General features: G+C 50.1%; 2 pseudogenes; both read right to left on the bottom strand.

Moving 5' to 3' along the window:
- Nucleotides 1-35301: 35301 nt before the first annotated feature.
- LOC134761243 (olfactory receptor 7E24-like) lies at nt 35302-41296 on the bottom strand (annotated as a pseudogene).
- Nucleotides 41297-64643: 23347 nt separating this feature from the next.
- LOC134761247 (olfactory receptor 7E24-like) lies at nt 64644-69643 on the bottom strand (annotated as a pseudogene).
- Nucleotides 69644-72089: the final 2446 nt, after the last annotated feature.

The following is a 72089-nucleotide window of genomic DNA, read 5'->3' as shown; positions in this document are numbered from 1 at the left end:
CTGTCTTAGTTGTAAAGATGACAGATTCCACTCATCACTCACTTTTGTTTGCAGATATTGCCTAAGGTCCCTTGTGAATATTTAGGTCAGGGCTGTTTTTTTGAGTTTTCTGTTTGTTTGTTTGTTTCTTGTTTTTTTACAAAGCAATCTTGTGGAAAGAACCCAAAGCAGCTCCCCCATTTAAGACCCTGTAAACAGGGAGACCAGAGTCTGGAGTCCTAGTCTGGTTTCCACATCTTCCTTAGATTTCCCTGTGTGTAAAATCCAACAACATCTTTGATGAATTGCCTCCCTAGAGGACAGATGGAGGAAGTGTTAACTTTGTTTGTTTGTTTTTTTCTTTTTCAGACAGAGCCTTGATCTGTCGCCCAGGCTGGAGTACAGTGGTGCCATCTTGGCTCACTGCAACCTCTGCCTCCTCAGCTCAAATGATTCTGTGCCTCAGCCTCCCGAGTAGCTGGGACTACAGGCAGATGCCACCACACCTAGCTAATTTTTGTATTTTTAGTAGAGATTGGGTTTCATATATTGGCCAGGCTGGTATCGAACACCTGGCCTCAAGTGATCCACCCCCTTCAGCCTCTCAAAGTGCTAGGACTACAGGCATGAGCCACCATGCCCAGCCACTTTGCTATTTTATTTTAATAGACAGCTTCGAGGTCCAGTATGAGTTCACAGATTAGGAAACATCACAGGCAAAGAAGAATACTTTGCAATCAAATAGTAGAATGTTTTCATTTTCAAAGAGCTCTCACCTGCCATCTAATCTTGTTTTCCTAGGAGTCCTGGGGGAAAGCAGATGTGGTTTCCAATCCCACTTTCAGAAGAGGAGACTGAGGCAGAGGTTGCAGATCCACAGAGGACATGTGAGGACAAGTGAAGGTCATGATCATTGTCAGTCCCCTCCCTCAACTTGACATTCCCAGATCTGGTGGACTTCCAGCCAGAGGAGACAGAAGGACTGGATCACTCAACTCTGCCATGGGTGCCGGGACCCAATTTTTCCCTGGCAACTCAGTCACATCCTGTCTGGGATCTCCAACTACTACCCATCCCACAAGTCTCAGCTAAAACAGCAATTCAATGTGGAACTTTTTCTGAGGCTCAGGATTGGGCCAGGCCTCTCCATGGCTCTCTGCACTTCCCCACTGCAGAACTTAGCACCCGTATGTCACTACTTGTTCAAACATGTATCTTTTGTATGCTCTCCACGTTATCTGCAGCATCTGCCAAAAATAATAATGAATGGTAAAACCTAATCTCGATTGAGTGTCGATGATGCACTTTTAATGTGACATCTTATTTAATCCTCACTATATCTGCAAGAGTAGAAGCTATTAATAGCCAATTTTCAGATAAGAAAATCAAAGCACAGTTTCTATAACTTACCCAAGCAGCTAGCTAGAGGCAGCTCAGTTTGAGCCCAGGGAATCAGATTCCAGACACCATGTTCTCAATTACTAAAGCAGATACTCCCCAGAATCTAGTAGGTGGTTAGTGAGTCTTTGTGAATAAATGAACAGAAGGACAAGCAGATGGATGGATACACAGGTGGATGAGTGGATAGATGGGTGGATGGAAAGATGGGTGGGTGGGAAGGTGGATGAATGAATGGATGGTTGAGTAGGTGAAGGGATGGCTGAGTGGGTGGAGAAATGGATGAGTGGGTGAATGGGTGGAGGGATAGATAAATGGATGGACGGGTGGGTGGAAAGATGGGTAAATGAGTGAATGGGTGGATAGATTCATGGGTGAGTGGATGGATAGATGGGTTGGTGGGTGGGTAGGTGGATGATAGCTGGGTGCATAAGAGAGTGGGTTGGATGGATAGATGGGTGGGTGGGTGGATAGATGGGTAGGTGGATGGATGGATGTATGCATGTCTGGATGGATGGATGGATAGATGGATGGATGGATGGACAGAAGGGTGGACGGATGGACAGACAGATGAACAGATGGACTTGAGCATTTATTCGTGGTCCTCCAAAGAATTGAGTGATTTCCTCATGGTGTGTCCTCACCTGAAGGTGGGTGGGCAAGGGGGCTTACCTCTGTAATACTCATGATTATGGATAGTGCTCTGCCTTAGTCGCCACTCTCAGAACACTTTATTGACTAGGAAAGTCAAAACTGGCATTGATAACTAATGCAAGTTACAGCTATAACTAACAGAAGGTGTTGAGTGATGACAGCTGGGCAACCAACAATCAGTAACTTGGCTGTGTTATGTTACTGCCATGCTGGGCAGGCAGAGCCAGGGTTTCCTTAATCCCTCCATCACATTAAGAATGCTTCTCAAGATTTCCCCAACCATGGGGACAGGGATCTTATCAAATACTTGCAGTTCACCCCAAAAGTCTCACCCTCTTCCTTCCACCTGCAGATGACCTTCGGCTCAAAGACATTTCCAGTCCTCCAGGTCAGCCCTTCTTCCAGCCTTTGAATTCACCTGATGACCGCCTGCCCATTGTGTATCTTCACCTTTTATCACACGGCCTTTTCCAAGACTATCCTTCAATCCAGCCCTCACTAAACGCTGGAACTGTTGCTGACAAAATTCAGAACAAGCTGGGTGGGGGATGCAGGTGGGAAGCAGGCTGTAGTAATGGGAAAATTTCTAAGCAATCTCGAACACAGAAAAGAAACTGAACAGGTAAGAGAGAGGCAGTCAAGACAAGAAGTGTTAATTTTACATAACTGAACCTGAAGATCAGGGCGGCATGGCAGACCACAAGATAAATATGATATAGACTCTTTTAAAAAAAGTATAAACATCCACCCTTTCCTACTGACAACTGTGCTTCACATATTGCTAAGGTCTTTACTAAAGGCGAGTCAGAAAAACTGGGTATTTTATGCAATACAGTAAGAAGGCCCATAAGCAAGTCTGTTCCTGACACCACCTTCTAGGATAACCCCTGTGATTCTGGTTACACCTGTCCTAAAGTTGTCTGTCACTCCTGCCATTGGAGGACTACCATGAGAGAAGAACCATAGTGAAGTGGTTAAGAGTGTGCACCCAGGGAGCAGCCAGATGGCTTCAAACCATCACTATCTAATACCGAGCAAGTTACATAATGTTCCTGAGCCTCAACTTTCTCATCTGCAAAGTGGGTATGACGTCATCCATTAATCAAATTCTAGGTGAGCATATACTAAACACCAGAGACACAAATGACAATCAGGAACAGGCATGGCCCTGCCCTCATGGTGACTACCGTCTTGAAGGGGAAGGATGACACGCACAGAAATAGGAAGCCATAGCTGAGCTAGTGTCTACCACAGAGAGGCACCTGGTGTCATGAAAGCAGATAACGGGGTTGCTGTGACTGAATCAGTGTGGCCAGGCGTCCCTGAGGATGTAGTGACTCCACTGTCAGATGAGACCGTGACCAGGTGAAGAGGCAGAGAGAGGGAAAATCTTTCCAGGCAGAAAGAGCAGGATGTGCAAAGGCCCTGTGGCAGGAAAAGAGGAAAAGAAGTGCAAGAGCCTGAAAGAGTCCCGAGAGAGCAAGTGAATATGTGGATAATCACAGCACCCACATCATACAGGACTTGCAAGAAATTGAGACCCTGTCTGTAACAGATTCAGCAATGACTAAATAGAAACTATCTCCTAAAAGCACAGGATGAGGCTCCTTGGTGGTATTTCCATGTGAGGCTGCCATGGACTCAGAGGCCAAGTTCAACCTGCCTGTAGACAACCTCCAAGCCAGCTGACACACATACACCCTCAGGCTCAGAATACCTCTGACAGAGTCCTGGATGCTTGAAGTCATGATAAGTATCCAGAATGACATAGAATTCTAGCCAGGCATGGTGGCTCACACCTGTAATCCCAGCACTTTTGGAGGACGAGGTGGATCATCTGAGGTCAGGAGTTCGAGACCAGCCTGGCCAACATGGTGAAACTCCCTCTCTACTAAGAATATAAAAAAATTAGCCGGGTGTGGTTGTGGGTGCCTGTAGTCCCAGCTACTCAGGAGGCTGAGGCAGGAGAATCGCTTGAACCTGGGAGGCAGAGACTGCAGTGAACCGAGATTGCACCATTGGACTCCAGCCCGGGCAACAGAAGTGAAACTCCGTCTCAAAATGGAAGAAAGAAAAAAAAAAAGAATGACACAGAATTTGCTAAAGAGGGAGAAAGGGCTTTCTTCCAAAGCTGGGCCTGGTTTCTACAGAGAGTCTTTCAGATGAAAATTAAGCAGCTCTTTGCAAGCACCTCAGAGGAGAACCCCCTCACCCTGATGAATCAGGCACAAGGGCAGAACCGAGACAATTGGCTGCGTGCATGTGAACAAGCTTATGGTGGAAATGCAGTGCTTTATTTGTTTGGGGTGGTTTAATCACCAGGAGGGAGAAGCTTCTAAAGCAGCATTCAGAGGTGGCTGTTGCCTGGGTTTTCTGGAAGGCGGAGGCAGTGAGGATGAGGGTTTCCATTTCATCTGCAGGCCCCTTGCAGAAGGAGCTGGGGAAAGCTTTGCAGCCATCTGCACACTGTTTGCCATCTTGTCTGGCTGGGCAGCTGAGCTCCAGATGGGGGCGGATGGAATAGCTCTTGCCACCGTATTTGGAGAGATGGCAGGGAATTCAGCCCCCCGTGGAGAAGACAGGAGCAGGCAGGTGCTGGACAGTGCTGCCCAGGCCCCTGGAGGTGAAGTGTCCAACCCGACAGCCTCTAGGTGCCACTAAAGCAGCCCAAGAGGATCTTCTCTGTCCATCTCCATCCTGCACCTATAGACACTTGGAGAGGTCCTTCACATGGGAACTCACAAATGCACACTGATAACCCCCACACGGAACTCTCATATGTAGCAAGTGAAAAGACAGGATGCCAGTTAAACTTGAATTTCAGATAAACAACAAATCATTTTTTAGGTAAGCAGGTCCCAAATATTGCATGGGATATATTTGCACCAAAAAAAGAAAAAAAAAGGTTAATGAAAAATCAGGTTTAATTGGACCTCCTGTATTTTACCTGGCAAGCCTAACCCTGAGTAAACACAACCTCGAGCTTGAAACTCACAGAGAAGCCATGGCCGTGCTCACACACGTGCACAAACCCATATGCCTTACAGAGGCAAGGGCTGTGATGACGGTCCCCACCCTTGCATACTTCTCTGTCCTCTGTCTGGGCCTCAGAGTAAACAGGGGTCACCTGGCATCCACGTCTAAGCTGGGCTTGGAGGTGTCCTAATCAAGCAGGATGCTGACCTGCACTTTCCCAGCTCAGCCAGGGCTGCAGCCAGGCCTAGCTTCCAGTCTCGGGCCTAGAACACACAGCACAGCCCCAAACCTTGGAAGAAGGCTTCATCTCAAGGGCCACTGGTTCAGGACCTATTAGAAGCCCCACTTTTCCTCTGTTTCTGCTGCCATTGCCCCAGTCTCTGACCCTGCCACTCAATCACTCTATAAACACAGCAGGTACTAGGGGTGGCTCTGGGCTCGGCACTCAAGACAATGCCCCTGGTAAAGCCACAGTCTAGCAATGACAGTCAACCACGTATCAGCAACAGCCCTGCCCCACAGGTGCTGAGTGCGCACAAGGCCGGCGCTGTGAACGTGTTCTCAACAGTGATCTCACTGTACTGTCATGGCAGCTCTAGGACGCAGACAGCAGCATCACATTATCCCCATTTTACTTACGAGAAAACTGAGGCCTGAAGAAGGCAAACACAGGCCTCAGAATTTGCAGTAACATTGCCAGGAATGTTTGAGAAAGCAAATTTCTCCAGAGTGAGGAAGTCTGCCAGAGCTCAGAAGCCAGAGCTCCTGTTAGCAGGGGCTGGGGGGACTGTGGGGTGGGGGCAGACAAGCGGGTAGGGGCTGACTCCCAGGACACCAGGGTGCAGACTGGTTTGAGTAAAAGAAAGAGAGGCGGTCGTGCCATCATCTGCAGAAGATGATGTCTACAGAGGACAGCACCATGTGAGCCCTTGGGGCGTCGGATGACTGGATGGAATTTTGCACAGGATGCCAATTAAGCACAGATCCCTCTCTGACCTAGACAGCCCACCTCCAGGAACATCTCACAGAAATGCAGGCACAGAGCACCAAGTGATGTCTGTGAGGAAATTCATCAGAACACCGTCTGAGACTGGGAAAAGGCAGAAACCATCCAAAGACGAATCGGTGCAGGGCTGGTTAAACGAAGCCTGGTGCATCCACACGTCAGAATAACTGCTGGGAGAAGAAGGTGGCACCCTGGTTCCAACGTGAGACAATGTCAAAGACATGCTGCCTGAAAAGCAGGCTTCTCCAAAGAATATATATAGCATTATTCCATTTTTACTTTTTAAAAAAGATTACAATAAACACTTATGTGCAAATGCATGTGCATGTGTGCACAGAGGAAAAAGGTGCGGACAGGAAAAGAAAACCAAACTCTGCGTGTTCTCACTCATAAGTGGGAGTTGAACAATGAGAACGCATGGACACAGGGAGGGGAACATCACAAACTGGGGCCTGTCGAGGGTGGGGGACAAGGGGAGGCAGAGTGTTAGGACAAATACCTAATGCATGCGGGGCTTAAAACCTAGATGATGGGTGAATAGGTGCAGTAAAGCACCATGGCACATGTACACCTATGTAACAAGCCTGCACACTCAGCACAGGTATCTCAGAACATAGAATAAAAAATAAAAAGAAATCAAAGAAAAAGGTGTGGAGAGGTACACCCCAACCCTTCCCAGTGTTAACTCTGAGAAGCAAGATCAAGAAAAGCAAATCAAAAGGAAGTTTTGTTTTTTGTTTTCTATATAAATTTTTTTTTTTTTTTTTTTGTTTTTGGAGACATAGTCTCACTGTATTGCCCAGGCTGGAGTCCAGGGACACAATCTCGGCTCACTGCAACCTCCTCCAAATTGCAACCTCCTCTCTGCAACCTCCTCCTCAAAGCAACCTCCTCCTCACCACAACCTCCTCCTCACTGCAACCTGCTTCTTCTGGGTTCAAGTGATTCTCTTCCTCAGCCTCACAAATATCTGGGATTACAGGTGCGCACCACCAAGCCCAGCTAACTTTTGTATTTTTTGTAGAGACAGGGTTTCACTACTTTGGCCAAGCTGGTCTCGAACTCCTGGCCCGCCCGACTTGGCCTCCCAAAGTACTGGGATTGCAGGTGTGAGCCACCGAGCCTGGCCTGCATTGCTTGAATTCTTAGACCACATGGACCCTCTCATCTGGCCCAATTGCAAGAGTCCAAGGCAGGAAAGGCAGAAGGCAGGGGCTTACCCTCCATCAGAACAACGTAGAACAGAGTCAAAAAAGAAAAACATGAATGGATCAGTCAAGAGGGCCATGCACGTGCCCTCCCAGGCACCTACACCTTGCAACTTAAGCCGACAGGCTTTCAAGTCACAGAGTCTTCCTCCCCAGAGACTAGCAAGGACACAAGCCCTGGCCAGGTCCCTCCAGGAGAATGGTCTGAGGGACAAGGTGGGGTGCACAGTCAGGGGTGGCAGGAGGAAAGGAGACACAAAGCCAAGGAAACCAGGGCACCCCATGCTTCCTGAAGGCCACCAGAACAGGGCGCCAGACAGAGCCCCTGTGTGCCTGTTTCTACAACAGCCTGAACACAAGGAAAAGGAAAACAAGGAAAATACACAAAGCCCAGCCTCACCTGGAGCAGGTTAAATAAAGGTGTGTGACATTGTCTTCATGTCCTTTGGAATTGGAAATCCAAGCTTCCTCTCTGTGCCTTTAAGGTCCTGGCTGCTGCCCAGCTCCTTTCTCCTCCCTCCTCCTCTTGTCCTGACTCGTTTTTTTTTTTTTTTTTTTTTTTGAGATGGAATCTTGCTCTGTTGCCCAGGCTGGAGTGCAGTGGCACAATCTCAGCTCACTGCAACCTCCACCTTCTGGATTCAAGCAATTCCTGTGGATCAGCTGCCCGAGTAGCTGGGATTATAGGTGTTACCACGTCTGGCTAATTATTGTATTTTTAGTAGAGACAGGTTTTCACCACGTTGGCCAGGCTGGTCTCAAAGTCCTGGCCTCAGGTGATCCGCCCACCTCGGCCTCCCAAAGTGCTGGCATTACAGGTGTGAGCCACCATGACTGGCCCTCTTGTCCTAACTCTGCCATCTCTTTGCAGTCCCCCCGAGCAGCTTTTCCTGGGCCTGCCCTGCCCCCCTCCAGAGCTGCACTCTCAAACCACCCCCGAATGCCCCTGGCCCTGGCTCCTGCCCCGGGGCTCTGATCCTCAGCTGGTGAGGTCTAGAGGGTCACAGGGAGCCAGACTCCTAGAGAAGCTAAGGCAGAAGCCCTGTGCTAGGCTGTGGGTAACCTGCCCCCTTCCAGCTGTGGCCGAATAGAAGGGGAAAGGCTGCTCTCAGAATACAGGGCTCTCAGAGGCCCTGGGGATCTGTGCTGGCAGTCAGGGGGACTGTCACCTCAGTGCAGTTGGCTGCAAGGAAGGCTGTGCAGGAAGCTGCATGTTGCTCAGAAAATAAAAAAAGGAAATTAAATGCACCATCTGGTTAATAGCAAGAGCTTTTTGAGGCAGACACTTAAATATGCATGCCTAGATGTTATACAACTTGGGGGAAATGTTAATTCCAGTAACACCAGTTCTTGTGCTCGCAGAAACCATTCTTTTATCTCTCTTCCTAGGAATTTGGGGGATCCATCCCTCAGAGTGGCAGCACCAAGACAGCTGGCCTCACTGGGTTTTGTAAGCTGTGCAAGGTGAGATCCCAAGCCCTTGCCTGGAGACCCATCTGAGGAAAAATGTTAGAACAGGGAAACAAGATGCCATTTCCTCCTCCTTTCTCTTTCCCCATACAAAAATGAGAAAGCATACTAGCCCAGTGCCCAGCCACAGTTGTGAGGAAACCCTACTCAAAATCCTGGGTTGTGCCCCTGATACCAAAGACCTGCAAAATTGGGAATCACCTGTTGCAACCCTAGCCCAGACTTGTGTACATTTCAAGGGTGCTGGACTCATGGCCCCCTGGGACGTCAGGTGGTACAAAGTCCTCTTAACCTAAGACTGTCAGGGTACAAGGACCAGCATTTTTTTTTCCGTTTTCTTGAGGGCCAGATGGTAAATAGTGCAGCTTTGCAAGCCATAGGTCTTTGTCCCAACTATTCAACTCTCCACAGTGGCAGCAAAGCAGCCACAGACAATATGCACTGAAATGGGTGTGGCTGTGTTCCAATAAAACTTTATTTGTATGAACAGGCAAGGGGCTCGTTCTGGCCTGTGGGCTACAGCTGCCTGCCTCTGCTACAGCGTGATCTCCAAGGGCCCATCCATCTCGTAGACCAGCAGCTGGCACACAGGAGCTGCTCAGATACTTGAAGGAGGAATGGAGAAGGCAAACAGCCCCCAGTGTGCAGACGTGAGGGTCTCCCAGCAGCACCATCCTTTGCCATCTCATGCCGAGGGACAAAGCCAGAGCAGGGCTCTCCACCAAGGCTGGGTTCTCCTCCAAGGAAATGTGGTAACAGGACAGAAAGCATCGTGGAAGGATAGGGGCTTTGGAGTCCCACAAACCACAGTTTGCAAGACCAGGAGCATCCTGCACTTCCTTGTACACATCCTGGGTGGGTGTTGGAGCATCTAGACTTAGAGTGAATCTTTCTCTCCTCCTCCCCCAGCTGGGCTCCATTACACTTCCAGCAACAATGTGGTGTATGTACACAATGGAATACTATTCGGCCTTCAAAAAGAAGGAAATCCTGCCATTTCAGACAACATGGATGAGCCTGGAGGATATTATGTTAAGTGAAATAAGCCAGGCACAGAACGACAAATACCACCTGATCTCACCTATATGTGGAATCTAAAAAAGTTGAACTCGGCCAGGCATGGTGGCTCATGCCTGTAATCCCAGCACTTTGGGAGGCTGAGGCCAGCAGATTGCTTGAGCCCAGGAGTTCGAGACCAGCCTGCATAACACAGCAAGACCCCAGTTCTACAAAAAATACAAAAATTAGTGGAGCGTGGTGGTGCATGCCTGTACTCCCAGATACTCAGGAGGCTGAGGTGGGAGGATTGATTGAGCTTGGGAGGTCAAGGCTGCAGTGAGCCAAGATCACACCCCTGCTCTACAGCCTGGGCAACAGAATGCGATTGTCTCAAAAAAAAGAAAGAAAAAGGAAATAAAAAAGTTGAATTCACAGAAGCAGAGTAGAATGATGGCTGCCAGTGTGGGGAAGTGGGCAGATGCCAAAGGACACAGAATGTCATTTTCAGAGAGGAAGAATAAGTTCAGGAGATCCATGGGACAACATGGCACCTATAGTTAATAACAACATATCATACACTTGGAAATCACTAAGAGAGTAGATTTTTAAGTGTTCTCACCACAAAATATAAGTTTGGGAGGTGATATGTTATTTAGCTTGATTTAGCCATTTCGTAATGTATACATACTTCAATCACATCATGTTGTATACCCTCTTGTACATAATTTTTGTCAATTCAATAAATTCAACAACTCCAAAAAACAAGACATTTTCTTTACAAAAATAATTATTAAAAATAAAATTCAGAATTCTATTTTATTTATTTATTTATTTTTGAAAGAGAGTCTCGCCCTGTCACCCAGGCTGGCTGAAGTGCAGTGGTGCGATCTCGGCTGACTGCAACCTCTGTCTCCCAAGTTCAAATGATTCTCCTGCCTCAGCCTCCCAAGTAGCTGGGATTACAGGTGTGTGCCATCACACCTGGCTAATTTCTGTATTTTTACTAGAGACAGTTTCGCCCTATTGGCCAGACTGGTCTCAAACTCCTGACTTTAGGTGATCCGCCAGCCTCGGCCTCCCAAAGTGCTGGGATTACAGATGTCAGCCACTGCACCTGGACAGAATATAAAAGATTGTTTAATTCAACTAAAACCTTAAAACATAGATTATTTCTATAAGTGGTAATTTTTCTAACATGTTTTGGTCAAAATAGTCTCCTTACCCATCCACAATTAAATGGTTAATTGACATTTGATTGGATTTTGATAAAGTTTTCAAATCATGATTGACTTTTCCACTTATTTAATGCAGTAAAATGTGTTTGAAAATATTTCATAAAAATTAATATTTAAAAATGGTCAGGCATGGTGGCTCATGCCTACAATCCCAGCACTTTGACAGGCCAAGGTGGGCCAATCACTTGAGGTCAGGAGTTTGAGACCAGCCTGGCCAAACCTCATCTCTACTAAAAATACAAAAGTTAGTCAGGCATGGTGGCACACACCTGCATTCCCAGCTACTTGGGAGGCTGAGGCAGGAGAATCCCTTGAACCTGGGAGGTGGGTTCCCCAGGCTTAGAGCAAACCCACATCTTGTCTGTCTCCACTCTCATCCCAGGCAATCGCAGTCATTTCCACAGCCTCAACCACTGTCTACCCGGGATGCCTCCCAAGCCAGAGTCTCCAGCCCAAACCTGCCTTCCCAGCCCCAGACCCATCTGTCCTGGCACACATTGCCCCCTGGCTCCCAAGCAACCTCAGCCAATGAGTCCAACATCAACTTCCTGTACTTGTCTGACACTGTCAGCCCTGAGATCAGACTTGACCATTCACCTCCGGTACCTGATAGGTCCGTCAGTCTTTTGGCACATATCCCACGAACATTCCCCAAACCAGGCACCGGACTCCACACATCAACACCGTCATGTGAGTCACCAGCATCCCTGGCAGGGACCCCTGTCCCAGCCTCCAACTCATCTCCTTCCTGTCCTTTGAGTTCTGTGTCACATACCAGAGGCCACAAGAAGAAAAATGACCACCTTAATGAAATTAAAAGAATTGAGAAGACATTTCCCTATGGTCCAAAGTCTTTCCAACTGAGAAACACATAACAAGATCCAGCCTGCCGGCCCTGCGGTTAAATGTTCCTGAAATAATTAAAGCCCAGGGCAACACAGCCCCCACTCCACAAGTACTCCCAGCACAGCAAGACTTGCTTCTCCACAGGGGTTTGAAATGTCCAGTGTGTACCCTGCCTCTCTCTGTCATAGCTAAAAGGAATGTGCTCTGTGTCTTCTTCCTGCTCAAAGGACCATCCACCAAACTGGGCAGGCAGCACTTTCAGCCGGGGGATGCGAGAACTTCCCATCATTTCCCACTTACGCACTGCATTCTTCAGAGCCTGCCTCACAAATTACAAGAGCGCCATGGCAGACACACCACGTTCCAGTGGGTGGCCAGGTCTTCATGTCAGTTTGAAATATTGTCGCCAGGGAAATATCTATATCTCCGTAGAGAAAGCTTCAGCCTGTGTAGTCCAGCTGTGCTCAAATGGAATCCGGAAACCCAGATGTTGATCCAAACACCCTGTCTCAGACAGCCAGCTCTGCAGGTCCCCAGCGTGGGAATGAACTGGGTGGGCCACCTGACCTGCCTGCCCACATCCCTGCCCCTGGAGTCATGGACCTTGAGAACCAGGGTGATGTTGTGGGGAACAGGCAAGTCTTGTGCAGAAAGCCAAGTTGCCACCCAAATCCACTCTGCAGTCCAGGTGGGTGATATTCTGGTCTGCACTGCACCAGTGCATGAGGGGATGGAGGATGAACTCTAGACAAGTCAAATGTAACAACATATTGCCCAAGTATTTTGTGCTTTGTCTGTGTTACAATGCTATGCCCAGGCCAGCGTGGTGGCTCACACCTGTGATCTCAGCACTTTGGGAGGCCGAGGCAGGCAGATCACCTTAGGTCAGGCATTTGAGACCAGCCTGGCCAACATGGTGGAACCCCATCTCTACTAAAAATACAAAAATTAGCCGGGTGTGGTGGTGGGCACCTGTAATCCCACCTACTCGGGAGGCTGAGGCAGGAGAATCACTTGAGCCCAGGAGGTGGAGGTTGCAGTGAGCGGAGGTCATGCCACTGCACTCCAGCCTGGGCAACAGAGTAAGACTCCATCTTTAAAAAACATAAAAATAAATAAATGCTTTCCCCAGCATTTTCCATGTACTGTCTTATTAGCTCAGTAAATCCCATATAACCTTCCTATGAAAGTGTGTCTCATTTATCTCCATTTTATAGATGAGAAAACTGAGGCCCCTGGAGTAGTATTAATTTCCCAAGACCGCATTGCTCATAAAGGGTACAGCAGGGACCCAAGCTCAACATTCTCACCCTCAAACATTTCCACAAGTGTAGACCAATGGCTCTGAACTGGGGTGGTTTTGCTCACGTACCACTTCCTTGCTCCATGGCATTTGAAACCACCTGGAGACATCTGGGGCAGCCATAGCTGGGAGGGTAGAAGGCACCTAGAGGATGGAGGGCAGAGATGCTGCTAACTCTCCTACAACACCCAGGACGGCCCCGCCACCACCACCACTAATGGTCTCACCCCAAGTGTTGTCACTGTGCCAAAGCTGAGAAATCCAGGTTTCTCCTCAGCAAGAAGGGAAAATACCTGCAACGTGGATGCACCTCTACAGGAGGCCTAGGCTGACAATAACCTTCCTCATCTGGTTTCAACCCCTGGATGCTTTTACCTGGTGCATCCATCAGGGATTTCAGGGACTCCAATGAGTTATTACCCTTGAATGCTCGGTTCCGACTGACAACCCAGAAATCTCTGCTGAGGTTCCTGGTCTTGGGGAAGACTCAGCAAATGGTTGAGGTAGATAACCAGATACCTAGGAGAGACATTTCTCTCCCTCCAGGAGGAGCTGGGGGTCAGACACACCCTGGGATCATTCACAAGCAGTCAATAAAGGCTTGGGGAGGGCCAGGTTTTCTAGGCCTTCTCAATGGGTTGGGTGTTTGTGGATACACAAGAAGCCTGTGAAACTTCTGATATTGGCAGGAAATCAATGCCTCCCACCCCCCACCCTCCACCCCCCCCATCTCTCCACCATAAACACATGCCCTGCAACAGGACTTGGCACTTAGGGGCTCCTGGGGGCCCGATTTATGTGCTAAAACATCCTCCAGCCACCAGCGAATAAAGCAACCCGTTGCCACCCAACCACAAGAGCACAGCCTGGGAGCCACTCCAAGGGACATCCAGTCCCACTAAAACCTCAGCCATCCAGAGCACCAGGCCTGGTGATGAGAAAGAACATTTTATCCTTAAAAGCATCTGAATGCCCATGCTGCTTCTTGCAGAGAAAAGTCCAAAATAATCTGCCATTAAAGAACGAGGATGGTTTTGACATTTTTGCCAAGCTAATGGTCTACACAGACAAAATCTCATAAAAGGGCACTCTGTTCTTCTTGATCCACTCAGACATGGCCTGTGAGTGAAGAAATGGGCTCTCCTCCTCAAAGAAATCACTGCTGATCCTCACACCAGCCTGACACAGCTTCATGGGTTCTTCAAGGAGAGTATTCCCATAGAAACTAAAAAGGAAGAGAAATGTGTCTGGCGGGCATTGTGGCAGCAGTGGGCTTTGGGCCAAATTTTAAGTTTGAAAATCAAGATTCTCTCTTTCGAGGGGCCGCCGGACTGAGCATATACAGGCACCGTGAAAAGAGGGTACCATGTTCAGATGCGGGAAACAAGGATGGTTTGTGTTCAGTTCCTCCATCATCCTTCACATCATGGGATTCCCATTTCCCTCTGTGGACCAGAAAATTCAGTGGGGTTTCTGCCTTTTAAATATTTCTTTATCAATATAACATCCTTCTAGCCTCCAGAAAGCATTTTAACATGGAGATTCTGGCTTAAGATTCTTGTGGGTCTGTCTGTCTCTCTGTCTTTCCTTGAAACAGGGTCTCATTTTGTCACCCAGGCTGGAGTGCAGTGGCATGATCACAGCTCACTGCAGCCCGACCTTCCAGGCTCTAGCAATCCTCCCACATCAGCCTTCCAAGTAGTTAGGACTATAGGCACACATCACCATACATGGCTTTATTTTATTTATTTATTTATTTATTTTTTTGGTAGATATGAGGCTTCACCACGTTGCCCAGGCTGGTCTTAAACTCCTGAGCTCAAGCGATCCTCCCCCTTAGGCCTCTCAAAGTGCTGGGATTATTGGCTTGAGCCACCACGCCTGGCCAAGAACCTTGTCTCTCGTGATGTGCCCCAGAACAAAACATCACTGCAAAAACACACCAAGGCATGAGTTTCAGTCCTAAGTCCCATTTATTCACCATACACTATGTGCCAGCAGCAACGCTAAGTGCTTCTATGGACGAGCTTCCCTTAATCTCAGCAGTAACAGCCCCAGGCAATGGGGCCTGTTGACAGATCCATTTGCCACTGAAGACAGTAAGGCTCAGGGAGGGTAAGTGGCATGTGCCATGTCAGCCATCTAAGGAGTGGCAGAACCAGGATGCAAACCCAGCTGCCTAGCTCCAGATTCACGTTCCCAAGGTCCCACTACACTTGGTCACTCACTGCATTCTGGTATCCTGGTCTTTGGCAGAGTCCACGTAAAAGAGGGAGGTAGAGGGAGTGAGTGGGACTTCACGCAATAAAGTTTCCCGGCGTTACACTGCCACTGTAATTGTGTCCCCAACCAGGACCTCTCCCTTCTCATCCTTTCTGAGATCGGCCCTGGAAAACCTTCCAGAGAACTGTCCTCCTTCTCCCAGGATCTCAGAGAAAATTCACCTGAGTTCAGTGTCCAGGTGACCCAAGCTCTGAATGCGGTAACGTGCACGGGGAAATGAGGATGTCACCATGAGCAAGCCCCCAGACAGCATCCGGGAGCAACCCCAAGACTGGGAAAGTAGGGCTCTGATGCCGGCCACAGCGAGGAGGGGCCTGTGCTGCCTAAATGGGTTCAGAATGAAGGTCGCCCTCTCTCCCATGTGGGGCTCATTAACCACGAATCAAATTATTAAGACAAGCTCAGCTGAGTAAATGGTCAAACATAAAGACATGGAAGGAACAAAGAGGTCAACCCCATTATCCATCAAAAACCATCAAGGTGGCGGCCCTCACTGAGGGGTACAGCGCTCCAGCGGCCCTCATCTGCCCTCCAAACCCATGTGCCTCCCCAGTGGAAGGCCAAGCCACACAGGAAGAGCTGGGGAAAGCAGAAAGTGAACCCCACAAGGCCAGGCTGGCCACGGAGCCCCATCCCACACACACAGGCCCGGTGACTCAGGGGCCCACGTGGGCAGGACACCGGAGCTCACAGGGACAGCGCCCCGGGGGATGCAAGGAACTTTGCTCTCTGTCCCTCTCTGTAGGGGTGGAAAGAGGAGAGCGATTTCTGGATGGAAGCCATCTGCCTCCTCTCAACTGTCGCTGCCCAACCAGAAAGGGAAGAAAAACAGGCAGATGCCGGGCAGGTGAGGAGCTGGGTGAGCGCCCAGCCCGCAGCCCAGCAGAGCAGGGCTTGCCCAATCCTGGCGCCAGGGACTTCCCCCACCCCCACCACAAGCCCCACGCCGGGTGGGACCGACAGAGTCGCAGACAGATGCCCCAGACAGGATGCCCAGCGCAACCCCGCCCCTTCCCCTGCTGGGGGCACCCAGGACGCGGGGCTCCCTCCCCTTGGCCAGCCGCAGAGTCCAGCGGGTCTCCCGCCCAGGGACGTCGTGGGAGAATCAGGAAGTCGAAGCCACACAGCCGAGAAGGGGCAGCTGGCGTCTCGGAGGCCGTCACGAGCTGTCACTCCGCGCCCGCCGAAGTTGCCGCTCAGTTACCAACTTCAACCCGAGGCCGGCCACGGAGCCTCCCGCCGCCCCTACCCCGCCCCCGGCACCCCCGACCCCGCGCCCGCGTCACTTACTCCTCTGCCGTCGCCACCTGTCTGGTGCCGGTCTCTCCCCGCCCGGCCGCGGCGCGTCCTCCCCGTCCTCGCAGTCCTCGGGCTGTGCGCCCCCTCCAGCCCCATGCGCAGCCGCTTCTCCTCGGGAGGGACGTCGTCCTCCTCCCTCCTGGGCCGGCCATCCCCGCCTCGGGGCTTGCCGGTGGCTTCGGAGCTGCCGGAAGGGCTGGCCATGGCTCCGGGGCTCTGCCTGCACTTGGGGAAGAGGAAGGACCCGGCGCGAGCGGCCCTCGGCGGAGCTGGAGCGTCTGAGCGCGGGCTCGGTGGGGTCCGCGCGGCGCGGAGCTGAGCATCGGGGCCGGCGGGCCCTCTGCGGGCCGCTCCCGGCTCTCTGGCGCCCTCTGCTGGCCGCTCGTGCGCACCGCGGACACGGCGGGCCGGCCTGCGCCGCGTTCACCTGCCCCCGTCCAGGCAGTCGCTGTCCCTTGCCCGTGGCCAGGCCCGCTCTGGCCAGGCCCTGCACCTCCCTCCCGCCCCAGCCAGGTTGCACCCCGATGGTCTCCCTGCCCAAGGAGGAGAGGAAGAGAAGGGACGTCCCGAGAGGGTGGACACGGCCACAGCCACCTTGTCTTTGCTCTTATTGCATGATTTGGAGGTGGTGGGGAAACCGACGCTGCCCAAAACTCGTGGAGAATTCCGCCTGCAGGATGGCATGAATGCACCTTCGCATTGCCTACCAACAGATCTTTTTTGAGCATCAGTGTGGACCAAGTGTGGTGATGGGGGAGGGGATATTGCGGTGAACATGACAGGCATTGCCTTCACCCAGTGGGGCTCAGCGCTGGGTGACAAGGCATTGAGAATGGACATTGTCAACTGGGCAAAAGGAGGCCAGGGAGAAGTGCTGGCATGAGAATTGAAAAAGACAGGAGGCTCAGCAGGTCCTGGAGCTGGGAGAGGGACCCCAGCAGCAGCTGTTCCAAAGGAAGCAACAGCTGAGAGAGGTCTCAGAGAGTTGTTCTCAGCCCAGTGGAGCGTGTTCAGGCAGAGGGAACAGCGTGTGCAAAAGCCCAGAGGCTGGGAAAGAAGCAGAAGGAGGACTGTGGGGCTGGAGCGTGGTGGACAAAGGGGAGAGAGGTGTGGTGGGCTGACAGATTGCCTGGGACCCACGTGCAGGGACAGAGGAGATAGGGGATCCTTGCAGGCCCCCAGTCGGGGCTCAGGCACAGAGACAATGCAGATGGGCAAAGGGAGGAGACGTGGAGAAATATTTTGGAGGCATGCCCTGATGAATGAGCCCAGGATGCACCCTTAGTGTCAGTGTGGAGCTCCTTCCTTGGCTGTGTGATGAGCTGAACCCGGGGGTATTTTCTGGATATCGAGGTGCTACACCCAGAGTCCAGGACAGGCCAAGTGAGCACCAGCAGCTCCTGCCTACCTCAAAAGCAGGAGAGACAGGGGAGACTGGGGAGGTCGGGACACAGGGGAAGGCAGGAGAAGCCAGGGAAGCAGAGGAGGCCAGGGAGGCAGTGGAGGCAGGAGAGGCTGCGGAGGCTGTGTCCTTTCCATGATTCTGCCCAGGATCCTAGGCCCCTGTAGTCCCTGAGCTTCCCCACCCCAAGCGCTGGAACCATGTTGCACAATGGTCTCCCCACTAAGCTCCTGATGGCGGCCCCTACCCTGCTGTGCTCCCTATTTCAACCCTAACAGCTCTCACAGTGGGCAGCACATAGTAGGTGCTCAGGAGACACTGGTGGGAGAGCACACAGGTGTGCTCAGCACCTTCCTCTCTTCCAGCTGTCCCCTGTCACGAAATAATTCTGTTAACGACACATGGGATTTCAGACCCTCTTCTATTACTTTCCATATGCTAATCCATCTATACCTCACAGCAGCCCTGAAGGTGGGTGCGATTAGGATGCCCATTTTACAGAGGAGACTGAGGTAAAGAGGATAAGTGACATAGGCACACTACAGGGGCCAGGGCCAAGTGACTGCAGCACTCAATCCCCAAAGGCAAGGTGGACGCAGTTACCACAAAGGACAGCAGAGTTAAAGCTGCAAGCAGAATAGCCTGACCCACAGAGACCTATGGTGCCAGCTGATCGTGGCATTCCTAGAAGTGATAGGAAGCCTGCCACATTTTTACTTGATCTGTGTTTGCAGAAGAGTTCTAGGTCAGGTGAGCGGAAGTCTAATCTGAATCATAAAAGCAGAGTCACAGTCCCCAGTCAATTCCCAGACATAAGCCAGTTCACAGACCCACAGGCCCTTGTCTGAATGGGAAGCCAGGTCCCCTCCAGAAAGGACTCTTCTCCACTGCCAAAAATTTATACTGTCAATCTTTCTCCCAGCCTGCCCCCAAAGGAATACACAGCCTTTTACCAGGATGACTGAACAGCGGAAAGGAACTAATGAGACCTGTGCAGGATCACTGGACACAGGCTCTGAACTGGCACTAGGGCGAGACTAGGGTCTACCCGTCAGAATAGGCATTTTGGAGGTCAGGGGAATGTTGGTGCAAGTTCATGTCATGCTACATCCATTAGGTCCCCAAATCCATCCTCTGCTTATATACAAAGTGGCAATGCTGAGATTCCAATTCAAGGCATCCAACATAGAGGCTGTGCTCTTCCTCATTGAACATTCTGACACTAGTAACCAATTTAAAAATGCAAACACCTCCTGGGGCTAGCAGAGTCCTCCAAACAGTCATGTAAATTGGTTCTGTCAAGGATTCCTCCTACCCCTCCCCGCTGAGAGCCAGTTGTAAGGAGAGACTAGGGAAGGGCATTGGGTAACTTTGTTGCTAAAAGCTCTTCTGGATAAAGACGTTTGGGAAAAGCAGCAAATAGAGTTCAGCAGAAGAGGTAAGAAAGCAAGTTTATGTTTGACCAGGCACGGTGGCTCACGCCTGTAATCCTAGCACTTTGGGAGGCTGAGGCGGGCAGATCACGAGGTCAAGAGATCAGACCATCCTGGCCAACATGGTGAAGCCCCGTCTCTATTAAAAATTAGCAGGTCATGATGGCACACGCCTGTAGTCCCAGCCACTCGGGAGCCTGAGGCAGGAGAATCACTTGAACCCAGGAGGCAGAGGTTGCAGTGGGCGACAGAACAAGACTCCGTCTCATAAAACAAAACAAAACAAACAAAAAAAGTAAGCTTATTTTTAAGTCTGAACAAATGTAGTGGTTTAGGGGTTCTGCAAACACGGCCCCAATCAGGCTACAAGATGTTGTGGCAGCAACTTTTACACCCAGTCACTCCTGGCTGGCTGAGCCACTTTTCAAAATACCCTTGTAAGCTGTACAGAGCAGCTGGCTCCACTGGCAGCTGGCAGGGCCATAACTCACACTGTCACTACTCCTTCAAACCCCTTCAATAAACACTTTTATTTTTTTTCTTTTTGAGACGGAGTCTTGCTCTGTCATCCAGGCTGGAGTGCAGTGGCGCAATTTCGGCTCACTGCAAGCTCCGCCTCCTGGGTTCATGCGTTCCCCTGCCTCAGCCTCCCAAGTAGCTGGGACTACAGGCGCCCTCCACCATACCCGGCTGATTTTTTGTATTTTTAGTAGAGACGGGGTTTCACCGTGTTAGCCAGGATGGTCTCAATCTCCTGACCTTGGGATCTCCCCCCCTCGGCCTCCCAAATTGCTGGGATTACAGGTGTGAGCCACCGCACCCGGCCTGGTAAGCACTCTTAATCAATGCAACAGGAACAAACATTTGCTGCAGAGCGGCAACGTGCAGGGAGGAACATTGTTCCACTCAGGCTCAGAAAGCAAAACCTCTTGGCTCTTTACATCTATGAGAGCTCACAGGAAAAGCCCTCTGTGTGGCTGCCAGCCTCACACACTCCTCCCCAAGGGGTGAGTTTCTCTTTCCATGTTAATCTATGCTCTGATGTGCCATCTGTCAACCACCACACCATTCTCAGTTGACATTTCAAAGCATCTTTGCTCAGTGAATGGTCACCAGCCCTGCCCTGCAAGCCCCCAGGTGACATTGAACTTAGAGAGAAAACAGGTTTCGGGGGTGATTTCAGTTCAGCATCTTGGAGTGTCTGTGTGGACATGAAATCTGTCTCCCCAGCTGTGGGCTGCATCCTTGTTTGTCATCTGGTTTGGCTGATGGGGACTTGGAAACTCGTGGGTCCCTTCACAATTTGTGAAGAAGCTGCATGGCCCTTCCAACAAAAGCAAGCAATAGGAACAGAAGCCCAAGACTTCAGATCAAGGTGCAACTTATAGCAGCCTCAGTGTAAAAGCAAACAGGAGTCAGAGGGATTTCTAAGGCAGAATCTAGTCCCCAGGGCAGCTATAAGGCAAAGAGAAAGAGAGAGAGAGACAGAGACAGAGACAGAAAGACAGAGAGAGATGGGAGGAGACACGAGGCACCCAGGCCTCTGCATCAAAATCCCTACAAGAGGGGATTCCTAAAAATGCAGGAGGCTGAGGTGGGTGCACACAGAAGTTCAAGACTAGCCTGGGCAACATAGCAAGACCCTGTCTTTACAAAAAATACAAAAATCAGCCGGGTGTGGTGGTGTATGCCTGTGGTCCCAGCTACCCAGGAGGCTGAGGTGGGAGGATGGCTTGAGCCCAGGAGGTAGAGGCTGCAGTGAGCCGAGATAGCAGCACTGCACTCCAGCCTGGGCGACAGAGTGAGACTTCATCTCAAAAAAATTTTTAAAAATTTTTAAAAAGGATCACCCTGGCTACCTGAATGGATGGTAAGAAGGTAAGAGCAGAAGCAAGGAGACCAGCAGGGAGATTCTGCAGTGGGAATCCACAGTGGCTCAGACCAGGCTGCCGCTGAAGACCGGCTGGATTATGTATATATTTTGATGATGAAGCAGCTCACTGACTCTTGAAGAGTGGGCTCTAGGAGACTGTATTTTTAACAAGCTCTCAGAGGATTCCAATGCAGGCTGAAGTTGAAGAACTCCTGATTTAGGTGAAGCTTCTGTTTCATCCTTCGGGAAGTACCTACTGACTTTTCTCCAAGCCACCTCAAAAGAGGTGCTAGACAAGATGTGCTCCAGTGTCTGAACATGTGTGCACAGCTCTAGAGCAGACCTCAGGACACCGAGTCAAAGGTTAGAGTACAACAGTGAACAACCACCATCCTCTTTTCAATGAGCTTTGCATTTAATGAGAGAAATAGAAAGCAAAAAAAAAAAAATCATTTTCAACTCAGAATGGTAAGAGTTATGGTGACAGTATGCCTGGGGCAATGGGCACATAGAAGGCAGCCAATCAGCCAGTTACAGTTGTTCATGCCTGTAATCCCAGCACGTTGGGAGGCCAAGGTGGGTGAATCACTTGAGGCCAGGAGTTCAAAAACAGCCTGGCCAACATGGTGAAATCCTGTCTTTACTAAAAATACAAAAAAATTAGCTGGGTGTGGTGGCAGGCACCTGTAATTTCAGATACTCAGAAGGCTGAGGGGGAGAATTGCTTGAACCCGGGAGGCAGAGATTGCAGTGAGCCAAGATCGTGCCACTGCACTCCAGCCTGGATGGACAGAGTGAGACTCCATCAAAAAAAAAAAAAAAAAAAAGCCAGGAGGTGGGTGGGCATCCAATCTATATCAGGTGGTCAGAAATACTTCTCCATCACAGGACTTCTAAGTTGAAGACTAGAAAATGGTAGGACTTAGCCAGGTCGATAGGAGAGGTATGGAAGATCATTCCCAGCAGAGGGAAGAGCATGTGCAAAAATTGAGAAGTGAGAGGGTGCGGAGCTGGGAGATGTTCATGTAATTGTAAAAAGTGACTAATGTAGAGGTAAGTTGGAGCCAAATCATAAAGGCTCTTTGTCATATTTGTCCTGTAGACAAAGGGAGACAGTAGATGTTTTTAGGCAGGGAAGTAATGATCCACTTTGTGCTATAAAAAGAGCAGTCTGGCTGGAGGAGAGTGGGAGCTGAGTAGACCAGGTAGGAGGCTGCAATACACCAAGTGAGACAAGATGGTTGGCTGGACCAGGGCTGTGGCAGTGAGGATGGAGGGGAGACAGTAGACTAACTTGACTGAGAAAGAGGGAGGAATGCAGGATGAGGCCCAGGTGTTTTGGAAGCTTGGTGGATGGTGGTGAGCCCAGGCAGAAGAGGAAATCAGGAGAGGAAAGGTAAGGTGAAGTCAATGCAAGACAGACAGCCAAGTAGAGATCACCAGTGGGCAGCTGGATTCATCAGCCTGGAGTTACACAGAGAGCTCTGGAATGGAAATAAAGAGGAAAGGACTGTGCGAATAGGTGAATCCTCCCTGAATAATGTGTAGAGAAAGGAGAATAGAACACAGGGGACAGAAAAAGGGAAGAGATTTGTTATTAAAACCAACCATCCATCGGACATCTTCCAATAAAACACTTGTTAGAGGTTTCCTCAGTGTGAGTTATTCAGGACCAGAGCTAAAGACCATATTCACAATAAAATAACTGCTGGGAGGGTCTTAATGAAAACATTTAATGCTGCTTTTAAAACAACAACAACAAAAAGGCTTTAGCTACTGCACAGACCGTGGAGCAATTTTTCAGCAAGAGTCTATCAAACACGAATCTGATCTGACTCAAGGAGGTGTCATATCAAGTATAAAAATCCAATTCCAATGTCCATAAGAGCCTTTCTGCCAGGTACAAGAACCTAATCCAGTTGAAGTGATTTTCTACTGATTAATAGGCTGGGAATACACAGGCTGTTGGTTTTTGAGATTTCCTTTCCTGTGCCTTCATGCCAGCTGTGAAAGAGTCAAAAGGCTCCCAACTGTCAAAATAAAAATGACACTTGGTCACAGAGGAAACAGATTACAGGTCAATCACCTTGATGACTTTTTAACTGTGAGGAGCCATTAATGTTACTAAATAAGCAAATCTGTTTGCATAACCAGATTTTTGTAGGCTACTGGGAATAAAGGTTTTCCTAAGTGGGTGATTTGTGCAACGATAGCCTTAGGGTCTCTGATGGAACAGATCTGATGAGGAAATGTTCCTTTAATTATGTGGAAGGCCAATTACCACGTTATAGCCACATTGTTTTGCAGATTGCATATAATTTCACCATTTCCATAGCTTCAGCACTATAATTCTGGAGAAAATTCAGGCACCAAGAAGACACTTGAGGCACATTATGCTGGAGATAAAGATGTTTTAGTGAATTCAATTTAAGCTACAACATTAAAGTTATTTTGTTGAATAAAATATAATGCAATAATGAGCTTGTGTATGTCAACTCTATAGTGGAGGTAATAATAGCTAGAGAGCATGTCCTCTCCTCTTTTTCATGTTCATTAGAGTAATAGATAATGCTATAGAGAGAACCTTTCTTAATATGTGCTTCATCTCAGGCTAAGCGTGTTTTGTGCAACTGCGTCATGAAAGAAAAAAAAGGTAAAGGAACTAATTTGGGAGCCATTCACAAAAGCGCTACCACTTGATGTTATTTTATACTCTGGGATTTCTTATTCCCAGTGCCTACCAGGAATGGACTTTCCGGAGAAGCTCAGATTAATCACTCCTTATGAGAGGTGACAGCCTGCTGGCAGCCCCCACAGCTCGCGCTCTCTCGGCGCCTCCTCTGCCTGGGCTCCCACTTTGGCGGCACTTGAGGAACTCTTCAGCCCGCGGCTGCACCGTGGGAGCCCCTTTCTGGGCTGGCCAATGTTGGAGCTGGCTCCCCCAGCTTGCGGGGGAGGTGTGGAGGAGAGGCGCGAGGCCGGAACCGGGGCTGCGCGCGGCGCTTGCCAGCCGGCTGGAGTTCCATTTGGGCGTGGGCTTGGCGGCCCCGCACTAGGAGCTGCGGGCCGGCCCTCTCGGCCCCGGGGAGAGAGGGGCTTAGCACCTGGGCCAGCAGCTGCTGTGGTCGACTTCTCGCCGGGCCTTAGCTGCTCCCCGCGGGGCAGGGCTCGGGAACTGCAGCCCGCCATTCCTGAGCCTCTCCGCTCCGTGGGCTCCTGTGCGGCCAGAGCCTCCCGGACAAGCGCCGCCCCTGCTCCAAGGCTCCCAGTCCCATCGACCACCCAAGGGCTGAGGAGTGCGGGCGCACGGCGCGGGACTGGTAGGCAGCTCCACCTGCGGCCCCTGTGCGGGATCCACTGGGTGAAGCCAGCGGGGCTCCTGAGTCTAGTGGGGACTTGTAGAACCTTTATGTCTAGCTGAGGGATTGTAAATACAGCAGTTGGCACTGTGTATCTAGCTCAAGGTTTGTGAACACACCAATCAGCACCCTGTGTCTAGCTCAGGGTTTGTGAATGCACCAATCGACATTCGTATCTAGCTACTCTGGTGGGGACTTGGAGATCCTTTATGTCTAGCTAAGGGATTGTAAATACACCAGTTGGAACTCTGTATCTAGCTCAAGGTTTGTGAATACACCAATCAGCACCCTGTGTCTAGCTCAGGGTTTGTGAATGCACCAATCGACACTCTGTATCTGGCTACTCTGATGGGGACTTGGAGAACCTTTGTGTGGACACTCTGTATCTAGCTAATCTAGTGGGAACGTGGAGAACCTTTGTGTCTAGCTCAGGGATTGTAAACGCACCAGTCAGCGCCCTGTCAAAACAGACCACTCGGCTCTCTGTAAAATGGACCAATCAGCAGAATGTGGGTGGGGCCAGGTAAGAGAATAAAAGCAGGCTGCCCGAGCCAGCAGTGGCAACCCGTTGGGGTCCCCTTCCACACTGTGGAAACTTTGTTCTTTCCCTCGTTGCAATAAATCTTGCTGCTGCTCACTCTTTGGGTCCACACTGCCTTTATGAGCTGTAACACTCACGGGGAAGGTCTGCAGCTTCACTCCTGAAGCCAGCGAGACCACGTACCCACTGGGAGGAATGAACAACTCCAGACGTGCCACCTTAAGAGCTGTAACACTCACCGCGAAGGTCCTTAGCTTCACTCCTGAGCCAGCGAGACCACAAACCCCACCAGAAGGAAGAAACTTCAAACACATTCGAACATCAGAAGGAACAAAACTCCAGACACGCCACCTTTAAGAACTGTAACACTCACCATGAGGGTCTGTGGCTTCGTTCTTGAAGTCAGCGAGACCAAGAACCCGCCAATTCTGGACACACTTATATACTTGGCACTGGGAGGTCTGTATGGAGCAAGTGAAGAAATCAGCAGAGTGAAGATAGAGGGAGAATAACATGATGGGGGAAAGGCAAAGTTACTGCCATGTTGGTTTCAATTCTGCCACTCATGAATGAGACCTATGACCTCCTCTCTCTAGGACTCTGTTGTTCTTATCTGTAGAGTGGAGGAATAGCAGGGCCTTTTAAAGTATTAACATTTCCTGACCTATCTGTAAAACACTTTCGTTCAAACTGATGGGAATCTTGACTACTTTGCTAAGAGGACATAATAATCATCAAGCTGAATGCACCAAACAACATTGCCTGAAACTATCTAAGCAAAAACTGAGAAAGTTACACAGGACAGACAAACCTCCTATAAGAGTAAGAACTGTTTAGCACATGCATAGTGTGCCAAAGACAATGCTGTGTTCACACCATTCTGCTTCCTGGACAGGCAGAAAGACTACATTTCCCAGCCTCCCTTGCAGTTAGTTTGGAACTATGTGACTGCATTTCCACAAATAGAAATGTAAGAAATCACTTCTGGGCCAAGGTTATCAAAGGCAAGTGTGAGCTATGTTCCCTCTCTTCCTATCCATATAGCAACAAGAGAAAAACTCTGAGATAGCAGAATGAAAAGATGGAAACCTCCAGAATCTCTGAATCACTGTTGGACAAGGGCCCCCAAGGAGAATCCCCTGCCCTGCACCAGACTATGCTATGGGTGCCAACACACTAAGAGTTCAGGGTTTATTTGTCTCAGCAACATTGTCTGGTGTTACACTGACTAATATCCTAAGGTTTGAGAGATCTAGCATGTTGTTAATTGAAGCTAGATTTCAATTACACTGAGAACCTTATCTATTTAAAAATAAAAACTCTCCTGAAAAACTAATAATCCATATTCCTTTTAACCACATGTGGCACATTTGCCAAAAAACAAACAAACAAACAAACAAACAAAAAAAACCCAAAAGAACTGGCCACATATTAGGCCATAAATAAGTTTCAGAAAAATCCACTATACTATTGACATTACCCAGACCACGTTTTCCTGACCATAATGCAATAAAATTAGAAGTCAACAGCAAGAAGATAGCTAACCATAAGCATACATGTGGAAAATTAAAAATATCCTTTCATGAGTTAAAGGAAAAATCACAATAGAAATTACTAAATATTCTCAAGAGAACGAAAACAAAACTTTATATATATATATATGTATATATATATTTTTGTGAGTCTTCCAACTTTGTTCTTCTTTTATAAGGTTATTTGGGAAATTCTGGGTCTCCTGAAATTCCTCATACAGTTTTATGCTGTTTGTCAATTTCTGTGGCTGGGATGAACTGGTGGTAGTTGTCATAGACCGGGGTCTGCGTGTCGCTGTCTAGAGCCAGGATCTGCCGCACCATGTCCATCTCACTGTCCATCAGCTGGGCCAGAGGGCACTCTCTATGCAGCTTGTCTAGGTAAACTTCCGGGTCCAAGTGCGCCCCGTTCAGATCAGTGGGGTCCAGGGGGTCGGACCTGGCGGGGAGTCCCACCGCCTCCCCTTCCGAGAGGCTGTAATAAAGCTTTAGCATCCTGTGGGCCTTCCGCCGACGCTCCGTGAACCTCCCCTCGGGCCCTTCTGGGGAGTCCCCAGGTCCACACCCCGGGCTAGGCCCAGCGGCAGCTGCCACAGCCATAGCTCCAACTGCAGCCCACGGGCCTAACTTTTTATATTTTTAAGGTGGATACATGGAGCTACTTGGCTTCTGCTTTCATCACATCATTGAGGAAAGAGGTGGTTGCTTATGGTACCCCTGTTTCTACTGCAACCTGTAATGGATGAGAACCTCCCTGTTGCTGAGAGCAAAACAATGAACTAAGTTGTGCTGTAACACAGCCCTGTGTTGGGGGATTGGGAGTGATCATGCAAAGGCTTGCAAATTTGCACAGTGACAGAGACAATTGTTTGGGCAGCTGTTCACTATATGAAAAGGCACCTGACCAAAAGTCAGTTACTGAGCTATCTCAATACTTTCATTTTATTTAAACTTTTGGCAGCAGGTGCAATTAAAGGAGAGAAAGGAAGCAAAGTGGTAAGCGTAAGATAAGGTACACACATGTGTAACAGAAAATGACAAGACAGGATGACTATTTGTCTCTTGGTTAGATCCTTGGGCTCTATGTCTCCTTCCGCAGAGAACCTCGTTTTCCTTTGTCCAGATTTGTTAGGGTGGATAATCCAGGCGCCTGCTCCCTCATGATGCAAGCCAAAGACATCCCTGGAGCCGCCTCCCGCTGCATCCTTTCCTGCACTGCGCACATGGACACAACTCAGCCGATTAGGTTTCCTCTCAGAACTTTAGTCTTGAGCAAAGGGATTAAAGGGTGAAGTGACTGAAGGTATGCCCCCAAAGTGGTACGTGAGCTAATGGTTAAAGTTTGCCAAGCCCATTCAAGCACTTTTTGGTAATTTTTATTTATTTATTTTTTTGGCACAGAGTCTTGCTCTGTCGCCCAGGCTGGAGTGCAGTGGAGTGGTCTCGGCTCACTGCAACCTCTGTCTCCCGGCTTCAAAGGCGTCTCCTGCCTCAGCCTCCGCAGTAGCTGGGATTACAGGCATAAGACACCATGCCTGGCTATTTTTTCTTTTTTTTTGTATTTTTAGTAGAGACAGAGTTTCACCATGTTGGCCAGGCTGGTCTCGAAATCCTGAACTTGTGATTCGCCTGCCTCAGCCTCCCAAAGGGCTGGGATTACAGGTGTGAGCCACCGCGTCCAGCTTCCAAAAGTTTTCAGAAGAGCTCAGAGGTTTTAACCACAGGCACGTCGGAGGAGCATTTTTGAAACACTTTCATGCTTCCTCAATAGGAATGGAAGCCAAACCCTGAATTGATGACTCCTTTGAGGAAGTCGAGAGCTGTAAGGAAAGCCAGGAACAGGGGAAAGGAGAGATGCGTCGCGAATGATCCTGTGCCAATTCTTTCTGGAATCCTTGATGTGATCTCAGCTGCCCTTTCTATACTTGACACAGTGATTGTGGCACCCACTGGTCTAGCTGTGGTCTAAAAGGAACCCCCAAAGAGAAGGGCACAGTGAGCAGGGGCATCGGCCTGAGTGACAAGGATTTCAGAGGGCAGGTTGGATGGAGGGAGAGGACTGGCCAAATGCCATGTGTCTGGACTTAGACTGCCCGGTTCAAATTGGACTTCACCCTTTTTGACTTCGTGATCTGGTACAAGCTATATGAAAATGCGTTGCTCCTTTTCTAGTCTGTAAAATCACCATGAAATATGCACTAATAACGTGGAGACTACACAGATGAAATGAAAGAAGCTGCATAGAGCGGAGAGCTCAGAGCATGCCTTTAGGAAGCCTCAGTAAGGGTTCATGATGCCATGGTGTCTGTCGTCATCCTCTTTATCTTCATCATCACCTTCATAAACTCTTTGTCGTTCTTAGGGAATAGTTTAGAGGGACTGATTCCCTGCTATCATGGGTGAGATGTCTATGAAAAGGACAACCAATGGGGGAGGAAAGCAAAATTTTGAATAAGATGTCTGAGACCCCCAGCACAACCAACAACAGAAACTCCACAGTCTGCTGAGTGGACAGTTTGCACATTGGTCTCCTCACATCTGCCCACCGCACTCTCCCGTTTGTCCTGAGGAGGAGGAAGGAAAACAAGGCTCCCGATAATCCCAGCACTCGCTTGAAGGAGTGCCTTCCCCTCCACACCTGTGGGTATTTCTAGTCAGATGGGTTGAGAGACTGAGAAAAGAAATAAGACACAGAGACAAAGTATAGAGAAACAACAGTGGGCCCAGGAGACCGGTGCTCAGCATACCAAGGACCTGCACCGGCACCAGCCTGTGAGTTCCTCTCAGTTTTTATTGATTATTATTTTTATTATTTTAGCAAAAAGGAATGTAGTAGGAGGGCAGAGGATAAGAAGGAGAAGGTCAGCAACGAACATGTGAGCAATAGAATCTATGTCATAAGGAAGTTCCAGGGAAGCTACTGTGACTGGAGATGCACGTAAGCCAGATTTATGTTTCTCTCCACCCAAACATCTCAGTGGAGTAAAGAATAACAAGGCAGCATTGCTGCAAACATGTCTCGTCTCCACCATAAGGCGGATTTTCCCACATCTCAGAATTGAACAAGTGTACAATCAGGCTTTATACCGAGACATTCAGTTCCCAGGGGTAGGCAGGAGACAGTGGCCTTCTCTCTCTCAACGGCAAGAGGCTTTTCTCTTTGACTAATCCACCTCAGCACAGACCCTTTACGGGTGTAGGGCTCGGGGACGGTCAGGTCTTTCTCATCCCACGAGGCCACATTTCAGACTATCACATGGGGAGAAACCTTGGACAATATGCCGCTTTCAAAGGCAGAGGTCCCTGCGGCTTTCCACAGTGTAGCCCCTGGTTTACTGAGAGTAGAGAATGGCGATGACTTTTAGCAAGTATACTCCTTGTAAATATTTTGTTAACAAGGCACGTCCTGCACAGCCCTAGATCCCTTAAACCTTGATTTCATACAACACATGTTTTTGTGAGCTTCAGGTCGGGTCAAAGTGGCTGGGGCAAAGCTACACATTAACAACATCTCAGCAAAGCAATTGTTGAAAGTACGGGTCTTTTTCAAAATGGAGTCTCTTATGTCTTTCCTTTCTACATAGACACAGTAACAGTCTGATCTCTCTTTCTTTGCCTACACTCACTGAACTGCCCTTCCCCTCTGCTGGGCCATGACCACCGAGGACAGGTCCACTGTACTCCTGCATGGTGCCTGATGGAGGCTCAGACTCCGTCCTCGAGGCTGGCAAGAAGACAGGGTGAGACATGAGCCTCCTGATACAGGTGACAGGTGTGGAACCCACAGGACTGGACCTCACACTGCAGGGCTGGAGGCACAGACTATTTACTATTCTGTGGTCTGGGGAGTTCAAGGCACAGAGCTCCTCATTAGCCAGAGTCGCCCAAGTTCCCAGCCTCTAAGGATTTCCTCATAATAATTCAAGAAGGAGAGGAGAAAAGTGAGTGTCCATAGAGGCTTTGGGGCTCTTCCTCTAATCAGGAGAAAGCTGGTGTGTATTCTTCACTTCTTTCTTTTCTTTGTAAAGATCCAACAGCTATAATTTTCATCTTTTATTATGGGAAAATATACCACATATAAGTATTGAAAATTATAAATATATATTAGATTATATAGAATGGATAAACATTTACAATTTCCATTCTTTTTCAGTTTACAGTTTAATGACATTAAGTACTTTCACATTGTTTAGCAACCGTCACTGCCATCGTCTCCGGAACAGTTTTATCTTTCAAAATGGAATTGCACCCATTCACCAAACTCTCCACTCCTCTCTGTCGCCCACCCATGGGGGCCACCTTTCTAGTTTGCAACTCTATGAGTTTAACTACTCTACACATTTGATAGATAAGTGGAATCATACCGTGTTTAATTAGTTTGGTTTGGAGACAGAGTCTTTCTCTGTCGTCCAGGCTGGAGTGCAGTGGTGTGATCTCGGCTCGCTGCAACCTCCACATCGTGGGTTCAAGCGATTCTTGTGTTTCAGTCTCCCGAGTAGCTAGGATTACAGGCGTACGCCACCACGCCCAGCTAATTTTTGTATTTTTAATAAAGACGAGCCTTCACCATATGGGCCAGGCTGGACTCGAACTCCTGACCTTAAGTCATCCACCTGGCTCAGCCTCCCAAAGGGCTGGGGTTACAGGTGCGAGCCACTGAGCCTGGGCGTGTTTAACCTTTTGGGATTTATTTATTTCACTGATGATAATGTCTTCAAGGTTCATCCATGTTGCGGTCTGCGTCAGAAGTGCCTGTCCTTTTTTTTGTTTGTTTGTTTGACTTTGTTTTGTTTTGCATTTCCATGGAGTCTCACTCTGTCGCCCAGGCTGGAGAGCAGCGGCACAATCTGGGCTCACTGCAACCTCCGCCTCCCAGGTTCCAGCGATTCTTGAGCCTCAGCCTCCCGAGTAGCTGGGACTATAGGCACACGCCACCACGCTCGTCTCATTTTTTGCATTTTCACTAGAGACAGAGTTTCACCAAGATGGCCAGGCTTGTCTTGAATTCCTGACCTCAGGTGATCCGCCCACCTCGTTCTTCCAAGATGCTGCGATTACAGGCGTGAGCTGCCGCACCGGCTAAAAGTGCCTGCCTTTTTAAGGCTGGAGAGTCTTCCATTATATGAAGGAACTGCAGTGTGCTTTCTCATTCATCTGTCCACGAACCCTTGGGTTGCTTCCACATTTTGGCTGTTGCGAACAATGCTGCTATGAATATGTGTGTACAAATCTGTCTTCCACTCCTGGCTTCTAATTCTTTTTGGTAGGTACCCACAAATGCAACTGCGGGAACATCTGATCATTCTGTTTCTAATTTTACCAGTGCACGCCATACTATTTTCTCCGTTCCTTCACGGTTTTACATTCCCTCTGATCGTATTCGAGCATTCCTATTTCCTTCTAGTCTGACCAATGCTTGTTTGTTTATCATATCCATCCTAATGTGTGGTATCTCATTCTTTGTTTGACTTGTGCTTCCCTATGATTAGTGATTTTGAACATCATTTTAGATGCTTATTGGCCATTGCTATATCTTCTTTAGGAACACGTCTACTCGAGTCTTCTGACCATTGTTGATGGAATGCTTTGGGTTTCTTGTTGTTTAGTTCTAGCTGTTCTTTATATGTGATCTATATCAGCCTCTTTTCAGATATATGATTTGCAAATATTTTTCCTAATCCACGGGTTATCTTTTCACTCAGTTCACAGTGTTTTTCGCTGCACAAAAGTGTCTGTCATTTAGATGTAATCCAAGGAATCTAATTTTCTTTTGTTGCCTATGCTTTTGGTGTCATATCCCAGAGAGCATTGCCCAATCTGATGTCATGAAAGTGTGGCCAATGTTTTCTTTTAGGCGTATGATACTTTTAGCCCTTGGGGTTAGGTCTTTGATCCAGTTTGTGTTAATTTTTGCACCTGGTGTGACATGGGGTCCACCTTCATTCTTCTGCATGTGGAAATCAAGTTTCTCCGACACCATTTCTTGAAAAGGCTGCTTTTCCACCGATGAGTTTTCTTAGCACTCATGTTAAAAATCATTTGAACATATAGGTGAGAAGTTATTTCTGGGCTCAAAAACAAACAAACAACAACCGACAACAGATAAGGATACAGCATGGGCCGGGCGCGGTCGCTCACGCCTGTAATCCCAGCACTTTGGGAGGCCGAGGCGGGCGGATCACCTGAGGTCAGGAGTTGAAGGCCAGCCTGACCGACAGGGAGAAACCCCGTGTCTACTAGAAATACAACATTAGCTGGGCGTGCTGGCTCATGCCTGTAATCCCAGCCTCTTGGAAGTTGAGGCAGGAGAATCGCTTGAACCCAGGAGGCAGAGGTTGCGGTGAGCCAAGATTGCACCATGATACTCCAGCCTGGGCCACAAGAGCGAAATTCCATCTCAAAACAAAAAACGAAAAACAAAAAACCAGCATGATTTCAAGTGTAGAAAGGGAAGAGCTTAAAAACCAGCATAATGAGAAAGGAAGCTTCTTACCAAAGCATCTGAAAATATGCAAGCAATTCTCGTGAATTAAAATGTTCATACCGTACTAACAAACACTAGAACTCACTTATTCTATCTTCCTGTATTTTGGGACCCAGTTGTCCACTTGTCTTCATTCCCCATCCCACCCTTTTCTTCCTAGCGTCTGCTAACCCCCTTTATACTCTCCACCTTCCTGAGATTCCTTTTGTGTGTAGGTGTGTGTGGGATGGAGTCTCTTTCTGTTGCCCACGTTGGAGTACACAGGCACAGTCCAGGCTCCCTGCAACCTCCACCTCTCGAGTTCAAGCGCTTCCTGGGCCTCAGCTCTCCGAGTAGCTGAGACTACAGGCACCCATCACCACGCCCGGCTAATTGTTTGTGTTTTCCGTAGAGACGGGGTTTCACCATGTTGGCTAGGCGGGTCTCGAACTCCTGGACTCATGTGATCCGTGCGACTCGGCCTCCCACAGTGCTGGGATTACAGGCCTGAGCCACCACACCTGGCCAAGGTTTCCTTTTTTCTTCCTACATAGAAGTGAGGACACGAAATATTTGTCATTCTGTGCCTGGCTTAATTCATTTAATATACAGACCTGCAATCTCACACATTTCGTCCGCAGCGGAGAGGATTTTCTTCCTTTGTAGGCTGAATAATACTTCATTGGGTGTGTATACCACAGTTTCTTAATTGAAATAAATTTCAAGAGAGCAAGTATTTTTAAAATGTCTTGGAATGTGAAACTTCAGGGATACTGTGCCCATTTTATTCTTTTCTATTTCACATCTTATGTATATGCAAGTGTACAACAAAGCAGCAATCAATGTGTGTATAAATCTATAACTTCAACAAATGTGAAATGTAAATTCTAAGTGGTGGCAGGGCGGGGTCGCTCATGCCTGTAATCCCAGCACTTTTGGAGGCGGAAGCGGGTGGATCACCTGAGGTCGGGAGTTCAAGACAAGCCTGGCCAAAATGGAGAAACACTGTCTCTACTAACAATAAAAAAATAAATAAATAAATAAAATTAGCCAGGCATGACAGCGCATGCCTGTAATCCCAGCTACTTGGAAGACTGAGGCAGGAGAATTGCTTGAATACAGGAGGCAGAGGTTGCAGTGAGCCGAGACCGTGCCATTGATCTCCAGCCTGGGCAACAAAGGTGAAAATCTTACTCAAAAAAAAAAAAAAAAAAAAAGGAAAAGAAAGAAATAGAAAGTACGAAATGGTAAGAAACAGCATAATAAACATTTGTATGGTGTTGATAGACAATGCATTTGAAGATAATATTTGAAGAAATCATGTTACAATTAATTTTTGTTCTTACACATTGGAGCTTGACGTCTCTAAAAACTGTCATTGGAAACATCTCTGGTGTGTATAAGAAAAAAAAAATTTACATACTCACACAGGTGCAAGGAAACTGAATCTCTGTGTTGAGACCCAGGACTCATCATTTGTAAGCTCCCCAGGTGATTTGACTCAAAGCCAAGATTGAGGAACGGCGACTGGATCTCTACACATAACCTGCCTAAGTAGATTCTCTAGAAGCAGTTTATAAAGAAATTCCACAGGAACTGTGGAAGAGGATATGAATTTGATGTACAGTATGTCCTCACTTAACATCTTTGAAAGTCTCTTGGAAACTTCACCTCGAAGCAAAATTATGTATAGTGAAACCACTTATTTTTCATCAACAGTATAACTACACAACTTTGAACAACCAACGATGTTGGAGGAGCTCCTGTACATTGTTTCCCTAAAGTCAGTTTTCAGGGAATTCCAAAGTGAAGTGAGGACTCGTGTATATAAAAAGATGGTTGTGATTCCACCTGATGACAGGGTTATTGCTCAGAAACTAAAAGGGGCCGCCTAGGCATAGAGGATTCTGTCATGAGGTTTCTGCTAAACAAAGGATCCCAGAATACTCACCCATTCCAGTTAAAGGCATAACGAAGAAAGCAATAGTCACAAAGGAAACGCGGAAAGGAATAAAAGCCATCAAGCCACAAAAATAATGTGACTAAGGGGCAGGATTTGCAGATGTAGAGATTGAATGTGGTTGCCCTTTCTCACCCACACAAGAAAAAGGATGGAACAGATCATGAGATTCGACTGTTCTGCTGCGCAGCCTCCGCAGGGCACTTTGTATGTCCCTGTTTCTCAGGCTGTAGATGAAAAGGTTCAGCATGGGGGTGAGCACAGCGTACATCACTGATGCCACCACACCATTCCTGGGGGTGGTGACACAGCTGAAGTCAGGTACATGCCAATGCCTGTTCCGTCAAATCAGGAAACAACGGCTAGGTGAGAGCCACAGGTGGAGAAGGCTTCCTACTTCCCATCTGACGAAGAAATCCTTAGAATGGAGGGGACAATTTTATAGTAAGACAAAAGGATCCCTGAAATGGCAAGAAAACCCAACATAGTACTATCGAAATCTATGAATATGCTATCGATGACGCTGTCAGAACAGGCAAGTTTGAGAAGTTGAGAGGGGTCACAGACAAAATGAGAGATTTCCACATTCTTGATGATGGTGAATTGTAACACAATCCAACTGTGCAGCTGGGAATCCAACAGGCTAAGGAAAAGGACACCAAAACGAAGAAGACACAGAGGTGAGGATTCACGATGACTGGGTAGTGCAGAGGGCGACAGATGGCTACAAAGCAGTCATAGGCCATCACAGGCAGAAGCATGTCTTCTATACATGCAAAAAGGACCAAGAAAGACATCTGTGTCAGGCAGCCCGCATGAGAGATGACTCTGCTATGCGACTACATGTGCACAATCATCTTGGGAACCGTGGCCGAGGTGAAACCCATGTCAGCCCAGCACAGGTTGGAGAGGAAGAAGTACATGGGGGTGTGGAGGGGGGAGTCAGAGCTGACAGTCACGATGCTGAGTAGGTTCCTCAGCACCGTGACCAGATACATGGACAGGGACAGGGAGAGCAAAGCGAGGACCGGCTGCAGTTCTGGATCCTCTGAGAGTCCCAGGAGGAGGAATTCTCAGACACCTGTGAGATTCCGTGGCTCTGTGTGTCTTGGACACCTTGAGAAGGAAAGAGGATTGGAAAAATAAAAGAGAAAAACCAGCCCTTAATGCTGGACGCAAGGAATTCACAGGGAACATTTTCACACTTGCGGACCATACACCGCCAGCAATGTTTCTCAGCTGTGACAATTCCAAAATCTCAGAATTATTACGTGGTTTACTTTTTACTATACAAGTCTTTCTGTACATACTACTTTAGAGAAAATCCACTGAAGAATATTAGAAGACCAAAATGTCATATATAACAAATCCGTGATCTCAGTAAAATACGGCCTACTCTTTTCAGAAAAATACAATGCAATGAAAATGTCCTTCTCTCTTTAAGAAAAAGATCTCAGTCTAATTGAAAGAAATTAAGAAGCCGTGAAATACACTCTATTTTATTCTGACACCGTGCTACAAATTCCTTTGATGTAGAACATGTAAAAGGACGACACAAGAGCTAGGACCCCATTATCTATAAACGAAATCGAAGCTTATAGTTCTCAATCAGAAGACCTTTTAACATGCCTGTTACTTTTCATATTTATTATCATCCTTAGGTTTTCTGACATCATTTCTTCATAAAAGTACATGCACACTCAAATATGGGAGCTGTGTTTCCAAATGAATTGAATATATAACTCTTGGCCCAGCACCATGCCTCACACCTGTAATCCCAGCACTTTGGGCGGCCAAGGCTGATGGATCACCTGAGGTCAGGAGTTCCAGGCCAGCCTGGCCAACGGGGTGAAACCCCGTCTCCAGTGAAAATAAAAAAAAATTAACCGGGTGTGGTGGGCGCGTAAACCTAGCTACTCGGGAGGCTGAAGCAGGAGAATACCTTCGAACCTGGAAGGCAGAGATTGGACACCCTGTGATAGGATTTTTGATATCCTAGGGAGATATTGCTCCTGACAGCAGAGTGGGCGTACACCCTGTGATATTATCTGTAATATCCTAGAAAGATATTGCTCCTAACATCAGGGTGGCGCTACACCGTGTGATATTAATTGTAATGTCCTACAGAGATATGACTCCTAAGAATACAGTGGGTGTACAACCTGTGATATTATTCATAATATATTACAGAGATACGACTCCTGGTATCACAGTGAGTGTACACCATGTTTCTACACCCTGTGATCTTATTTGTAACAACTTAGAGGAATATTACAGCTAATATCAAAGTGGGGGTACACCCTGCGATGTTATTTGTTATCTACTAGGTAGATGTTACTCCTAATATCACAGTGAGTGTACATTATGTGTGTAGAGACTGTGAAATTATTCATAATACCCTAGGAAGGTATTACTCGTAATACCACAGTGGGTGTACACCCTGTGATATTACTTGTAATCACCTAGGGAGATACGATTCCTAATATTACAGTGGGTGTACACTCTGTGATGTTATTTTAATGTCCTAGGAAGAGATTACTCCTAATATCAAAGTGGATGTACACCATGTGTGTACACTCTGTGATCTAATTCGTAATATCACAGAGAGATATTTCTCCTATGATCACAGTGGGTGTACATTCTGATATGATTCGTAGTATCCTAGAGAGATATTGCTCCCAGTATCACAGTGGGGGTACACCGTGTGATATTATTCATAATATCCTAGAGAGATATTACCTCTAATATCACAGTTTCTGTACACCCTGCGGTATTATTCATAATATCCTAGGGATTTATTATCCCTAACATCACAGAGCGTGTACACCATGGGTGGACACCCGGTGATGTTACTGGTAATATCCTAGGGGGATATTACCCTTAATGTCACAGTGGGTGTTCACCATGTGTGTATGCACTGAGATGTTACTCGTAATATCGTAGGGAGAAATTACACCTAAGGTTACAGTGGGTGTACACCATGTGTTTCTGTTGTGTGATGCTACTGGTAATATCTCAGAAAGTTATTAGTCCTAGTGCCACGGTGGGTGTATACCATGTGTGTCCACTCTGTGATGTTATTCGTATTATCCTAGGGAGGTAGTTCTCATAACATCGCCGTGGGTGTACATCAGGTATGTACTCCCTGTGGTCTTATTGACTATGTCCTGCGTTGATAGTACTCCTAATATCACCGTGCGTGCGCACCATGTGTGTACATTCTCTGATGGTGTTCGTAGTATCCTAGGGAGATATCACTCCCGATGTCATAGTGGGTGTACAGCCTTGTGATATTCTTGGTAGTATCCTTGGGATGTATTATTACTCGTGTTATCACAGTGGGTGTACACCCTGTGATAGTATTTGTAATATCCTAGGGAAATATCATTGTATACCCTGTGATATTGTTTGGGACATTTGAGGGAGCTATTTCTCTTAAAGTCAGAGTGGGTGTACACCCTGTAATATTCTTCCTAATATCACAGCGGGTGTACACCGTGAGTGATATTTTTTTCTAATATCCAGCGGGGGAGAGGATGATATTGCTTCCAGTATCACAGAAGGTGTACACCCCCCTGTGATATTGTTCCTAATATCCAGGGAAGGAGAGGATGACATTATTCGCAATATCACTGGGGGTGTACCACCTCCCGCCGGGATATTGTTCTTAATATCCGGAGGTGGGGAGAATGATGTTACTCCCAATATCACAGGGGTGTACACCACCCCTGTTTGTAAACACCCCCTGTTGTATTGTTCCAAATGGCCTGTGAAAGAGTAAATATGACTCCCATTATCGCGGGGGTGTTGAGCCCTGATGATACTGTTTTCTAACATCCAGGGAAGGAGAGTATGCTATTACTCCCAAGATCGCAGGGGTTGTACACCCTTTTGTGTTTTTGTGCCCAATATCCAGGAAAATAGAGGATGATATTACTCCCAATATCGAAGTAATTGTACAGCTCCCCTGTGATATGCTTCCTCATATCCAGACAGGAAAAGAATGAGATTACTGCCAACAGCGTAGGGAACGTATACCCGCGCTGTGATATCTTTCTTTCCCAGTATCCAGGTGGGGAGACGATCATATTCCTTCCAATGTCGCAGGGTGTGTACACCCCCTCTGTGATCTCGTTGCTAACATCCAGGTTTGGGGAGGATGACATTACTCCCAATATCGCAGGGGGTGTACACACCCCTGTGAAAATCTTCCTCTATTCAGAGGGAGAGAGGATGATATTACTCCCAGTACCGCAGGGTTTACACAGCCCTGTGATACTCTTCCTAATATCCACAGGGAGAGAGGATGATAGTACTCCCAATATCGCAGGGGGTGTACACAACCCTGGGATATTGTTCCTAAGATCCAGAGCGAAAGAGGATGATACGACTCTCAATATCGCAGTTGGCGTACACCCCTCCTGTCCTATTGTTCTGAATACCCTGGGAGGGAGAGGATGAAGTTACGTTGAATATGGCAGGGAATGCACACCCTCCCCCTCTGATACCCTTCCTGATGTCCAGGGGAAGAGAGGAAAATTTTACCCCCAATATCGCAGAGGCAGTACACCCCACCTGTGATGTTGTTCCCAATATGCAAGGGGGGAGAGGATGATACTATTCTCAATATCGCAGGGCTGTTCACATCCCCAGTGACATTTTTCCTAATATCTAGGGGAGAGACAATTGTATGACAGCAAAGGTCGCAGGGTCTCTACGTCCCTTCCTGATATTGTTCCTAATATCCAGGGGGGAAGAGGATGGTATCAAATATGAAAGGGGGTGTACACCCCCCACCCCTACGATATTGTTCTTAATCATCGTGAGGGGAGACGATGATATCACTCCAAGTATCGCAGGGGTTGTTCGCCACCCCCTGTGATATCGTTTCTGATATCCACGGGGGGAGAAAATCATATTACTTCCAATATTGCAGGTGGCGTATACCCCACCTGAAATACGGCACCGAATATCCAAAGAGGGAGAGGATGGTATTAATACCAATATCGAAGTGTCTGTACACGCCCCTTGTGATATGGTTTTTAATATCCAGTGGGCGGGAGGATGATATTAGTGCCAACATGCCAGAGGGTGTACACTACCCCTGTGATATTGTCCCTAACTTCCAGAGGGGAGAGGATGATATCACTCCCAATATCTCAGAAGCTGTACATCCCCTGTGATATTGTTCATCATATCCAGGGAGGCGAAGGATGACATTCCATTGAATTTCACGACAGTACTACACGCACAGTGTGATATTGTTCCTAATATCCGAGAAGGAGAGGATGATATTATTCCCAATCAAGTAGTGGGTGTACGTTACGCCTGTGTTATTGTCTCTAATATCCGGGGCCGCGGGAGTGGGGGAGAGGATAATATTCCCTCAAATTTAGCAGGTGGTTTGACGCCCCTTGTGGTGTTGTTTTAAATATCTCGCGGGGAAGACAATAGTATTATTTTTGATAGTCCGATTCATCTGCTCCACCTTTCTGGGGCTCTGAGGCCGGGAGGCGCCATGCAGTTTCCGTGGGATCCCCAATACCTTTGCCGTCTTCTGTACCAAGGGAGCCTAAAACGCAGGCCCGTTTATCTGAGCCGATCCGTAAGGGCAGTCGAAATCTAGGTATCAGATCTCGAAGAAGCACACGGGTTACTTCACGAGCTTTCTCAGTTGGTGTTGGATAGGCCGCCACCCACCCAGAGTAGGTACGCACGCCCAAGAACTAGTAAATACTTGTTACCTCCACACTTTGGCATCTCTGTGAAGTCTACCTGGAGATCTTCAAAGGGGGCTGCTCCATAAGCTCGTATGCCGGGCGGAACGGCTGGACCTTGCCTCGCATCATGCTGTCGGCAGGTAACACACCGCTGCCTCACCGTTTTGGCAAGGGCTGACAAAGGCGAGATGTAGAAATACCGGCCTAACAACTCTTCCAGTGACTCCTGACCTCGATGGGTGGTTTCTTGCACAGCCAGTACAACTGCAACTCCTAGCAGCTGTGGCACAGCTACGCTCCCATCTGGTAACCGAATCCATCCTTCCTCCATCACTTGTCCTTCCCTCTACCTGGAGAATGTCCTTTTTTAGAAGAAGTAGGTCCAAGATCAGGTACTTGAGGGAGCACTGATGCCCAGAAGGGGGCAGATGCTGCTTTTCGAGCCTCTGAGTCAGCGCGGGAATTCCCCAAACCCACCGAGGTGGAAGCTCGCTGGTGTCCTCTGCAATGCCTAACTGCCACCTTGTGGGGTTTCCATACTGCTTCTAATCATTGCAAGGTTTCTTGTTGATATTTTCTGTCTTTTCCCTCAGAGTTCAATAGGCCCTTTTCTTTCTATCACGCTCCATGCACTCGAAGGGTTAAAAAGACACCGAGAATCAGTGTAAATGTTTACAGTCTCACCCTCACTGAGTCCTAAGGCCCGAATTAAAGCAATGAGTTCAGCTTTCTGGGCTGAAGTGGCCTGGGGCAACGATCTGGCTTCAACAAGAGTGTCCAGGGTTACCACTGCATACCCTGCACCTCTCTCTCCTTGGGGGTTGAAGAAGCTGCTCCCATCCACGTATAGTTCCCAGTCTACTGATGCCCAAGTCCGGTCCCGGAGGTCAGGTCTGCCAGAGTCGACTGAGTCCAAGACTTCCACACAATCAGGCTCGACAGGGCTCTCTGATACCGGGAGCAAGGTGGCGGGTGTAGGGTGTTACAAACTTCAATGGTTATACGAGGATTTTCACAGAGCCAAGTTTGGTACTTGGTGAGTCTGGCATTCGGTAGCCGACGATGTCCTTTAGCGTTCATGAAAGTCACCACAGCATGGGGGCCCTTTATGTTCAGGTTTTGCCCAAGAGTCAGCTTATTTGCTTCTTGTTCTAGCAGGGCAGTTGCTGCCAAGGCCCTCAAACAGGGGGCCATCCTTTAGTAGACCCGTCTAGTTGTTTAGAGAGGTAGGCCGCCGGCCTTGGCCGGAGCCCAACCGTTTGGGTTCAAAGTCCAGCTGCCATCTTTTCTCTCTCTGATGCATAGAATGGAAAAGGCTTTGTCAGATCGAGTAGCCCCAGGGCTAGGGCTGCCAGAAGTTTTTCCTTTAACTCATGAAAGACTTGCTGTTGTTGGGATCTGCATTCCAAAGGTTCCCGGTCCCCGCCCCCTTTGGGACCTCATACAAAGGCTTGGCTAATACTGCAAAGTTTGGGATCCACAGTCTACAAAACCCCACAGCTCCTAAGAATTGTCTCACCTGCTTTCTGCTCTTGGGCTCCACTAGATTGCAAATGACCTGCTTTCTTTCTGATCCCGGGCTGCGTTCCGAGCCCTGTCAGATAGTAAATCCCAAGTCACGTACCTGCTGTCGGCAGATCTGAGCTTTCTTCTTGGACATCTTATACCCACAGTCCTCCAGGTGCCGGTGTAGGGCATCTGTTCCCTTGGCACACCCGACTGCCGTGGGGTGTCCCAGCAGAAGGTCATCAACCTACTGGAGCAACACACAGCCTAGGTCTCTGGTGGGAAACTTCGGAGGTCTCGAGCCAACTCCTCCCCGAAGGTGGTGGGGGAGTTCTTGAACCCTTGGGGAAGCCCGGTCCAAGTGTACTGAGTAGTGACACCTGACTCCGGATCTTCCCACTGAAAGGCAAACAGCCTCTGCCTCTCAGGGGCTAATCTGATAGGAAAGAAAGCATCTTTCAGGTCCAAGCAGGTGAAGCAGCTGTCCTCAGCTGGCAGCAACCCCAACAATGTGGACGGGTTAGGTACTGTTGGATGTCAAGTCAGTGTAGCTTGATGAAGCAAGCGCAAATCCTGTACCGGCCGGTAGTCCTTGGTCCGTGGCTTGGGAACAGGCAGGAGGGGAGTGTTCCATGGAGACTGACAAGGAACAAGAATTGCAACAGTTCTTAGGTGCTTGAGACGGACCTGGATACCTTGAAGAGCTTCTCTGGAGACCGGGTCCTGTTTTTGCCTAACCCGCTGGGCCCCAGTCTTAACTGGCCAATCCCGGAGGGTTGTCTTCTGCCCGTACTCTTGGCCACCGCTTAGCCAGAGCTGGCCTTCTCTCTTGGCCCGGCTCAGTTCAGAAAAGTCTCCATTCCTCCTCTCGGGGTTCCATAAGGGTCACAATGACTCCCGTTCCGGGTAACTTTAGCGGCAAAGAGCCGTGCTCTGTCAGAGAGATCGTGGCTCTCAGCTTGCTGAGCAAGTCCCTTCCCCAAAAGGTCAAGGGACAGTCAGGCATGTACCATAACTGATGAATGACTTTATGTCCTCCTACAGTACAAGTCCGAGGCAAGCCTACAGCTTGCTTTGCTGAAACCCCCGTGGCTCCGATGACGTCAATAGTCTTTTTGGATAAGGGGGCGACCGGGGCGGTTACTAGCGAATGTTCAGCACCGCTATCTCCAAGAAAGTCAATGTCTCCACCCCCGACTGTCATTCTGACCAGTGGCTCTTTGGGGACACTTGAGCCCGGTCTCCCTCAGTCCAAGAACCCTCCTGCCGGGTTGAGCAGGGCCCCTTCCTCCTTGTCCGGGGCCTCCTGCTCTGAGTCATCTTGTTTTCTTTTGAGTTGAGGGCATTTGTTCTTCCACCGTCCTATTTCTTTACCATCAGCACACTGGTTACGCTGCAAACTCTGACAGCCAAGCTGAGTTCCTTTCCCAGGGCCCCCCTTCCCTTGCCTCTTTGTGGGGGCCCCTGTGATTGCTGCAGCTAGCAAACAGGTCGGTGTTTCGCCGGGCCTGACCTCCATTGTCTTCGCCGTTTTCCTGACGGCTTACTGCATCCCTGATTACAAACACCTGGCTAGCTATTTCTAGTAATTGTGATGTGTTCATCCCTGCAAGTCCAGCGTGTTTCTGCAGTTTTCTTCTCATGTCTTCTGCGCTTTGACGGACTAAAGCCATGTGAATCATGCGCTGATTTTCAGGGCTATCGGGATGAAAGGGAGTATACATAGCATAGGCCTCACACAGTCTCTGGTAGAATTGTGCCGGACTTTCTTCTTTTCCCTGAATGACCTCAGAGACCTTGTTAACGTTTGTGGCCTTCTGAGCTCCCCTCATTAATCCTTCCAAGAGAGCTTCCCCGTCTCGGTTTAGCCTTTGCATATTCTCTCTTTCATGTGGGTCCAACTGGGGGTCGGTTCCTGGCAACTGGGTCCTTCCATACTCTTTGGGGTTTTGATAATCAGCAGGTGCATGCTCCTCTAGCCACTTAGTTGCTGCTTGGAGGACTCTCCGCCTTTCTTCGCTGTTAAAGAGGAACATGAGCAACTGGTGCCAATCAGCCCAGGTGTGGTTGTGGGTCTGGATAACAGTTTGGAGCAAATCAATTAGGGCTGGCGGCTTTTCGCTATAGGGCGGTGTATTGTTTTTCCAGTTGAGAAGGTCGACGGAGGTGAAGGGCTGGTATCCAAAAACACGCCTCCCCGCCACGTGACCATCCTCATCTATCCCAGTATACCGCTGCTCTCTCAGGGGCATTTGTACCCCCGTTTTGGGTCGTACACGAGCTGCCGAGGAAGGGGTGGAAGGGCGCAATGTGACTTACCGCAATTAATCATCTCAATTATTAATTGACACTAATAATTATCAATATTAATGATTGATAATATAATTTTTAAATCAATACCGATAACAAGGATAATGAATATTCAATAGTTATACTAACGATAACAATAAATGATTAATATTAATGATTAATGACGCCTGATATTAATAGCTGATATTGATCTTATTCGTTAGAAAACAGTAATACTAGCTCCTAATAATTAATATTAATATTAATAATCTGAAAATTATTAGCCATTATTTTTTAATATTAATATCAATATCGGTTATTCATATTTATGTTAATAATCAATGAGGAATAATTCCTACTACTATTACGCCTAATATCTCAGTGGGTGTACACCCACCGCTGATATTGCTCCTAATGTCCAGGGAGGGAGAAAGCATGATGTTACGTTCAATATCGCACTAGGTGTACACCCAGACGGTGATATTGACCCGAATATAATCTCCAGGGGGTGGAGTATGACGTTACTCCCAATATAGCACTGGCTGTGCATCCACCTGGTGATTTTGCTCCTAATATTCACGGAAGAAGGGAATGCTATTACTCCCAGAATCGCAGGAAGTGTACACGCCCGTGTGAGATGGTCCGTAACAATACTCGAAGGCGGAGGAGGTGATATGACTACACATATGGCAGAAAGTGGACAACCCGCAGGGACATTGTTCCCATGATCCTGGAGGGAAGAGGATGATATTACTTTAAATGTCACAGAAGGTGGACACGCCCCCACTGATATTGTTTCCAATGGCAACGTGGGGGAGGAGGATATGACACGCGATATCTCAGGGAGTAGAAACACCCGTGTGATACCGTTCTTAACATTCAAGGAGGAAGAGGATGATATTACTCCCAATAGAGACGGATGCACACCCTCTGTACATCGTGGGAGTGCACACGTCTGTGAAACAGTTCATAATCTCTCGAGGGGGAGATGATATTACTGACAATATGGTAAACAGGCTGTGAGGCCACCGCGGATCCTAAGAGCCCAGGGGGGCAAGAGGGGCTGGCTCTCAGCCCCCGCCTCGCGGGGGTGCCTCACCCCCCTGCGAGGGGGGTCCTAAGAGCCCAGGGGGGCAAGAGGGGCTGGCTCTCAGCCCCCGCCTCGCGGGGGGTGCCTCACCCCCCTGCGAGGGGGGTCCTAAGAGCCCAGGGGGGCAAGAGGGGCTGGCTCTCAGCCCCCGCCTCGCGGGGGGTGCCTCACCCCCCTGCGAGGGGGGTCCTAAGAGCCCAGGGGGGCAAGAGGGGCTGGCTCTCAGCCCCCGCCTCGCGGGGGGTGCCTCACCCCCCTGCGAGGGGGTCCTAAGAGCCCAGGGGGGCAAGAGGGGCTGGCTCTCAGCCCCCGCCCCGCGGGGGGTGCCTCACCCCCCTGCGAGGGGGGTCCTAAGAGCCCAGGGGGGCAAGAGGGGCTGGCTCTCAGCCCCCGCCCCGCGGGGGGTGCCTCACCCCCCTGCGAGGGGGGTCCTAAGAGCCCAGGGGGGCAAGAGGGGCTGGCTCTCAGCCCCCGCCCCGCGGGGGGTGCCTCACCCCCTGCGAGGGGGGTCCTAAGAGCCCAGGGGGGCAAGAGGGGCTGGCTCTCAGCCCCCGCCCCGCGGGGGGTGCCTCACCCCCCTGCGAGGGGGGTCCTAAGAGCCCAGGGGGGCAAGAGGGGCTGGCTCTCAGCCCCCGCCCCGCGGGGGGTGCCTCACCCCCCTGCGAGGGGGGTCCTAAGAGCCCAGGGGGGCAAGAGGGGCTGGCTCTCAGCCCCCGCCCCGCGGGGGGTGCCTCACCCCCTGCGGGGGGTCCTAAGAGCCCAGGGGGGCAAGAGGGGCTGGCTCTCAGCCCCCGCCCCGCGGGGGGTGCCTCACCCCCCTGCGAGGGGGGTCCTAAGAGCCCAGGGGGGCAAGAGGGGCTGGCTCTCAGCCCCCGCCCCGCGGGGGGTGCCTCACCCCCCTGCGAGGGGGGTCCTAAGAGCCCAGGGGGGCAAGAGGGGCTGGCTCTCAGCCCCCGCCCCGCGGGGGGTGCCTCACCCCCCTGCGAGGGGGGTCCTAAGAGCCCAGGGGGGCAAGAGGGGCTGGCTCTCAGCCCCCGCCCCGCGGGGGGTGCCTCACCCCCCTGCGAGGGGGGTCCTAAGAGCCCAGGGGGGCAAGAGGGGCTGGCTCTCAGCCCCCGCCCCGCGGGGGGTGCCTCACCCCCCTGCGAGGGGGGTCCTAAGAGCCCAGGGGGGCAAGAGGGGCTGGCTCTCAGCCCCCGCCCCGCGGGGGGTGCCTCACCCCCCTGCGAGGGGGGTCCTAAGAGCCCAGGGGGGCAAGAGGGGCTGGCTCTCAGCCCCCGCCCCGCGGGGGGTGCCTCACCCCCCTGCGAGGGGGGTCCTAAGAGCCCAGGGGGGCAAGAGGGGCTGGCTCTCAGCCCCCGCCCCGCGGGGGGTGCCTCACCCCCCTGCGAGGGGGGTCCTAAGAGCCCAGGGGGGCAAGAGGGGCTGGCTCTCAGCCCCCGCCCCGCGGGGGGTGCCTCACCCCCCTGCGAGGGGGGTCCTAAGAGCCCAGGGGGGCAAGAGGGGCTGGCTCTCAGCCCCCGCCCCGCGGGGGGTGCCTCACCCCCCTGCGAGGGGGGTCCTAAGAGCCAGGGGGGCAAGAGGGGCTGGCTCTCAGCCCCCGCCCCGCGGGGGGTGCCTCACCCCCTGCGAGGGGGGTCCTAAGAGCCCAGGGGGCAAGAGGGGCTGGCTCTCAGCCCCCGCCCCGCGGGGGGTGCCTCACCCCCCTGCGAGGGGGGTCCTAAGAGCCCAGGGGGGCAAGAGGGGCTGGCTCTCAGCCCCCGCCCCGCGGGGGTGCCTCACCCCCCTGCGAGGGGGGTCCTAAGAGCCCAGGGGGGCAAGAGGGGCTGGCTCTCAGCCCCCGCCCCGCGGGGGGTGCCTCACCCCCCTGCGAGGGGGGTCCCAAGAGCCCAGGGGGCAAGAGGGGCTGGCTCTCAGCCCCCGCCCCGCGGGGGGTGCCTCACCCCCCTGCGAGGGGGGTCCTAAGAGCCCAGGGGGGCAAGAGGGGCTGGCTCTCAGCCCCCGCCCCGCGGGGGGTGCCTCACCCCCCTGCGAGGGGGGTCCTAAGAGCCCAGGGGGGCAAGAGGGGCTGGCTCTCAGCCCCCGCCCCGCGGGGGGTGCCTCACCCCCCTGCGAGGGGGTCCTAAGAGCCCAGGGGGGCAAGAGGGGCTGGCTCTCAGCCCCCGCCCCGCGGGGGGTGCCTCACCCCCCTGCGAGGGGGGTCCTAAGAGCCCAGGGGGCAAGAGGGGCTGGCTCTCAGCCCCCGCCCCGCGGGGGGTGCCTCACCCCCCTGCGAGGGGGGTCCTAAGAGCCCAGGGGGCAAGAGGGGCTGGCTCTCAGCCCCCGCCCCGCGGGGGGTGCCTCACCCCCCTGCGAGGGGGGTCCTAAGAGCCCAGGGGGGCAAGAGGGGCTGGCTCTCAGCCCCCGCCCCGCGGGGGGTGCCTCACCCCCCTGCGAGGGGGGTCCTAAGAGCCCAGGGGGCAAGAGGGGCTGGCTCTCAGCCCCCGCCCCGCGGGGGGTGCCTCACCCCCCTGCGAGGGGGGTCCTAAGAGCCCAGGGGGGCAAGAGGGGCTGGCTCTCAGCCCCGCCCCGCGGGGGGTGCCTCACCCCCCTGCGAGGGGGGTCCTAAGAGCAGGGGGGCAAGAGGGGCTGGCTCTCAGCCCCCGCCCCGCGGGGGGTGCCTCACCCCCCTGCGAGGGGGGTCCTAAGAGCCCAGGGGGGCAAGAGGGGCTGGCTCTCAGCCCCCGCCCCGCGGGGGGTGCCTCACCCCCTGCGAGGGGGGTCCTAAGAGCCCAGGGGGGCAAGAGGGGCTGGCTCTCAGCCCCCGCCCCGCGGGGGTGCCTCACCCCCCTGCGAGGGGGGTCCTAAGAGCCCAGGGGGGCAAGAGGGGCTGGCTCTCAGCCCCCGCCCCGCGGGGGGTGCCTCACCCCCCTGCGAGGGGGGTCCTAAGAGCCCAGGGGGGCAAGAGGGGCTGGCTCTCAGCCCCCGCCCCGCGGGGGGTGCCTCACCCCCCTGCGAGGGGGGTCCTAAGAGCCCAGGGGGCAAGAGGGGCTGGCTCTCAGCCCCCGCCCCGCGGGGGGTGCCTCACCCCCCTGCGAGGGGGGTCCTAAGAGCCCAGGGGGGCAAGAGGGGCTGGCTCTCAGCCCCCGCCCCGCGGGGGGTGCCTCACCCCCCTGCGAGGGGGTCCTAAGAGCCCAGGGGGGCAAGAGGGGCTGGCTCTCAGCCCCCGCCCCGCGGGGGGTGCCTCCCCCCCTGCGAGGGGGGTCCTAAGAGCCCAGGGGGGCAAGAGGGGCTGGCTCTCAGCCCCCGCCCCGCGGGGGGTGCCTCACCCCCCTGCGAGGGGGGTCCTAAGAGCCCAGGGGGGCAAGAGGGGCTGGCTCTCAGCCCCCGCCCCGCGGGGGGTGCCTCACCCCCCTGCGAGGGGGGTCCTAAGAGCCCAGGGGGGCAAGAGGGGCTGGCTCTCAGCCCCCGCCCCGCGGGGGGTGCCTCACCCCCCTGCGAGGGGGGTCCTAAGAGCCCAGGGGGGCAAGAGGGGCTGGCTCTCAGCCCCCGCCCCGCGGGGGGTGCCTCACCCCCTGCGAGGGGGGTCCTAAGAGCCCAGGGGGGCAAGAGGGGCTGGCTCTCAGCCCCCGCCCCGCGGGGGGTGCCTCACCCCCCTGCGAGGGGGGTCCTAAGAGCCCAGGGGGGCAAGAGGGGCTGGCTCTCAGCCCCCGCCCCGCGGGGGGTGCCTCACCCCCCTGCGAGGGGGGTCCTAAGAGCCCAGGGGGGCAAGAGGGGCTGGCTCTCAGCCCCCGCCCCGCGGGGGGTGCCTCACCCCCCTGCGAGGGGGTCCTAAGAGCCCAGGGGGGCAAGAGGGGCTGGCTCTCAGCCCCCGCCCCGCGGGGGTGCCTCACCCCCCTGCGAGGGGGGTCCTAAGAGCCCAGGGGGCAAGAGGGGCTGGCTCTCAGCCCCCGCCCCGCGGGGGGTGCCTCACCCCCCTGCGAGGGGGGTCCTAAGAGCCCAGGGGGGCAAGAGGGGCTGGCTCTCAGCCCCCGCCCCGCGGGGGGTGCCTCACCCCCCTGCGAGGGGGGTCCTAAGAGCCCAGGGGGCAAGAGGGGCTGGCTCTCAGCCCCCGCCCCGCGGGGGGTGCCTCACCCCCCTGCGAGGGGGGTCCTAAGAGCCCAGGGGGGCAAGAGGGGCTGGCTCTCAGCCCCCGCCCCGCGGGGGGTGCCTCACCCCCCTGCGAGGGGGGTCCTAAGAGCCCAGGGGGGCAAGAGGGGCTGGCTCTCAGCCCCCGCCCCGCGGGGGGTGCCTCACCCCCCTGCGAGGGGGGTCCTAAGAGCCCAGGGGGGCAAGAGGGGCTGGCTCTCAGCCCCCGCCCCGCGGGGGGTGCCTCACCCCCCTGCGAGGGGGGTCCTAAGAGCCCAGGGGGGCAAGAGGGGCTGGCTCTCAGCCCCCGCCCCGCGGGGGGTGCCTCACCCCCCTGCGAGGGGGGTCCTAAGAGCCCAGGGGGGCAAGAGGGGCTGGCTCTCAGCCCCCGCCCCGCGGGGGGTGCCTCACCCCCCTGCGAGGGGGGTCCTAAGAGCCCAGGGGGGCAAGAGGGGCTGGCTCTCAGCCCCCGCCCCGCGGGGGGTGCCTCACCCCCCTGCGAGGGGGGTCCTAAGAGCCCAGGGGGGCAAGAGGGGCTGGCTCTCAGCCCCCGCCCCGCGGGGGGTGCCTCACCCCCCTGCGAGGGGGGTCCTAAGAGCCCAGGGGGGCAAGAGGGGCTGGCTCTCAGCCCCCGCCCCGCGGGGGGTGCCTCACCCCCCTGCGAGGGGGGTCCTAAGAGCCCAGGGGGGCAAGAGGGGCTGGCTCTCAGCCCCCGCCCCGCGGGGGGTGCCTCACCCCCCTGCGAGGGGGGTCCTAAGAGCCCAGGGGGGCAAGAGGGGCTGGCTCTCAGCCCCCGCCCCGCGGGGGGTGCCTCACCCCCCTGCGAGGGGGGTCCTAAGAGCCCAGGGGGGCAAGAGGGGCTGGCTCTCAGCCCCCGCCCCGCGGGGGGTGCCTCACCCCCCTGCGAGGGGGGTCCTAAGAGCCCAGGGGGGCAAGAGGGGCTGGCTCTCAGCCCCCGCCCCGCGGGGGGTGCCTCACCCCCCTGCGAGGGGGGTCCTAAGAGCCCAGGGGGGCAAGAGGGGCTGGCTCTCAGCCCCCGCCCCGCGGGGGGTGCCTCACCCCCCTGCGAGGGGGGTCCTAAGAGCCCAGGGGGGCAAGAGGGGCTGGCTCTCAGCCCCCGCCCCGCGGGGGGTGCCTCACCCCCCTGCGAGGGGGGTCCTAAGAGCCCAGGGGGGCAAGAGGGGCTGGCTCTCAGCCCCCGCCCCGCGGGGGGTGCCTCACCCCCCTGCGAGGGGGGTCCTAAGAGCCCAGGGGGGCAAGAGGGGCTGGCTCTCAGCCCCCGCCCCGCGGGGGGTGCCTCACCCCCCTGCGAGGGGGGTCCTAAGAGCCCAGGGGGGCAAGAGGGGCTGGCTCTCAGCCCCCGCCCCGCGGGGGGTGCCTCACCCCCCTGCGAGGGGGGTCCTAAGAGCCCAGGGGGGCAAGAGGGGCTGGCTCTCAGCCCCCGCCCCGCGGGGGGTGCCTCACCCCCCTGCGAGGGGGGTCCTAAGAGCCCAGGGGGGCAAGAGGGGCTGGCTCTCAGCCCCCGCCCCGCGGGGGGTGCCTCACCCCCCTGCGAGGGGGGTCCTAAGAGCCCAGGGGGGCAAGAGGGGCTGGCTCTCAGCCCCCGCCCCGCGGGGGGTGCCTCACCCCCCTGCGAGGGGGGTCCTAAGAGCCCAGGGGGGCAAGAGGGGCTGGCTCTCAGCCCCCGCCCCGCGGGGGGTGCCTCACCCCCCTGCGAGGGGGGTCCTAAGAGCCCAGGGGGGCAAGAGGGGCTGGCTCTCAGCCCCCGCCCCGCGGGGGGTGCCTCACCCCCCTGCGAGGGGGGTCCTAAGAGCCCAGGGGGGCAAGAGGGGCTGGCTCTCAGCCCCCGCCCCGCGGGGGGTGCCTCACCCCCCTGCGAGGGGGGTCCTAAGAGCCCAGGGGGGCAAGAGGGGCTGGCTCTCAGCCCCCGCCCCGCGGGGGGTGCCTCACCCCCCTGCGAGGGGGGTCCTAAGAGCCCAGGGGGGCAAGAGGGGCTGGCTCTCATTCCCCCCCTCGCGGCGTGTGCCTGCTTCTCCCCCCTGCGATCTGGATCGTCATATGCAGCTGGGGAGTGAGGGGTGGTATTACTCCCCGCCTGCGTGGGTCCCCCGCCCCCCTGCCCTGTGGGTCGTCGTATCCAGGGTGGGAATAGCGGGTGACATTACTCTTCTCTTCGAGGGGGTTCGTCCGTGCCCTTGCGATGTGGCTCGTAATAGCCCGTGGGGGAGTCTGTGGTGATATTACTCCCCGCATCGCTGGGGGCGCCCTCACCTCCCTGCGATGTGGCTCGCAATATCCAGGCGGGAAGACGGCATGATATTTCTCCCTTTCTCCTCGGGTGTTTTCTCTGCTGCCGCACTTTGTTAACACCCTGGGACATTATTTTCCATATTGTAGGAGGATGCCACTGCTTAAGTCCCAGGGGGTATACACCCTGTGATATTATTCGTGATATTGTAGCGAAATGTGAATCCTGATGTCACAAGTCTCTACACACTCTGATATTATTCGCAATACCATAGCGAGACGTTAATAATAATGTCACAATGTGTGTACAGCTGGTGCTATTATTCTTAATCTCCTAAGGGGACGTTGATTTTATTGTCACACGGGGTATTTTCCCTTTTCTATGATTCGGAATATCCTGGAGGGATGTCACTCCTTATGTCACAGGGTTTGTACACCTTGTCAAATTACTCGTATTACCCTTATAAGACGTCACTCCTCATATCACCGAGGGTGTACACTGTGTGATATTATCGTCATATTCTCGGGAAATGTTACTTTCAATGTCACAGATGTTGCAAACCTTGTGAAATTATTCATTATAGTTTTGTTGGATGGGACTCCTATCCTCACACGGGGTGTACACACAGTGATATTACGTGTAATCTTCTCTAGAAATGTTACTCGTAAATCACAGGTCCTGTACACACTTTAATATTCTTCGTCATTTTTTAGGACAACGTGACTACTATTGTCACAGGGCGTGTAGACCCTGTCATAAAATTCGTAATATCCCAGCGGGAGTTCACTCCTAATTTCACATTGCATGTACACCCTTTGATATTGTTCGTATTATCCTAAAGAGATGTTACTAGTCATGTCCCAGGGCATGTACATTCTCTGATATTGTTCGTTATATCCTTGGGGGATGTTACTTCTAATATCACACGGCGTGTACTCCCTGTGTTCTATTTCCTAATATCCTAGGGCAATTTTACTCTTAATGACACAAGGGGTGTACACATTGTGATATTATTCATGATATTCTAGAAGGATGTTACTCCTAATGTCACAGGGGTGTACGCCCTTTGATAGTAGTCATAATTTCCCGGGGGTCTATACCCCTCATGTCACAGAAGATAACACCTTGTGGCATTATTCGTAATATTCTGGTGAGATGATTCTCCTAATATCACAGGAGGTGTACACCGTGTGATAGTATTCTTACTATTCTAGGGGAACGTCACTCTTAATGTCACAGGTGTGTTCCTTCTGTGATAGTATGGAAAATATGCTACCTGAATATTTCTCCTAATGTCACAATGCGTGTACACCTTGTGATATTATTAGTAATATTCTGAGGGAATGTTACCCCTAAAGTTACAGGGGTGTACCTCGTGCAATATTGCTCCCAATATTGTAAGGGGATGTTACTCCTGATGTCACAGGGGGTGTATAGCCTCCGATATTATTTGTAATCTTATAGAGAGATACTACTTTAATGATGACAGTGGGTGTACACACATGGGGTACACCCACTGGGATATTCTTTGCAATATCTTAGGGAGATATAACTCCTAATGTCACAGTGGGTGTACCCCATGTGTGTACACCCTGTGATATTATTTGTAACATCCATGGTAAACATTACTTCTAGTATCCCACAGAGGGTACACCCTGTGATATTTTTCCTAATATCATAGGGAGATATTGCTTCTAATAACACAGTGGGTGTACACCATGTGTGTACACTCTGTGATGTGATAGCTTATGTCCTAGGGAGGTATTCCTTCTAATATCACAGTGAGTGTACACCCTGTGATATCATTCGTAATCTCCTAGAAAGATGTTGCTGCTAATATCACAGAGGGTGTGCCCCCAGTGACATCATTTGAAATATCCTAGGGAGGTGTTTCTCCTAAAGTCACAGGGGGTGTACACCCTGTTATATTATTGTAATATTCTAGGGGGGTGTTACTTTTAAAGTCACAGGGGTGTACACCCTGTGATGTTATTCATAATATCCCTAGGAGGGGTTGTTACTTTTAATGTCACAGGGGTGTAAACCCTGTGATGTTATTCGTAATATCCTAGGAAGGGGTTACTCCTAATATCACATGGGTTATCCTAGGAAGAGGTGATAGCATTCGGAATATCTAAAAGGGATGTCACTTTTAATGTCACATGGGGTGTACACCCTTTGATAACAGTCGTAAGATCCTAGGGACGTATGACTTCAAATATCACATTGGGTGTACACACATGGTGTACACGTTGTGTGTGAACACCTCCTGTGATATTATCCATAATATCCTAGGAAAATGGGACTCCTAATATCATGGTCAGTGTACACCCTGTGATATTATTTGTAATATCCTAAAGAGATGTTACCGCTAGGGTCACAATGCATGTACGCCCCCTGATATTATTCGTTATATCCTCGGGGGATGTTACTCCCAATGTCACACGGGGTGTACTCCCTGTGATATTATTCATACTATCTTAGGGGGATGTTACTTTTCATGTCATCGGGGGTGTATATCGTGCGTATTCAACGCCTGTGATACTATTCCTAATATCCTAGGGGCATGTTCCTCCTAATATCACATGGGGTGAACACCATATGTGTACACCTGCTGTGATAGTATTCGTAATATCCTAGGGGAATATTACTCCTGATGGCACAGGAGATGTACACCATGGGTGTCAACCGCCTGTGTTATTATTCGTAATATCCTAGGGGGATGTTTCCTTGAATGGCACAAAGTGTGTGCAAAAGGCCACAGAAGGTGTACACCTTGTGATGTTATCTGTAATACCCTAGAAGGATGTTACTCCTAATATGTCACATGGGTGCACACACTTTCATATTATTTGTAATCTCGTAGAGAGATATGATATCAAACATCACAGTGGATGTTCACACATAGTGTATACCCTGTGATATTATTTGTAATATCCTAGGGAGATGCAACTCCCGATATCACAGTGCGTGTAGCCTGTGTGTGTACACCCGTGATATGAGTCATAATATTCAGGGTAAATATGACTCCTCGTATCACACAGTGTGCACACCCTGTGCTATTTTTCATCATATTTCAGGGAGATACTGCTTCTAATATCACCACGGGTGTACCCCATGTGTGTGTACTCTGTGACCGTATTTTTTCTATCCTAGGGAGGTATTACTCGTAATGTGACAGTGGGTGTGCACCCTGTGATATCATTCTTATTTGACCTTGCTGTCTTTTTTAACCCACCCTACAAAAGGAATGGAACAGATAAGAAGATATTGAGATTAGACTGTGCTGCCGTGCGGCCGCCGCAGGACACCTTTCATATCCCTGTTTCTCAGGCTGTAGATGAAGGGGTTCAGCATGGGGGTGACCACCGTGTACATCACTGAGGCCACTGCACCCCTTCTCGGGGAGGATGACACATCTGAACCCAGCTACCCTCCAACGCCTGTTCCGTAAAATCAGCAAACAACTGACAGTTGAGACCCACAGGTGGAGAAGGTTGATAATTCCCACCTGATGATGAAACCCTCAGAATGGAGGAAACAATTTTACAGTAAGAGGAAAGGGCCCCCGAGATGGGAAGAAAACCAAATACGGCAGCAGGGAAATACATGTGGATGTTACTGGTGAAGGTGTCACAAAATGTAAGATGGGGGAGTTGAGAAGCTTCCCAGAAGAAATTAGGAATTTCCACATCCTTGAAGCAGGTCATGTGTAAGGCAATCACGTTGTGCAGCTGGGAGTGTAAAAGACTGAGGAAAAAGAAAACAAAGACCACAAATCTAGGAAGCCACAGAAACACGGGTTCAAGATGGCTGAACGATATAGAGGGTGACAGAGGGCTACAAACCGCTCATAGGCCATGACACTCAGGAGCATGTCTCTCTTCCATGCCTCCAAAAATGGCCAGGAGACACATCTGAGTCAGGCAGCCTGCATAGGAGATGACTCTGCTGTGAGATTGGATGTCCACAATCATCTTGGGGACCGTGGTGGAGGTGAAACCGATGTCAGGCAAGGACAGGTTGGAGAGGAAGAAGTACATGGGGGTGTGGAGGTGGGAGTCAGGGCTGACGGCCAGGATGATGAGCCGGTTCCCCAGCACCATGACCAGGCACATGGACAGGAACAGCCCAGCGACGACCGGCTGCAGTTCTGGATCCTCTGAGAGTTCGAGGAGGAGGAATATAGAGACATCTGTTAGATTCTGTGGGTCTGTATCGTTTGGACATCTTTTGCCTAGAAAAGAGGGTTGAAAAATCGGAAACAAGTAAACCAACAGCCGGCATTGCGTCTGCATTTTGGATACAAGGAATTCAGAAGTAATGTTTGCAGATTTCAGAGCAATCCACACTCAGCAACATTTGGTAGTTCTGACAAACTCAATTGCCATATAATGCTTTCAACATCGATTGCTGTGTTATTCACGTCTTGCTGTACACACCTGCCTTAGAGACACTAGCTTCAAGAACATTCCAGGAACCAGATCATCGTATATAACAAATTCGTTATTGCTAGAAAATACAGCCTATGTTTTCCGAAGAAAGAGATGTAATAAAACCATTGTCTTCACTTTAAGGAAAAGGTTATCCTAATTAAAGGAAATTAGGAACTCAAATATTTTGTTTATTCTTCTAGATTGATATAAATTCCCTTGATGTAGACCATTCGTAAACACTGTATAACAGCTGAGACCATGCCATCTGGAAATGAAATGATAGTTGAGAGTTCATAAGCAGGAAATAGTTCCACAGGCCAGTTAGGTCCTAGTGATTTCATCATTGTGTTTTCTGACTTTTCTCCTTCAAGAGAGTAATTGCTTCCTCAAATCGGTGGGTCTTGTTTTAAAATTCATGGAAGCTCTAACTCCTGTCCTTAGCTTAGGTGGACTTAGAGTATTCATCAGAAAGTTTGGCTGGATGCGGTGGCTCACGCCTGTAATCCCAGCACTTTGGGAGGCCGAGGAGGGCGGATCACGGGGTCAGGAGATCAAGACCATCCTGGCCAACATGGTGAAACCCCGCCTCTGCTAAAAGTACAAAAACTTCTCCCGGTATGGCGGCACGCGCCTGTAGTCCCAGCTACTCGGGAGGCTGAGGCAGGAGAATGGCTTGAACCTGGGAGGCAGAGACTACAGTGAGCCGAGATCACACCCCTGCCCGCCAGCCTGGGCAACGAGAGCAAAACTCCGTCTCAAAAAACAAAAAACAAAAAGAAGTAAGTCAAAGTCACGCTGATGACAGCCAATTTTGGTGAAGCAAGGAAGTGTCAGTTCAATCATCAACATAGATGTTTGCTTTTGCTGCCTCCTATGTGCCAAGCAAGATATCGGCTCTGGGGAATCAGAAACCAAAGAGACTCACTTGTTCCTCTCACAGTACTCAGTACTTACTGAGAGAAGGACGAAACAAAATGTCCTGTCTGGAATGCAGGGAGACCAGAACTTCAGGTCAGGGGATATTTACGTTGAATTGTGTGGAGTTGAAGCTGAAAATCTTAAGGAATGTATCTAAAATCCACTTTGCCTTTACTTTATGCATCCGTCAGCTAGAGATCACGCAGCGGGCACCCACGATCGGCTTAATCATCGCTCACTTCCATTGGATCAACTGGAAATCAAGTCAGATGAGAGTGCTGAGTCTCAGAGGATGGACATCTCACCCCTTGCCACACAGAGAAGTAGAAAGGGCGGTATTCAAAATTCATGGCCAGACTCTAAGTCCCGGGTACTATACTTCCTGGTCTTCTAACTCCCAAAAGTTGTGGGTTTTTTGGGTTTTGGTTTTGTTTTCGTTGTTTTGAGACAGAGTCTCATTCTGTTGCCCAGGCTGGAGTGCGGTGGAGGGATCTCGGCTCACTGCAACCTCTGCATCCCGGGTTCAAGCTATTCTCCTGTCTCAACCTGCCGAGTAGCTGAGATGACAGGCGCCCGCCACTACACCCGGCTAATTTTTTTCTATTTTGAATAGAGACGGGGTTTCACCATGTTGGCCAGGCTGGTCTTGAACTCCTGACCTTGTGATTCACCTGCCTCAGCCTCCCAAAGGGCTGGGATTACAGGCGTGAGCCACCACACCCAGCTTCCAAAAGTTTTCAGCAGAGCTCAGAGTTCTTAACCACAGGCACATCGGAGGAGCATTTTTGAAACGCTTTCCAGCTTCCTCAATAGGAATGGAAGCCAAACTCTGAATTGATGACTCCTTTGAGGAAGTCGAGAGCTGTAAGGAAAGCCAGGAACAGGGGAAAGGGAGAGATGCGTCCCGAATGATCCTGTGCCCATTCTTTCTGGAATCCGTGATGTGATCTCAGCTGCCCTTTCTATACGTGACACAGTGATTGTGGCACCCACTGGTCTAGCTGTGGTCTTACAAGGAGCCCCCAAAGGGAAGGGCACAGTGAGCAGGGGCACCCACCTGAGTGACAAGGATTTGAGAGGGCAGGTTGGTTGCAGGGAGAGGACTGGCCAAATGCCATGTGTCTGGACTTAGACTGCCCGGTTCAGATTGGACTTCGCCCTTTTTGACTTCATGATCTAGTACGAGTTCTATGAAAATGCGTTGCTCCTTTTCTAGTCCGTAAAATCATCATGAAATGTGCACTAATAAAGGGGAGACTACGCAGATGAGATGAAACAAACTGCATAGAGCATAGAGCTCTGAGCCTGGCCTTCAGGAAGCCCTCAATAACGGTTCATGATGCCATGGTGTCTGTCGTCATCCTCTTTATCCTCATCATCACCTTCATAATCTTTTTGTTGTTCTTAGGGAATAGCTTAGAGGGACTGATTCCCTGCTATCATGGGTGAGATGTCTATGAAAAGGACAACCAGTGGGGGAGGAAAGCAAAATTTTGAATAAGATTTCTGAGACCCCCATCACAACCAAGAACAGAAACTCCACAGTCTGCTGAGCGGACAGTTTGCATATTGGTCTCCTCCCATCTGCCCACCGCACTCTCCTGTTTGTGCTGAGGAGGAGGAAGGAAACCAAGGCTCGGGACCGTTCCTCAGCACTCACTTGAAGGGGTGGCCTGCCCCTCCACACCTGTGGGTATTTCTAGTCGGGTGGGATGAGAGACTGAGGAAAGAAATAAGACACAGGGACAAAGTAGAGAGAAACAACAGTGAGCCCAGGGGAGCGGCGCTCAGCATACCAAGGATCTGCAGAGGCACCGGCCTCTGAGTTCCCTCAGTTTTTACTGATTATTAGTTTTATTATTTTAGCAAAAAAAAAATGTAGTAGGAGGGCAGGGTGATAAGAAGGAGAAGGTCAGCAACGAACATGTGAGCAACAGAATCTATGTCATAAGGAAGTTCCAGGGAAGCTACCGTGACTGGAGATGCACGTAAGCCAGATTTATGTTTCTCTCCACCCAAACATCTCAGTGGAGTAAAGAATAACAAGGCAGCATTGCTGCAAACGTGTCTCGCCTCCCACCATAGGGCGGTTTTTCCCCCTTCTCAGAATTGAACAAATGTACGATCGGGTTTTATACGGAGACATTCAGTTCCCAGGGGCAGGCAGGAGACAGTGGCCTTCCTCTCTCTCAACTGCAAGAGGCTTTCCTCTTTGACTAATCCACCTCAGCACAGACCCTTTACTGGTGTAGGGCTCGGGGACGGTCAGGTCTTTCTCATCCCACGAGGCCACATTTCAGACTATCACATGGGGAGAATCCTTGGACAACACGCCGCTTTCAAGGGCAGAGGTCCCTGCGGCTTTCCACAGTGTATTGTGCCCCTGGTTTATTGAGACTAGAGAATGGCGATGATTTCTACCAAGTATACTTCATGGAAACATCTTGTTAACAAGGCACGTCCTGCACAGCCCTAGATCCCTTAAACCTTGATTTCATACAACACATGTTTTTGTGAGCTTCAGGTTGGGTCAAAGTGGCTGGGGCAAAGCTACACATTAAAAACATCTCAGGAAAGCAATTGTTGAACATACAGGTCTTTTTCAAAATGAAGTCTCTTATGTCTTTCCTTTCTACATAGACAAGGAACAGTCTGATCTCTTTCTTTTGCCTACACTCACTGAACTGCCCTTCCCCTCTGCTGGGCCATGACCGCGGAGAACAGGTCCAGTGTCCTCCCTGTGTGTAGCACGGTGGAGGCTCAGACTCCGTCCTCGAGGCTGGCAAGAAGACAGGGTGAGACACGAGCCTCCTGATACAGGTGACAGGTGTGGAACCCACAGGACTGGAACCTCACACTGCAGGGCTGGAGGCACAGACTATTTACTATTCTGTGGTCTGGGGAGCTCAAGGCACAGAGCTCCACATTAGCCAGAGTCGCCCAAGTTCCCCAGCCTCTAAGGATTTCCTCATAATAATTCAAGAAGGATAGGAGAACAGTGAGTGTCCATAGACGCTTTGGGGCTCTTCCTCTCATCAGGAGAAAGCTGGTGTGTATTCTTCGCTTCTTTCTTTTCTTTTGAAAGATCCAACTGCTTTAATTTTCATCTTTAATTATGGGCAAATATACCACGTATAAATATTAAAAATTGTGAATATATATTAGTTCATATAGAATGGCCAGTATAAACATTTACAATTTCCACTCTTTTTCAGTTTACAGTTTAATGACATTAATGACGTTCACATTGTTCAGCAGCCATCACCGCCACCGTCTCCGGAACAGTTTTATCTTTCAAAATGGAAATTGCACCCATTTAGCAAGCTCTCCACTCCTCTCTCTCGCCCACCCCTGGGGGCCACCTTTCTAGTTTGCAACTCTATGAGTTTAACGACTCCAGACACTTGATAGAAAAGTGGAATCATACCGTGTTTAATTTTTTTGGTTTGGAGACAGAGTCTTTCTCTGTCGTTCAGGCTGGAGTGCGGTGGTGTGATCTCGGCTCACTGCAACCTCCACATCGTGGGTTCAAGCGATTCTTGTGTCTCAGTCTCACGAGTAGCTGGGATTACAGGCGTCCGCCACCACGCCCAGCTAATTTTTGTATTTTTAATAGAGACGAGCTTTCACCATATTGACCAGGCTGGTCTCGAACTCCTGACCTTAAGTGATCCACCTGGCTCAGCCTCCCAAAGTGCTGGGGTCACAGGTGCGAGCCACTGAGCCTGGGCGTGTTTATCCTTTTGGGATTTATTTATTTCACTGACGATAATGTCTTCGAGGTTCATCCATGCTGCGGTCTGAGTCAGAAGTGCCTGTCCTTTTTTTTGTTTGTTTGTTTGACTTTGTTTTGTTTTGCGTTTCCATGCAGTCTCACTCTGTCGCCCAGGCTGGAGTGCTGCGGCACAATCTGGCCTCAGTGCAACCTCCGCCTCCCGGGTTCCAGCGATTCTTGTGCCTCAGCCTCCCGAGTAGCTGGGACTATAGGCACACGCCACCAGGCTCGTCTCATTTTTTGCATTTTCACTAGAGACAGGGTTTCACCAAGATGGCCAGGCTTGTCTTGAATTCCTGACCTCAGGTGATCCGCCCACCTCGTTCTTCCAAGATGTTGCGATTACAGGCGTGAGCCGCCGCACCGGCCAAAAGTGCCTGCCTTTTTAAGGCTGGAGAGTCTTCCATTGTATGAAGGAACTGCAGTGCGCTTTTTCATTCATCTGTCCACGAACCCTTGGGTTGCTTCCACATTTTGGCTGTTGCGAATAATGCTGCTATGAGCGTGTGTGTACAAATCTGTCTTCCACTCCTGGCTTCTAGTTCTTTTTGGTAGGTACCCACAAATGCAACTGCGGGAACATCTGAGCATACTGTTTCTAATTTTTCCAGTGCACGCCATACTACTTTCCCCGTTCCTTCACGGTTTTACATTCCCTCCGATCGTATTGGAGCATTCCTATTTCCTTCTAGTCTCACCAATGCTTGTTTGTTGATCGTATCCATCCTAATGTGTGGTATCTCATTCTTTGTTTGATTTGCGCTTCCCTATGGTTAGTGATTTTGAACATCATTTTAGATGCTTATTGGCCATTGCTATATCTTCTTTAGGGACACGTCTACTCGAGTCTTCTGACCATTGTTGATGGAATGCTTTGGGTTTCTTGTTGTTTAGTTCTAGCTGTTCTTTATATATGATGGATATCAGCCTCTTTTGAGATATATGATTTGCAAATATTTTTCCTAATCCACGGGTTATCTTTTCACTCAGTTCACAGTGTTTTTCGCTGCACAAAAGTGTCTGTCATTTAGATGTAATCCAAGGAATCTAATTTTCTTTTGTTGCCTATGCTTTTGGTGTCATATCCCAGAGAGCATTGCCCAATCTGATGTCATGAAAGTGTGGCCAATGATTTCTTTTAGGCATATGATACTTTTAGCCCTTGGGGTTAGGTCTTTGATCCAGTTTGTGTTAATTTTTGCACCTGGTGTGACACGGGGTCCACCTTCATTCTTCTGCATGTGGAAATCAAGTTTCTCCGACACCATTTCTTGAAAAGGCTGCTTTTCCAGCAATGAGCTTTCTTAGTACTCATGTTAAAAATCATTTGAACCTATAGGTGAGAAGTTATTTCTGGGCTCAAAAACAAACGAACAACAACCGACAACAGATAAGGATACAGCATGGGCTGGGCGCGGTCGCTCACGCCTGTAATCCCAGCAGTTTGGGAGGCCGAGGCGGGCGGATCACCGGAGGTCAGGAGTTGAAGACCAGCCTGAGCGACAGCGAGAAACCCCCATCTCTACCAGAAATACAACATTAGCTGGGCAGCTGGCGCATGCCTGTAATCCCAGCTACTCGGGAGTTGGAGGCAGGAGAATCGCTTGAACGCAGGAGGCAGAGGTTGCGGTGAGCCAAGATTGCACCATGACACTCCAGCCTGGGCAACAAGAGCGAAATTCCATCTCAAAACAAAAAACAAAAAACAAAAAACCAGCATGATATCAAGAGCAGAAAGAGAAGAGCTTAAAAACCAGCATAATGAGAAAGTTAGGAAGCTTCTTACCAAAGCATCTGGAAATATGCAAGCAATTCTTGTGAACTAAAATGTTCATACTGTACTATCAAACACTAGAACTCACTCATTCCATCTTTCTGTATTTTGGGACCCAATTATCCACTTGTCTTCATTCCCCATCCCACCGCTTTTCTTCCTAGCATCTGCTAACCACCTTTATACTTTCCACCTTCCTGAGATTCCTTTTGTGTGTAGGTGTGTGTGGGATGGAGTCTCTTTCTGTTGCCCAGGTTGGAGTACACAGGCACAGTCCGGGCTCACTGCAACCTCCGCCTCCCGAGTTCAAGCGCTTCTTGGGCCTCAGCCCTCCGAGTAGCTGAGACTACAGACACCCATCACCACGCCTGGCAAATTGTTTCTGTTTTCTATAGAGACGGGGTTTCACCATGTTGGCCAGGCTGGTCTCAAATTCCTGGACTGAAGTGATCCGTGCGACTCGGCCTCCCACAGCGCTGGGATTACAGGCTTGAGCCACCACATCTGGCCAAGGTTTCCTTTTTTCTTCCTACATAGAAGTGAGGACACGAAATATTTGTCATCCTCTGCCTGGCTTATTTCATTTAATATACAGACCTGCAATCTCACCCATTTTGTCCGCAGCGGAGAGGATTTTCTTCCTTTTTAGGCTGAATAATACTTCATTGGGTGTGTATGCCACAGTTTCTTAATTGAAACAAATTTCTAAGAGCAAATATTTTTAAAATAGCAGGAATGTGAAACTTCAGGGATACTGTGCCCATTTTATTCTTTTCTATTTTCCATCTTATGTATACGCAAGTGTATAACAAAGCAGCAATCAATGTGTGTATACATCTATAACTTCAACAAATGTGAAATGTAAATGCTAAGCGGTGGCTGGGCGCAGTCGCTCATGCCTGTAATCCCAGCACTTTGGGAGGCGGAAGCGGGTGGATCACCTGTGGTGGGGAGTTCAAGACCAGCCTGACCAAAATGGAGAAACACTGTCTCTACTAACAATACAAAAAAAAAAAAAAAAAAAATTAGCCAGGCATGGTAGCGCATGCCTGTAATCCCAGCTACTTGGAAGGCTGAGGCAGGAGAATTGCTTGAATACGGGAGGCAGAGGTTGCAGTGAGCCAGACCGTGCCATTGAACTCCAGCCTGGGCAACAAGGGTGAAACTCTGACTCAAAAAAAAAAAAAACAACAAAAAAAAAAACGAAAAGAAAGAAATAGAAAATGCGAAAATGCGAAATGGTAAGAAAAAACAGCATAATAAACATTTGTGTGGTGTTGATGGACAATGCATTTGAAGATAATATTTGAAGAAATTATAATTAATTTCTGTTCTTACTCATTGGAGCTTGATGCCTCTAAAAACTTCGTCATTGGAACCACCTCTGGTGCTTTAAAAGAAAAAAAAAACAAAAATCCGCGTACTCACACAGGTGCAAGGAAATCCGAATCTTAGGTGTTGAGACCCAGGCCTCATCATGTGTTATCTCCCCAGGTGATTTGACTCAAAGCCAAGATTGAGGAACGGCGACATTTATCTCTACACATAACCTGCCTAAATAGATTCTCTAGAAGCAGTTTATGAAGAAATTCCACATAAACTGTGGAAGAGGATATGAATTTGATGTACAGTATGTCCTCACTTAACATCTTTGAAAGTCTCTTGGAAACTTCACCTCGAAGCAAAATTATGTATAGTGAAACCACTTATTTTTCATCAACAGTATAACTACACAACTTTGAATAACCAATGGTGTTGGAGGACCTCCTGTACATTGTTTCCATAAAGTCAGTTTTCAGGGAATTCCAAAATGAAGTGAGGACTTCGTGTATATAAAAAGATGGTGGTGATTCCACCTGGATGACCGGGTTATTGCTCAGAAACTAAAAGGGGCCGCCTAGGTATAGAGGATTCTGTCATGAGGTTTCTGCTAAACAAAGGATCCCAGAATACTCACCCATTCCAGTTAAAGGCATAACGAAGAAAGCAATATTCACAAAGGAAATGCGGAAAGGAATAAAAGCCATCAAGCCACAAAAATAATGTGACTAAGGGGCAGGATTTGCAGATGTAGAGATTGAATGTGGTTGCCCTTTCTCACCCACACAAGAAAAAGGATGGAACAGATCATGAGATTCGACTGTTCTGCTGCGCAGCCTCCGCAGGGCACTTTGTATGTCCCTGTTTCTCAGGCTGTAGATGAAAAGGTTCAGCATGGGGGTGAGCACAGCGTACATCACTGATGCCACCACACCATTCCTGGGGGGTGGTGACACAGCTGAAGTCAGGTACATGCCAATGCCTGTTCCGTCAAATCAGCAAACAACTGCTAGGTGAGAGCCGCAGGTGGAGAAGGCTTCCTACTTCCCATCTGACGATGAAATCCTTAGAATGGAGGGGACAATTTTATAGTAAGACAAAAGGATCCCTGAAACGACAAGAAAACCCAACATAGTACTACCGAAATCTATGAATATGCTATCGATGACGCTGTCAGAACAGGCAAGTTTGAGAAGTTGAGAGGGGTCACAGACAAAATGAGAGATTTCCACATTCTTGATGATGGTGAATTGTAACACAATCCAACTGGGCAGCTGGCAATCCAACAGGCTAAGGAAAAAGGACACCAAAACGAAGAAGACACAGAGGTGAGGATTCACGATGACTGGGTAGTGCAGAGGGCGACAGATGGCTACAAAGCAGTCATAGGCCATCACAGGCAGAAGCATGTCTTCTATACATGCAAAAAGGACCAAGAAAGACATCTGTGTCAGGCAGCCCGCATGAGAGATGACTCTGCTATGTGACTGCATGTCCACAATCATCTTGGGAACCGTGGCCGAGGTGAAACCCATGTCAGCCCAGCACAGGTTGGAGAGGAAGAAGTACATGGGGGTGTGGAGGGGGGAGTCAGAGCTGACAGCCAGGATGCTGAGCAGGTTCCTCAGCACCGTGACCAGATACGTGGACAGGGACAGGGAGAGCAAAGCGAGGACGGGCTGCAGTTCTGGATCCTCTGAGAGTCCCAGGAGGAGGAATTCTCAGACACCTGTGAGATTCCGTGGCTCTGTGTGTCTTGGACACCTTGAGAAGGAAAGAGGATTGGAAAAATAAAAGAGAAAAACCAGCCCTTAATGCTGGATGCAAGCAATTCACAAGGAAAACTTTCACACTTGGGGACCATACACCGCCAGCAATGTTTCTCAGCTGTGACAATTCCAAAAATCTCAGAATTATTACGTGGTTTACTTTTTTGCTATACAAGTCTTTCTGTACATACCACTTTAGAGAAAATCCACTGAAGAATATTAGAAGACCAAAACGTCATATATAACAAATCCGTGATCTCAGTAAAATACGGCCTACACTTTTCAGAAAAAATACAATGCAATGAAAATGTCCTTCTCTCTTTAAGAAAAAGATCTCATCTAATTGAAAGAAATTAAGAAGCCGTGAAATACACTCTATTTTATTCTGACACCGTGCTGCAAGTTCCTGTGATGTAGAATATGTAAAAGGACGACACAAGAGCTAGGACCCCATTATCTAAAACCGAAATCGAAGCTTATAGTTCTCAATCGGAGGACCTTTTCACGTGCCTGTTACTTTTCATAGTTATTATCATCCTTAGGTTTTCTGACACCATTTCTTCATAAAAGTACACGCACACTCAAATATGGGAGCTGTGTTTCCAAATGAATTGAATATATAACTCTTGGCTCAGCACCATGCCTCACACCTGTAATCCCAGCACTTTGGGCGGCCGAGGCTGATGGATCACCTGAGGTCAGGACTTCCAGAACAGCCTGGCCCACGTGGTGAAGCCCCGTCTCCAGTGAAAATAAAAAAAAATTAGCCGGGTGTGGTGGCGCGTAAACCTAGCTACTCGGGAGGCTGAAGCAGGAGAATCCCTTCGAACCTGGAAGGCAGAGATTGGACACCCCGTGATAGGATTTTTGATATCCTAGGGAGATATTGCTCCTGACAGCAGAGTGGGCGTACACCCTGTGATATTATCTGTAATATCCTAGAAAGATATTGCTCCTAATATCAGGGTGGCTGTACACCGTGTGATATTAATTGTAATGTCCTACAGAGATATGACTCCTAATAATACAGTGGGTGTACAACCTGTGATATTATTCATAATATATTACAGAGATACGACTCCTGGTATCACAGTGAGTGTACACCATGTTTCTACACCCTGTGATCTTATTTGTAACAACTTAGAGGAATATTACAGCTAATATCAAAGTGGGGGTACACCCTGCGATGTTATTTGTTATCTACTAGGTAGATGTTACTCCTAATATCACAGTGAGTGTACATTATGTGTGTAGAGACTGTGAAATTATTCATAATACCCTAGGAAGATATTACTCCTAATATCACAGTGGGTGTACACCCTGTGATATTACTTGTAATCACCTAGGGAGATACGATTCCTAATATTACAGTGGGTGTACACTCTGTGATATTATTTGTAATGTCCTAGGAAGAGATTACTCCTAATATCAAAGTGGATGTACACCATGTGTGTACACTCTGTGATCTAATTCGTAATATCACAGAGAGATATTTCTCCTATTATCACAGTGGGTGTACATTCTGATATGATTCGTAGTATCCTAGAGAGATATTGCTCCCAGTATCACAGTGGGGGTACACCCTGTGATATTATTCATAATATCCTAGAGAGATATTACCTCTAATATCACAGTTTCTGTACACCCTGCGGTATTATTCATAATATCCTAGGGAGTTATTATCCCTAACATCACAGAGCATGTACACCATGGGTGGACACCCGGTGATGTTATTGGTAATATCCTAGGGGGATATTACCCTTAATGTCACAGTGGGTGTTCACCATGTGTGTATGCGCTGAGATGTTACTCGTAATATCGTAGGGAGAAATTACACCTAAGGTTACAGTGGGTGTACACCATGTGTTTCTGTTGTGTGATGCTACTGGTAATATCTCAGAAAGTTATTAGTCCTAGTGCCACGGTGGGTGTATACCATGTGTGTCCACTCTGTGATGTTATTCGTATTATCCTAGGGAGGTAGTTCTCATAACATCGCCGTGGGTGTACATCAGGTATGTACTCCCTGTGGTCTTATTGACTATGTCCTGCGTTGATAGTACTCCTAATATCACCGTGCGTGCGCACCATGTGTGTACATTCTGTGATGGTGTTCGTAGTATCCTAGGGAGATATCACTCCCGATGTCATAGTGGGTGTACAGCCTTGTGATATTCTTGGTAGTATCCTTGGGATGTATTATTACTCGTGTTATCACAGTGGGTGTACACCCTGTGAGAGTATTTGTAATATCCTAGGGAAATATCATTGTATACCCTGTGATATTGTTTGGGACATTTGAGGGAGCTATTTCTCTTAAAGTCAGAGTGGGTGTACACCCTGTAATATTCTTCCTAATATCACAGTGGGTGTACACCGTGAGTGATATTTTTTTCTAATATCCAGCGGGGGAGAGGATGATATTGCTTCCAGTATCACAGAAGGTGTACACCCCCCTGTGATATTGTTCCTAATATCCAGGGAAGGAGAGGATGACATTATTCGCAATATCACTGGGGGTGTACCACCTCCCGCCGGGATATTGTTCTTAATATCCGGAGGTGGGGAGAATGATGTTACTCCCAATATCACAGGGGTGTACACCACCCCTGTTTGTAAACACCCCCTGTTGTATTGTTCCAAATGGCCTGTGAAAGAGTAAATATGAGTCCCATTATCGCGGGGGGTGTTGAGCCCTGATGATACTGTTTTCTAACATCCAGGGAAGGAGAGTATGCTATTACTCCCAAGATCGCAGGGGTTGTACACCCTTTTGTGTTTTTGTGCCCAATATCCAGGAAAATAGAGGATGATATTACTCCCAATATCGAAGTAATTGTACAGCACCCCTGTGATATGCTTCCTCATATCCAGACAGGAAAAGAATGAGATTACTGCCAACAGCGTAGGGAACGTATACCCGCGCTGTGATATCTTTCCCAGTATCCAGGTGGGGAGACGATCATATTCCTTCCAATGTCGCAGGGTGTGTACACCCCCTCTGTGATCTCGTTGCTAACATCCAGGTTTGGGGAGGATGACATTACTCCCAATATCGCAGGGGGTGTACACACCCCTGTGAAAATCTTCCTCTATTCAGAGGGAGAGAGGATGATATTACTCCCAGTACCGCAGGGGGTTTACACAGCCCTGTGATACTCTTCCTAATATCCACAGGGAGAGAGGATGATAGTACTCCCAATATCGCAGGGGGTGTACACAACCCTGTGATATTGTTCCTAAGATCCAGAGCGAAAGAGGATGATACGACTCTCAATATCGCAGTTGGCGTACACCCCTCCTGTCCTATTGTTCTGAATACCCTGGGAGGGAGAGGATGAAGTTACGTCGAATATGGCAGGGAATGCACACCCTCCCCCTCTGATACCCTTCCTGATGTCCAGGGGAAGAGAGGAAAATTTTACCCCCAATATCGCAGAGGCAGTACACCCCACCTGTGATGTTGTTCCCAATATGCAAGGGGGGAGAGGATGATACTATTCTCAATATCGCAGGGCTGTTCACATCCCCAGTGACATTTTTCGTAATATCTAGGGGAGAGACAATTGTATGACAGCAAAGGTCGCAGGGTCTCTACGTCCCTTCCAGATATTGTTCCTAATATCCAGGGGGGAAGAGGATGGTATCAAATATGAAAGGGGGTGTACACCCCCCACCCCTACGATATTGTTCTTAATCATCGTGAGGGGAGACGATGATATCACTCCAAATATCGCAGGGGTTGTTCACCACCCCCTGTGATATCGTTTCTGATATCCACGGGGGGAGAAAATCATATTACTTCCAATATTGCAGGTGGCGTATACCCCACCTGAAATACGGCACCGAATATCCAAAGAGGGAGAGGATGGTATTAATACCAATATCGAAGTGTCTGTACACGCCCCTTGTGATATGGTTTTTAATATCCAGTGGGCGGGAGGATGATATTAGTGCCAACATGCCAGAGGGTGTACACTACCCCTGTGATATTGTCCCTAACTTCCAGAGGGGAGAGGATGATATCACTCCCAATATCTCAGAAGCTGTACATCCCCTGTGATATTGTTCATCATATCCAGGGAGGCGAAGGATGACATTCCATTGAATTTCACGACAGTACTACACGCACAGTGTGATATTGTTCCTAATATCCGAGAAGGGAGAGGATGATATTATTCCCAATCAAGTAGTGGGTGTACGTTACGCCTGTGTTATTGTCTCTAATATCCGGGGCCGGGGGAGTGGGGGAGAGGATAATATTCCCTCAAATTTAGCAGGTGGTTTGACGCCCCTTGTGGTGTTGTTTTAAATATCTCGCGGGGAAGACAAGAGTATTATTTTTGATAGTCCGATTCATCTGCTCCACCTTTCTGGGACTCTGAGGCCGGGAGGCGCCATGCAGTTTCCGTGGGATCCCCAATACCTTTGCCGTCTTCTGTAGCAAGGGAGCCTAAAACGCAGGCCCGTTTATCTGAGCCGATCCGTAAGGGCAGTCGAAATCTAGGTATCAGATCTCGAAGAAGCACACGGGTTACTTCACGAGCTTTCTCAGTTGGTGTTGGATAGGCCGCCACCCACCCAGAGTAGGTACGCACGCCCAAGAACTAGTAAATACTTGTTACCTCCACACTTTGGCATCTCTGTGAAGTCTACCTGGAGATCTTCAAAGGGGGCTGCTCCATAAGCTCGTATGCCGGGCGGAACGGCTGGACCTTGCCTCGCATCATGCTGTCGGCAGGTAACACACCGCTGCCTCACCGTTTTGGCAAGGGCTGACAAAGGCGAGATGTAGAAATACCGGCCTAACAACTCTTCCAGTGACTCCTGACCTCGATGGGTGGTTTCTTGCACAGCCAGTACAACTGCAACTCCTAGCAGCTGTGGCACAGCTACGCTCCCATCTGGTAACCGAATCCATCCTTCCTCCATCACTTGTCCTTCCCTCTACCTGGAGAATGTCCTTTTCTTTTTTAGAAGAAGTAGGTCCAAGATCAGGTGCTTGAGGGAGCACTGATGCCCAGAAGGGGGCAGATGCTGCTTTTCGAGCCTCTGAGTCAGCGCGGGAATTCCCCAAACCCACCGAGGTGGAAGCTCGCTGGTGTCCTCTGCAATGCCTAACTGCCACCTTGTGGGGTTTCCATACTGCTTCTAATCATTGCAAGGTTTCTTGTTGATATTTTCTGTCTTTTCCCTCAGAGTTCAATTGGCCCTTTTCTTTCTATCACGCTCCATGCACTCGAAGGGTTAAAAAGACACCGAGAATCAGTGTAAATGTTTACAGTCTCACCCTCACTGAGTCCTAAGGCCCGAATTAAAGCAATGAGTTCAGCTTTCTGGGCTGAAGTGGCCTGGGGCAACGATCTGGCTTCAACAAGAGTGTCCAGGGTTACCACTGCATACCCTGCACCTCTCTCTCCTTGGGGGTTGAAGAAGCTGCTCCCATCCACGTATAGTTCCCAGTCTACTGATGCCCAAGTCCGGTCCCGGAGGTCAGGTCTGCCAGAGTCGACTGAGTCCAAGACTTCCACACAATCAGGCTCGACAGGGCTCTCTGATACCGGGAGCAAGGTGGCGGGTGTAGGGTGTTACAAACTTCAATGGTTATACGAGGATTTTCACAGAGCCAAGTTTGGTACTTGGTGAGTCTGGCATTCGGTAGCCGACGATGTCCTTTAGCGTTCATGAAAGTCACCACAGCATGGGGGCCCTTTATGTTCAGGTTTTGCCCAAGAGTCAGCTTATTTGCTTCTTGTTCTAGCAGGGCAGTTGCTGCCAAGGCCCTCAAACAGGGGGCCATCCTTTAGTAGACCCGTGAGTTGTTTAGAGAGGTAGGCCGCCGGCCTTGGCCGGAGCCCAACCGTTTGGGTTCAAAGTCCAGCTGCCATCTTTTCTCTCTCTGATGCATACAATGGAAA

The sequence above is a fragment of the Pongo abelii genome, assembly GCF_028885655.2.
Source record: "Pongo abelii isolate AG06213 chromosome 18 unlocalized genomic scaffold, NHGRI_mPonAbe1-v2.0_pri chr18_hap1_hsa16_random_utig4-3745, whole genome shotgun sequence".
Classification (NCBI taxonomy): Eukaryota; Metazoa; Chordata; class Mammalia; order Primates; family Hominidae; genus Pongo; species Pongo abelii.
This window is presented reverse-complemented; position numbering and strand designations above follow the sequence as displayed.